At 44.4% G+C, this 71,811-nt stretch overlaps 1 protein-coding gene across 4 annotated transcripts; it reads left to right on the forward strand.

Moving 5' to 3' along the window:
- The first annotated feature begins 6,547 nt into the window (after window positions 1-6,547).
- Window positions 6,548-41,190, forward strand: SNX18 (sorting nexin 18). 4 transcript variants are annotated; one of them, XR_005019218.1, is made up of 3 exons: window positions 6,548-8,307; window positions 20,841-21,075; window positions 31,212-31,336. XR_005019218.1 is itself a non-coding variant. In XM_036845979.1 (2 exons), exons 1-2 carry the CDS (start codon window positions 6,684-6,686, stop codon window positions 38,128-38,130), a joined length of 1,683 nt encoding a protein of 560 aa, XP_036701874.1. In that variant the 5' UTR covers window positions 6,548-6,683; the 3' UTR covers window positions 38,131-41,190. The 4 variants fall into 4 exon arrangements, 3 of the variants coding, with proteins under 3 accessions (XP_036701874.1, XP_036701873.1, XP_036701875.1); XM_036845979.1 differs by lacking the exons at window positions 20,841-21,075; window positions 31,212-31,336 and adding an exon at window positions 38,072-41,190; XM_036845978.1 differs by lacking the exon at window positions 20,841-21,075 and having other exon boundaries at window positions 31,212-33,979.
- Window positions 41,191-71,811: the final 30,621 nt, after the last annotated feature.

Raw genomic sequence — 71,811 nt, forward strand, 5'->3', positions numbered from 1 at the left:
TGCCTCAGTAAACAAACCATGTAATCTCACTGGTTTACCCAACAAAGGCTTTTTCTCTCACAAAATCCAATTGGAGTTGGTGACTCAGGGGCCCAGGCTCCCTCCATCTTACATCCGGGTTCTCCAAGGCAGGAGAAGAAAGGACGGATGGAGGAGCCACAGTGACTCTGAATGAAGTGAAGGTGCAGCATGGTGGATCTCTGGGGGAAGAGGAATCCAGAAAGAGAAAACAGCAAAGACAGCAAAGCTGGGCAACATGGAAAATCAACAACTCTTCTTAGATCCATAAAAGAAGTGAGGTCACAGGACAAACCCCCCAAAACTGGAGAGACCCACAGGAGAATATAGAGAATCACAACTTACAAGAGGAGAAACCTCCACGGGAACCAGTGCCAGGGTAGGAAAACCTGAGCTGTAATTCAGGAATTGCTGGAGGCTTAGTGTGGACAACTCTGAGAGTTACAAAGTCCAGGGAGATCCAGTCATCAGGGGGTCCCACACTTGTGTGCGTTTTACCTCTTGGATCTCTACCAGGTTCTCACAGTGAATACTGGAGAAGTATGCTGGCAGAGAAAAAGGAACCATTTTGAAATATGCCAGAGTATTCTGTTCTTCTTAACAAGGCCTGCCCTCAGGAGAAACTATTTAATCAGAGCCTAACCTGCTTGGGCTTTAACAGAGCCCAGCTGACCTAGGGGAAGGGAACTGCTCAACTCCAGCCCCCTCTAGCCATCCAGTCCCACCTAAGAGAAGAACATGTGAAGTTCACAATCCAGAGGCACAAGCTCATTAAACCTAATCGTAGACCTAATCATAGCCTATATTAAAGCTTCCCAGCCTCCTACACCTTACCATCTATTGCTAAAGGCCTAATTACAGCAGTTCCTTTTACCCAGTACATCATGCCTGGCTATCAAGAAAATATTACAAGGCATACTGAAAGGCAAAAAACATAGTTGGAAGAGAGGGAGAGCAAGCAACAGAACCAGATTCATATATGGCCAGGATGCTGGAATGATCAGATCAGGAAGTTAAAACAACTATGATTAATATGCTAAGGGCTGTAATGGATAAAGGAGACAACATGCAAGTACTGATGGGCAGTGTAAGCAGAGAGGAGGAAATTCTAAGAAAGAACCAAACGAAATGCTAGAGATCAAAAACACTGTAAGAGAAATGAAGAATGCCTTTGATGAATTTATAGTAGATTGCACATGACTGAGGAAAGGATGTGTGGTCACCAGCTTATAGGAGATGTAGCTCTTCATGCCCTTGAACTTGGTCTGCTTGGTGGGGTCATCTGTGGTACACTGGAAAAAGGGGTTCTCCTTCCACTTGTGGCTGTAGAGCCCCAGTACCACACAGCTTGTCCCTGTCCTTCCCCCTCTTATGACTGCTTTTCAGCATCATACTGGAAGTCCTAGCTAAGGCAATGAAGAATAGGATATAAAAGTTACACAGATTGGAAAGGAAGAAATAAAACTGTCTTTGTTTGCAGATGATATAATTGTTTATGCAGAAAATCCAGAAGAGTCAGCAATTCCTTCCCGAAATTCATAATACATAATAGCAAGGTTGCAGGATGCAAGGTTAATATACAAAAGCCAACTGTTTTCCAGCAGCAATGAACAAGTGGAACTGAAATTAAAAACACTACACCACTTACATTAGCACCCCCCAAAATGAAATACTTAGGTATAAATCTAACAAAATATGTATAAGATCTACATGAGGAAACAACAAAACTGAGGAAAGAAATTAAAGAACAACTACACAAATAGAGAGATATTCCATGTTCATGAATAGGAATACTCAATATTGCTAAGATGTCAATTCTTCCCAACTTGATCTATAGATTCAATGCACTTCCAATCAAAATCCCAGCAAGTTGTTTTATAGATATCGACAAACTGATTCTCAAGTTTATACAGAGAGGTAAAAAACAAGAATAGTCAACACAATATTGACGAAGAAGAACAAAGTTAGAGGACTGACAGTACTCAACTTCAAGCCTTACTCTAAAGCTGCAGTAATCAAGACAGTGTGGTATTGGTGAAAGAAGAGACAGATAAATCAGTGGAACAGAATAGAGAGCCCAGTAACAGACTCATAAATAGAGTCACCTGATCTTTGATAAAAGAGCAAAGATAGGTTTTTCAACAAATGGTGCTGGAACAACTGGACATCCACATGCAAAAAAATGAATCTAGACACAGACCCTACACCCTTCACAAAAGTTAACTCAAAATGGATCAGAGACCTAAATGTAAAGATGCAAAACTATAAAAATCCTAGAAGATAACATAGGAGAAAACCTAGATGACCTTGGGTATGCAATGACTTTTTAGATATAACTTCAAAGGCACTATCCATGAAAGAAATAATTGGTAAGCTGGACTTCATTAAAATCAAAAACTTCTGCTCTGTGAAAGATGATTCAAGAGAATGAGAAGACAAGCCACAGACTGGGAGCAATATTTGCAAAAGACACATTTGATAAAGGACTCTTATCCAAAATATACAAAAAAATTCTTAAAAATCAAAAATAAGAAAACAAACAACCCAATTTAAAAATGGGCCAAAGACCTTAATAGATACCTCACTGAAGAAGATATACAGATGGCAAATAAGCACATGAAAAGATGCTCTACATCATATGTCATCAGGGAAATGCAAATTAAAACAACAGTGACATACCACTACACACTTATTAGAATAGCCAAAATCCGGAACACTGACAACGCCAAATGATGGTGAGGATGTGGAACAAGAGGGACTCACATTCATTGCTGGTGGGAGTGCAAAGTTGTGCAGTCACCGCAGAAGACCACTGGCATTTTCTTACAAAACTAAACATACTCTTACTATACAATCCAGTAATCGTGCTACTTGATATTCACCCAAAGGAGTGGCTAACTTATAGCCACAAAAAAACCCACACAGGGATGTTTACAGCAGCTTTATTCATAATCGGCGAAACTTGGAAGCAACCAAGATGTCCTTCAGTAGGTAAGTGGATAAACTGTGGCATACCCAGGCAATGAAATATTATTCAGCGCTAGAAAGAAGTGAGCTATCAGGCCATGAAAAGACATGGAGGAATCTTAAATGCATATTACTGAATGAAAGAAGCCAATATGAAAAGGCTACATAGTATGCTTCCAACTACATGACATTCTGGAAAAGGCAAAACTTTGGAGATAGAAAAGATATCAGTGTTTGCCAGGGGTTAGGAGGGAGGGAGGGAGGGATTAATAGACAGAGGAGTTTTAGGGCAGTGAAACTATTCTGCATGATAATATAATGGTAGCTACATGTCATTATACATTTGTCCAAACCCAAAGAATGTACAACACTGAGTGAATCCTAACATAAGCTATGGACTTCGGGTGATAATGATGTGTCCATGCGGAGGCTGTGTGTGTGGCGGGGAGGGAGCATATGGAAAATCTCTGTACTTTCTCCTCAGTTTGCTATGAACCTAATACTGCTCTAAAAAAAAACAAAGTCTAAAAAAAAAAAAAAAAAAATGAAAGGCACGCTTTGCTTGTTCCAGAAATAGCAAAGAAACCACTGTGGTTTCTCTCAAGTGGAAGAGAGGGACGGAAAGAGAGGCAGGGGCCTGGCCACGTCTCGGGCCAAGGGAAGAAGTGTGAAAATGCAGTTGTTTGGAGCCATTTAGTGTCCCCTAATGACTTGTCTTTATAAAAGCGTCATGAAATAGAAATAGTTGATGGCTATAATGATGATTCTGTAAATTGAATTATGAATAATATGCTCCATTTTCTAGAGAAATCTTTTAAAAATATATTACTGGGGCTTCCCTGGTGGCGCAGTGGTTGAGAATCTGCCTGCTAATGCAGGGGACACGGGTTCGAGCCCTGGTCTGGGAAGATCCCACACGCCGCGGAGCAGCTGGGCCTGTGGGCCACAGCTACTGAGCCTGCGCGTCTGGAGCCTGTGCTCCGCAACAAGAGAGGCCGCGATAGTGAGAGGCCCGCGCACCGCGATGAAGAGGGGCCCCCGCTCGCCGCAACTAGAGGAAGCCCTCGCACAGAAACGAAGACCCAACACAGCCAAAACTAAATAAATAAATAAATAAATTTATTTTTAAAAATAAATAAATAAATAAATAAATTTAAAAAAAATGTATTACTGTATCTATTTCCCTGAGTGAACAGTTTCTTTGTTTTTTATAAATCACATAAGGATTTTTTTTTTAATTTTTATTTATTTATTTATTTATTTATTTATGGCTGTGTTGGGTCTTCGTTTCTGTGCGAGGGCTTCCTCTAGCTGCAGCAAGCGGGGGCCACTCTTCATCGCGGTGCGCGGGCCTCTCACTATCGCGGCCTCTCTTGTTGCGGAGCACAGGCTCCAGACGCGCAGGCTCAGCAATTGTGGCTCACGGGCCCAGTTGCTCCGCGGCATGTGGGATCTTCCCAGACCAGGGCTCGAACCCGTGTGCCCTGCATTGGCAGGCAGATTCTCAACCACTGCACCACCAGGGAAGCCCTGAGGGAACAGTTTTAAGTTTCTAATACTGGAATATATTTTCTAGATATCCAAGACCCTTAAACGGTAGGGTCTTTCCTGCCATTAGGGTGCCACAGGGCCAGGTACCATGTCCCTGTTCTTCATGAACCCCAAGCATTTGCTCGTGCACTGGTGCTGCAAACAACCTCCGAATCCCAACGGTTCCTCAACCACTGCTCTACAGAGCAGCCCAACCTGTCTGTAAATGCCATACTCTCAAACTCCTGGAATTTTCACCCCCAAAATGGATTTTCAGTCTCCCTCTCTATTTGAAAGCCTGAAGCGTTGCAAGTTTCCTGCTACTTTAACTCTTTAACCTAAGGAGTAACTACCAGATGAATAGTAAGGATGAAACTAAATGTATTTATCTTAAATATTCTAGATTAGCTTCTCAGAAGTTACTAAGTACAATAAATTGTATTCTAGATGTTTCATAAATGTTGACTTCATGTTTCTGACCACATAAATTGTTGATGCCGAAATTCAATGACCTCTGTTACTTACTGTGAGAATTGTCCTAACCCAGAATTTTCAGCTACAAATGGTGTAATTCAGAATTTGCTTACTGCATTGAATTAAGGTTTTGCATTAAGGCTAAACACTATGGGAGTGATTCTGGTATACTGGGTTGGTGGTTTTGTGCAGAATGCTTAGAATACCACAGCTCTTACAATAATTGTACACTCTTCTGGCTTGTTTCCCAGATTTGCTTGAAAAGGGTCAGAGGACAGGATGAAATTAATGACATATGAATGCTAACACCCAATCAGAGGTGTCTTCAAAGGAATAATTAGGCTAGACAATAAGAGGGGATTCTGAGAAGAAAAAGCTTTAGGCAACCTATACACTGAAGGAAAAGAAGATGTGAAACAAGGCAGACTGGAGTTGATTAATGTTTCAGGAAGTGATTTTTTTAATCTACTTATCTTAAAAATAATATAAATATAGTGAGACAGAGATGAATGGAGAGGGATGGTCACTGATCTCAGACTAGGAGCAGGGGTGTGAACACTGGTACCCTTCCTGGGGCATATACCCCAAAATTGTAATTTAGGACGCCCATTATCTTTATGAAGGAGGACAGAGGTTTTGCTTTCCAAAATAACAGTAACAGCAGCAACAGCAGCAGCAAACACTTAAACTGTGCTTACCACGAATAATTCCAGTCATATATTAAGCTCTGTTTCATTTTCCTCATCTATAAATAGGGATTACATGATTATCAAATCCCCACAACAAACCTAGGAGTCCAATAAGTAACTTGCTCAAGGTCTTACAGATAGGTATTATCAGGAGGCCGATTGAACCCAGCAGCCTGGCGCGGAAGCTTAAGGTCTCATTCATGTGTCTTAGGGAGGGGAAGGGATGCATGCAAACTTCTTTTAGTGTAAACTCTCCAGTGCCTCCTTCCCCACACCACCCTTAGCCTCTTAGTTGGTCAAACACACCGCCTTTCCTTACTTTGCTCTTGTCATTCTCCCTTTTTGACCAAAAGCCTCCAGTGGGGAGAAGATGAAAGGGAGCTTCTCCACAGGCATCCTGTCTCTCTTCTTAGCGCAATCGCTAATATTCATTGAAAATCCTTTAACAGACGCATGGGTTAAGTCATTGTACGAGTATTCAATGAGCGCTCAGAGTGGGAACGCTTATCAACAACGCAAACATTTACTTACTTTCTAGGATACGTTTTTTAACTTAAAAGCCTAGAAAAGTCTCAGACAATTCACTCCTGAATAGAAACCTTCACCCGCAGCTCTCACCCCTGGGCCTCATTGCGCGTCACTGGCCACAAGGCGGCGGTGGCAGCCATGGAGTCGGACCTGGGGGCGGACGCGGCGGCTCGGCCATCGCTTGCTCTCGCCTGGCGCGCGGCTCTCGGCCGTGGATTAGCGTAGCTGGGGACGTGGGAGGCCGCGGGCCCCGCCCCCAACCGGCCGCGGCGGCCGCCCAGCGCGGCAGTCGGCGCTACAAGCCGAGCGGCGCGGAGGTTGCGGAGGGCGCGACCGGCGGGCAGGGGCACCGGAGTGTGCGCCGCCTTCGGGGCTCCTCTCCGCGCGCCAGGGCGCGGGCACCACTGCGGCCCCCTCGGGCGGGCACCAGGCTCGGGGCGCCAGGAGTCGGGGGCAGCCCTCCGTGGCGCTGGGACCATGGCGCTGCGCGCCCGGGCGCTGTACGACTTCAGGTCGGAGAACCCGGGCGAGATCTCGCTGCGGGAGCACGAGGTGCTGAGCCTGTGCAGCGAGCAGGACATCGAGGGCTGGCTCGAGGGGATCAACAGCCGCGGGGACCGCGGCCTCTTCCCGGCCTCGTACGTGCAGGTGATCCGAGCCCCCGAGCCCGGCCCGGCGGGCGACGGCGGCCCGGGCGCCCCGGCCCGCTACGCCAACGTGCCACCCGGCGGTTTCGAGCCCCTGCCCGCCGCGCCGCCCGCCTCCTTCAAGCCGCCGCCCGACGCCTTCCAGCCGCTGCTGCAACCGCAGCAGGCGCCGCCGCCGAGCACCTTCCAGCCGCCGGGCGCTGGCTTCTCGTATGGCGGGGGTGCCCTGCAGCCGTCGCCGCAGCAGCTCTACGGCGGCGGCTACCAGGCCAGTCAGGGCAGCGACGATGACTGGGACGACGAGTGGGACGACAGCTCCACGGTGGCTGACGAGCCGGGCGTGCTGGGTAGCGGCGCGTACCCGGACCTCGACGGCTCGTCGTCGGGGGGCGTCGGCGCTGCGGGCCGCTACCGCCTGTCCACGCGCTCCGACTTGTCGCTGGGCTCCCGCGGCGGCTCGGCGCCCTCGCAGCACCACCCATCGGGGGCCAAGAGCTCGGCCACCGTGAGCCGCAACCTCAACCGCTTCTCCACCTTCGTCAAGTCGGGCGGGGAGGCCTTCGTGCTGGGCGAGGCGTCGGGTTTCGTGAAGGACGGGGACAAGCTGTGCGTGGTGCTGGGGCCCTACGGCCCCGAGTGGCAGGAGAACCCCTACCCCTTCCAGTGCACCATCGACGACCCCACCAAGCAGACCAAGTTCAAGGGCATGAAGAGCTACATCTCCTACAAGCTGGTGCCCACGCACACGCAGGTGCCAGTGCACCGGCGCTACAAGCACTTCGACTGGCTGTATGCGCGCCTGGCCGAGAAGTTCCCCGTCATCTCGGTGCCCCACCTGCCCGAGAAGCAGGCCACCGGCCGCTTCGAGGAGGACTTCATCTCCAAGCGCAGGAAGGGCCTGATCTGGTGGATGAACCACATGGCCAGCCACCCGGTGCTGGCGCAGTGCGACGTCTTCCAGCACTTCCTGACCTGCCCCAGCAGCACCGACGAGAAGGCCTGGAAACAGGGCAAGAGGAAGGCCGAGAAGGATGAGATGGTGGGCGCCAACTTCTTCCTGACCCTGAGCACACCCCCCGCTGCCGCCCTCGACCTGCAGGAGGTGGAGAGCAAGATCGACGGCTTCAAGTGCTTCACCAAGAAGATGGACGACAGCGCGCTGCAGCTCAACCACACGGCCAATGAATTCGCGCGCAAGCAGGTGACGGGCTTCAAGAAGGAGTATCAGAAGGTGGGCCAGTCCTTCCGCGGCCTCAGCCAGGCCTTTGAGCTGGACCAGCAGGCCTTCTCGGCCGGCCTGAACCAGGCCATCGCCTTCACCGGAGATGCCTACGACGCCATCGGCGAGCTCTTCGCCGAGCAGCCCAGGCAGGACCTGGACCCCGTCATGGACCTGTTAGCGCTGTATCAGGGGCACCTGGCCAACTTCCCCGACATCATCCACGTTCAGAAAGGTAAAGCCTGGCCTTTAGAGCAGGTGGTGTGGAATGTGTTCTTCAGGCTGAAAGGGTGCCTTTGACAGAACTACCATCGTCTGTTTCAGATTAATATCCCACAGGTCGGGAATACAGCAGGGATGTGGACAGCCAAGCGGTGCCCTGAGCGTAGGGCGGATTGTGGGCCGGTAGCTTCCTCCTTAAAATATTTGCAGACAGGGCGCCGGTACTCTTCAGAGGAGTTTCTGAGAGTACTTTTGATGACAGTGCTGTCATTTTAGAGTTTGAATAGTTGGGTAATGAGCTTCTGGGATCTGTAATCTTGTGTCTAGGGTAGAATTAGAAGGGGACCCAAACCATGTTAGGCATCCGTTTGGACACTGGCAGTGTCACTTAGTCGTGGGTTTCCGGAAGTGTGGCAATAAGAGGGGGGGGAGAATGGATATCTGCAAACAAAGGTAAGTCCTGCTTTCGCCCTGCACACCACTCAGTCACTGCGCTGGTAGACATCAGGGTCAGTTCTCTGAGGTACTAGCTGGGGAAGCTTAGGAATTTCCTGCACAGGCTTCTTGCTTGCAACCTTTGTAAATTGAGGTAAAAGACTCACTCTAATTTCAGGAAGTTTTAAGGAAACTAATCTCTTTAGGTTCGGTCATCTTGAGTTTGGAGTCTATTAACAGACTGAAATTAAGAGTATTATTTAGGAGAATGATGCAGGGAAGCTATGTAGAATGTATAGCATCTCTGAGGACTGTGTCGGAGAGCAGTGCTTCTGGTATCCCAGTGAGTTAGCTGCCTAGCTGCCTGTCAGAGCTCGTTTCGTTAGTAGTTCTTAGAGTCCCTAACTACTGTTAAAGCACTAAAGTTTGCAGATTGTTTTTTTACAATCTGCAATAAATAAATTAGTAATTCCTGTCAACGTTAGTCACCAACTTCTGATAGCATGCCTCGAGAGAGGGAGAATGGGGAGGGGGTGGAGTTAGGGAGGCAGCCTTGCCTGTGAATGTCTTCTGTTCAGTGTGGAGAGGGAAGAGGGAGTCACCTAACTACCTTCCTGAGGTGGTGGAAACCTTGGGCCACCAGGCCTGGCCTTCAGTAATGAGATGCTCACTGCCCTGCCATGTGGGCCAGTCCCCTTATGAACAGCCCTGATCTTTGACCTATTCTTCCTGGTATTGAACTAAAATTTGCCTCTCTTGATTCTCTTTCTGTTCCCTGGAACCACACAAAATAAGTCTATTCCTCACCAACATGTCAGCCCTTCAGACCTTTGGGGACAGCAGCTTCCTTCCCCTCTGCTGCAGTCCTTCCCCTTCCAAGTATGTGACAGTCTCTAACTTACCAAAGGGGGGGGTCCTTCACACATGTTGATCTTGGCGTTGCCCCTGATAAAATGCACCCCAAACATCTGCAGTACTAGTTTTAGTAGAGAACAGTAACTTTCTTGGCAATTTACATGTTTTAAGTGCAGTGTAAGGTTGAATTAGCTATTTGAGCAGCCATATCGCTTTTGACCTGCATTGAACCTGCATCTACATTCCTTATGCTTTTTTGCATAAATTGCTGTGAATCCTTGACGTTTTGGATGGTGCTGTTGCCACTGGCTCTTTGAGCCTTTAATGTAGGACCTTATATTTAAATCCCATTGTGTTACATCAGTGCTGGCCGCCTTTTTAACTGTTTCCGTAAGTTTATGCAAATTCTTGGTAAATAGTTGAAGGGGTGGAGCCAGGACAGACTCCTGCAGCCACACACGGGTGACTGGCTACTACAGGGTTTCATCCATCCATTCGCTGGTTTGACTGTCATCAGACCACACACTCAGTCTTGTCAGGTGCTCTGCCGTTGAAATTATTTATTAGAAAAGGTGTGATGTTTGCTCGAAGGTCGATTTTGAGTTTATATGTAGCCTGTTAAACCGTGTATATAGTTTATTTTTTTAACCCTAGAACTAAAATTGTTTCCTGCTGGGATTTGAGAAACTTCCTTCATTAAAACCAGTACCATTTTTAAGTTGTTTAAACAATTCAAGGGCACTAAACATAATCTTCAGGAACTTCGGAAAGAACACCAGTTGATATTCAACGTAGTTTGTTTCTGCTGTAGCCTTGGTGTGTAACGTACAGGGAACCTGTGTCCCTAGATGACGTGTCTTTAGAATGTACTGCCATTTAAAGCTATAGTGTGCAGTACATAAGGCTAAAAGCATTTGTTTACAGCCAGCGTTTATCAAGGATGCTGGTGCTGGCCGTTTTTAGGAACACAGATGAGCTTTAGCCAGGCTAAAGCTTTTTGAACATGTTCTGGATGTTCACGTGGTTGTAAAGAGCAGCTCAAACACCTCCCCCCACCCCCCCGCCCCCCGCCACCACCTCTACACAATTGCTGTTGGAATGAATCTTTCTTAGTCTGAGCACTTGGGGATTTTGTTTGCAAGTTGTTTTTTCCTCCAAGGCCTCAATGTGTAATCATATCAGAGGCCTTACTGTGACTTTTGAGAGGAGAGCCAAAAAAAAAAAAAAAAGTGAAAATCTTTAAGCAGCGTATACAATCTTTTGTTGTAAGTATTTGGTCCAAAGTTTATATTTCAACTTGGGAGAAATTTAAAAATTGAAAATAGTTATTTCAAGTCTTAAGTCTTCATTGTTTATAGTAAGAGAAAAGCAGTTTCACCACTTGTACATTTTACATGTTCTAATCATATATTAAGAGACCCACATTCAGTTGTCAGAAAATGATTAGAAAGTGCTTTTTAATTACTAAAGCAGTTAAAAAGGGGAGTTAATTAGTTTTTCCCCCCCCTTAATTCTGGGGGAAAGGACAGGAACATTAGGCTCCTCTGAGCCTTTTTCTTACCCAGGAGACTGCTGCCATCAGCCAGCTTTCCTAGCGTTCTGAACCTGTGCTGTTCCATGCTGGGTCTGCAAGCCACGTGGGACTATTTAAGTTAGTTAAAATAAAATAAAGTTCAGTTCCTTAGTCCCACTAGCTATATTTCAAGTGTTTTATAGCTAGCGGCTACCACATTGGACAACAGAGGTGTGAGGAATATTTCCTTCCCGCTGCAGGTTCTAATTGGAGAGTGCCGAGCTGGACCGTTGGCCATAGTTTAACTGTAAGTCCTGTCATAAGTTTCCCCGGCAAATTGATGATCTTCTCACATACTTTCCCGATAGTTTGCTTTATTCTTGGTCATCGCCTGGCATCTCCTCTCCATATAGGCTTAGGCGATAAAAAGTGGGAGGGGAAACAGGTCCTGCTAGATCCCTCTCTACAGAACTGCCCAGGCACTCAACCAGTGAGTAATATTTCTGCAGTGGGAGGACATCCACCTGCTTTGCAGCCTGCCTTCATGTCCCATTAAGAAAATGCAACTGGTCTCAGGATGGACATCTGAGGCTGGTGAGGAACCAGCTCCAGAAAGAGGGTGGAAGACTCAAATACTCTCAAATGTGGTGGACTGGGGTTTTCTGACTCTACTTAGTACCGAAACCATCGCTTAAACTTAATAATGGTTTTAGTATAAGTACTTTCTGCAAAAGTGAAGAGAGCCTTGTGTTTCCTTCAGTGAAAAGGGAATGGTTAGAATTCTGATTTTTTCATCAGCTGATGAAGTCTTGGATAAACAGACCTATTTCGGTTAATGGAGTTGAGTATGGGAAGAAGGCAGTTTGCTGTAGTTTGAAGTACAGTAGGTGGAATTCAGAACCTGTTTGAATTTTCTTCATATTTTGCTTTGTCTTCACAGGAGTCCCTTAAATCTTTGTTCATGGGCAGTTCATTGATCGCTGACTAACCAGTCTGCACAGGTCCATCAGTGAGCTTTGTAACCCTGTGGTCTTGATTGTCTTTTCTTGAAATGGCAGCCTTTTATCCTTTCCCTCTTTATCGCCCCTGCCTGCAGTATGCCTTTATAATGCCGACCTTGCTGAGTTTGGCGTGGTACATAGAATATATTTCACTGTCAGTTTCCTAGCATATTCAATTCTGTTTCCAAAGATACGATTTACCTCTAATATTTAATGAAGCTTAATCTGAATGGCAGCGAGTTGTGGTGGTTTAAAAGCTTTAGGCTTATCTCTTGGGGAATATTGCGAAAGGGAAAGGCTGTAAAGTTAGATGATGAGAAATGTTGGTTTCATCTTTGTTTATGAATCTGGACTAGATAGCCAGAGGGAGTCACTTAAAGGGAAATTGTATTCCAGAGAAAAGGTATAAAATCATGTAAAAGTGATTGGTTGGTAAAATGTAGTCTTAGTGTGTGAAGCGAGGATGCAGAGCTAGATAAATAAACAAGGCAGTCCTGTTTTCTGTACTTGTAAATTAAACATGCAGGCAGGGTCTACTTCACTGCCCTCTGTAAACGTTCCAGATGGAGCCTTCTTTTGAACAGAAAACAGCCCCGGGACCTCAGGAATGGTACACCAGTAGTGGGCCTATCAGTCTTGTGGGGTAGAATTTCACCATTGTGCTTCCTTTCAGCACAGGGAGGGTCGGTCTTATGTCCCTCAGACATTAATTAAAGATAGCCGGAGTCCCGGCAGGGCACACGAGGTGAGGCTGGGCCACCGTGAGCCCTTCCCTCTCTGCTCCCCTTTCTCCTGTAGTTAAAAATAGCCCTGAGAGGGTGGTGCCAGTAATACAGAGAAAAGGTCTAATACGCGGGCTGTTTACAAGCTCATCCTTATTTTGAAACCTCGGCTAGAAACCGAGGTCATTCATCTTTTTTGCTTTAGCCCCGTCTTAACTGCACCCATTTCTCCTCTCCCCTCCATCCCCAGCTATTTTTTAAAGAAACTTCAGTTCCAGGCCTTAATCTTTGGCCCAACTGTATTTTCTTAGTGAAGACGAGGTTACCTTTGGGGCTTTTGTTATAGATGACTGAATTCCTTGGTTGAAACGTCAGCATGACTGGCCACCAACAGTCTTGGTCACGATCTAGGTGGGGATACTGCTCACATCACCCTGTCACTGGTTTCTCTGACTCCTTTTTGGAGCCACGAAGCCCTAGTGAGAATCACACCGGGAAACCCAGTCTGTTAGGCTGGGCACCACAGAGCCCAAAGGAGGCGGGGACCCACACTCCCACTCAGGTCTTCTGAGGACTCTCGGACTCAGCTGGACTTTCCTCTTTATTCAGACGTATCCTCCTCACAAGCTCCTGTCTGGTCATCTTTGGATTTCCAAAGACTGTGTGGAACCCAAACAACCGATACAAACATGACACTTTTCTTAAACTACATTCCCTCTTTTCAGGCTGAATAAAAATCTGCTGTATTGTCTCTCAAAGTGTTTTAAAACCAAAGTGTAATATCAAGTTAGATTTGATTTGCCATCAGTTTATGATGATCACACACACACACACACACACAAATAGCACAATAATGCTTAGCTCTGTTTAGAGAGACTGGGCCCGGAAGACCTGTACTGTCTGTCATCCCACGTTTACAGAGCACAGACTCGATTCGTGTCTGCAGGAGGGACAGACAGGACTCTGATCCTCATGAATTTTGTTTGTTTGTTTGTTTTAAATTTTATTTCTTGGCCGTGCCAAGCGGCACGCAGGAGCTTAGTTCCCCGACCAGGGATCGAACCCGTGTCCCTTGCAGTGGAAGCGCGGAGTCTTAACCACTGGACCACCAGGAAGTCCCCTCATGGAGTTTTTTGACTAGTGGCAGAGAAGCTGTGTGCCAGGTTGCTGAGAGCCCCCGGGCCTACACAGAGGAGACAGGGCTGGCCCAGGTCTGACAGGGAGCTGAGTCGGCTCTAGAGTCCCACAGGCAGAGTCTCACCACTGTGGGCCAGCCTGGCATCTGGGCGACCAGTGTGTGATGTGAGGGAAGCTTTGGGCAGACTGTTTTAACCTCTGTAAGCATTGTTTTCGCATTGCCAGAGTGGGAACACTTCCTCATAAGATCATCATGAGGATCAAATGTTATGGTTCTTAGTAGCTGCTCACTTAAATCCTTGATTTTTTTTTTTGCAAAGTAAAACGGGACCTTTAAAATGGGAGGTACTCTCCCTTAAAAGGCAATTCCAGGGATCTTATCATCCCTCTTGGTGGCCTTTTACCACCAGAATTGCAGGCAAAAGTATGAAACGCCAAGGGGGCATCGGTATAGCAGTTGAACGTTGTATTTTAACTCAGCTGTCCTGTATTGCACACCAGAAGAAATGGTAACGGAGGAATAAACATCAGTGTTAGTGGGGTCACCAGTTTGCTGTCGCCAGTCCCTCTCCTCCTCCAAATTACTTGTGGCCTTGCACAAAGCACTGGCATTTCTGAGCTTCAGTTCCCTCATCTGTAAATGTGAAGTTCATGATTTCCTAGGTATCGTTTTGTTGTTTGACTTTAATAGCACCGTTCCTACATTGAAAATAAAATACTCCTAAGTATATGATGAACATTTCGACGTTGTTTCAGGCTAGTTTCAGTAGCGTTCTATTTGCTTACGTGACTGTGTAATCTAGGAGTGTGAAAATCCTTTATCAGTTGACGTGAAAGAAGAGTCATGCACGTTTAGTTTGGATCAGCAAACATGCATGCAGGGCTTGCCCGCCAGGTGCTGCGGTTGTGAAAGTGATGACTATGTGGCCTCTTGCCTGCGGGCGAGAGCGCGTAGGTGTTCCGAAGCTGAGGCGAGCTGGGTGCTGGAGCAGCTTCCCTCCTACCCCAATGAGGTTGTAATTAATAGGGCCACCAAAGAGGGAAGGTGTGACGGGCTTTTTCCCTCCTACAAACTGTACTTCGCTTTGAGTTCTAGTACTGTCTCCTCTCCGGAAGTAGAACCAGCCTTGCATTGTTGCTCTTGGATTTGTAGCTTGGTTAAACTTCAGTGTGGACGAGTTTTAGTCCGCGTCATTTCTGCTCCTTTTCTTAGAACTTTACATCTCTTACTGTGATGTGACTTTTCTCTTCTGATAAAGAAATTTTATGTGTTATTTGGCAGGTAGGGAGACAGTGGTTACGGAGGGGAGCTTAACATCATTCGATTTATTCATGGGATCCTCTGAAAGATAAACCTGATTTTATTCAACAAATATTTAAGTGCCCATCATAGGTCAGGCACTATAAAGATGCTAGGGTTGCATCAGTAGTCAAAACAAAGATCACTGCCCTTGTGGCGTTTACATTCTAGCAGGGTGGAGCCACAAGGGAAAACACACAGTAAGTAATTATAATGTACGTCAAAGGATGATATGTGTTAGGGGAAAAAATTAAAGTGGAACGGTTCAAGTGGGGATGGGGAGGCAGGAGGCAGAATGAAAAGGGTGATCGTTGAGGCCTCCCTGAGAAGGTGAGATTTCAGCCGAGGCCTGGAGGAGGTGAGGGAGTTAGCCAAGCAGGTGTGGGGCAGAGCTTCTCAGGCAGAAGATACAGCTAGAGCAAAGGCGTTGGCATGGGTGTATGCTGGCCAGGCAGGAGGAGGCCAGGTACTTGGAGCTAAGAGGGTCTGAGTAGGAGATGAGGTCCCAGAAGGTTCAGCTTATAGGGCTTTAGAGGTCATTGTCAGGATTTGGAGTAAAAGCTCAAGTGAGAAGGGAGCCATTGCAGGTGTTGAGCGAAGGAATGATGTACCAGTAGACCTCGGAAGAGACCTAGTCCAGTTGGTGTGTTGAGAATAGAAGGGGGAGGGGGGGAGGGGGTCAAAGGTAGGAGCAGGGAGCCAATAATCTAATAATCCAGGTGAGAGATGATGAGACAGTGAGGAGGGGTCCCACTCTAGGTATGTTTTGGAGATAGAATCTGCAGGTTTTCCTAAGGGATCAGATGTGGCACCTGAGAGGAAGAGGAGTCATCAAGGGTGACTCTGGTTTTTGGCTTCACCAACACTGAGAATGGAGTTTCCGTCAGCTGAGGTGAGGAAGGCCGTGAGTGGCACAGAGGCGGGGATGGGCCGTCAGGACCTGAGTGTAATGCTTTGAGACTGACGGGCTCCTGCGTTCTGTTCCACACCTACCCCACCCAGCACATGCACAGTCAAGCCTCAGGTCGAGTTCTCTTCCTTGGAGTATCCCAGCCCTTTTCCAAGTCACCATCGCTGATGGAACACTGACTGGTGTGCCAGAGACGATACATTGCTTGGTTAGTGTTCGGGGGTCAGAGTTTTTATGTTCCTCTGGTATGAAGTTCCACCGTTTTGTGCCTGCATAGTAAGTACTTAATGAATGCTTGTTGAATTAATGAAGTAGGCACTCCTGTAAGTATTTTTTGGTTGATTTTGAAATAGATTTCTTCTGTGATTCATAGAATGTTTTTGTTTTTCAATTTATATGATGATGGATAACAGGGTTTAAAAGTGTACAGGAAATAAAGATAGGATCTGGATATGGTTTATGGGTGAGGTCATTAACATGTGAGCGATTTAAAAGTCTTAGACTTAAGTATCTACGAAATGACTTTCCAAAATTCATTGGGGCGGCGGGGAGGAAGTTTGAAAATGCTTTATGTGCCAGAAAAATTAATATTATGTACCTTAGGTTTCACTTTATATTGATTCCTGATGTTTAAACTTGTATATCCTGTACTTCTTTCCTCTTCGGTAAGCCTTCATGATAATACTTTTACTGGGGTCCCTTTTGCTTCATTCGAAGCGTATGATCCAGAGTGGGTGCATTCACCCTGTTGAGTGACTTGGATACACAAAGTACTGAGGTGCTGAGCAGGAGGTACTTGCCCTCAGGGAAGACGCAGTTCCATGAGGGAGGGAGGATGTGTGTGCAGAAAGCTGAAATAGGAGGTAGATCTCACTTAGTGCCTGTATAATAAGAGTGTGTGGGAATCCAGAGGATGGAGAGTTGCTGTCGTTTGTGTTAGAGGTTTGGGTGGTAGCACTGGTTTTCCCTTTGAAAGATAATTGTATTTTGACTTTTGGGGGAACATTGATGGAAGGTGCATGGTTGATCTTGGGAATGCTTTAGGATAACTTTGATAAGCATATGAAAGCTGATACGCTGCAAGCCCAGGGCTCAGGTCTGTGAGGGAGGCTGACAGGGTGAGTTAGCTGTCACTGTACAGCGTGACTCATGCAGTCGTGGGCACGTGCCATGGTGTAAAGTAGGACAGAGGAGACATGATTAACTATGCGGAGTGAACGGGAGAGTTCAAGGGTGGCTTCTCCCAGTCTCAGTCTAAGAAGAGTTTTGAAAAGCAGTTGGAAGTTTGCCTGGTAGGCAGAGCAGGGAAGGGCATTCTGGGCGGAGGGAACCATATGTACAAAAGTCAGGGATTAAATTCTGGGTGCCTCGCACAGTCAGCCTTGGAGTGGTTGCAGCTTTACATGGGCCCCACCCTGGATCTGTTGAATCTGAATGTCAGGAATGTGTGGCCTAGACATTGATGTTCTTAAGAAAGGTCCTCACGTGATTTTGATGTGCTGCTGGAGGTGATGGGGGGAGCATCATAGAAGATCAGACAAGGGTATTGATGTGGTCGGGCCTGCCCTTCAGATGCGCAGGTCCTGGAGACAGGTGTGAAGGGTGGCTCAGGGTGGGGCAAGATGGGGAGTTCTTGCAATGATTCAGGCAAGACATGGTGCAATCCCAAACTGAGGCAGTGTCTGTGGCAGTGGGGAGGAGGAGACAGAAGGGGCTGTTTGCCAACAGGAGTGGGGCAAGGAACAGGAAGGAACGTAAAATGACCTGCACACTAGGGCCTGTGGAGCTATCAGTGGAGATGCTTGGAGCTGGAGCGGGGGTCTGCAGACTACAGCCTGCGGGTCCAACCCACCCAGGTGCCTGTTTGTTTATAGCACTTGAGCGAAGGATGCTTTTTACATTTTTTAAAGGTTCCATTTTTAATGGTTATATAGGCCTCGATTTTGCCTCGTCTTGCAAAGCATCAAATATTTACTATCTGACCCTTAAAGAAAATGTTTGCAGACCCTTGACTTGGAGGTCCAGCAGGTTAGGGAGCTGGTGTCTGTGTAGCTATGCCACCAGTTTTGACTGTTTGCTATGTGAGCAGCAGTGTCGCGGGCAGTCACATCCACTGTGTCTAATTCTGTTCAGGAGTGGGTACGGCAGCAGGGTGGCTGTGAGCCTGGACCCACAGCTACGTGGGGCTGAGTTCCCACCAGCAGCTTCTCTCAGCCTCAGTTTCTTTGTGTGGACCATGGAATAACCACTTTCTATGGCAAATGTCTTTAAGCATTAACCATTAGCTGTCGTATTCGTTTGCCAGGACTGCTGAAACAAGTTACCACAAACCGGGTGGCTTAAAAAAAGTAGAAATTTATTCTCTCACACACAGTTCTGGAGCCTAGAAGTCCAAAATGAAGGTGTCGGCAGGGCCACACTCCCTCCAAAGGCTCTAGGGGAGGCTCCTTCCAGCTTCTGGTGGTTGCCGGCACTCCTTGCTGTTCTTGGCTCCAGTCTGCCTCCGTCTTCACCTGGCATTCTCCCTGTGTGTCCCTTTGTCTCCTTTTCTTTTAAGGATGCTAATCACGTCGGATTTAGGGCCCATGCTAACGCAGTACAACCTCACCTAAACTAATTACATGTGCAAAGACCCTGTTTCCAAATAAGGTCACAGTCACAGTTTCCAGGTGGATGTGAATTTTGTTGGGGGGGAGATACTGTTGAACCCAGCACAGCTGTTAACTCCCCTGCTGGGTACCTGTGGGAGATGAGGCTCGGGGACGTAAAATGATTTCCAGGATTACACAGCTAATAAGGAGACAGCATTTGAGTTCACTTTTTGCCTTGACCTGGGTCAGTACTCTTTATGCTACAGTAAGTAGTACGTCTGCTAGAAAATTGAGTTTTATCCTGTAGGCAGTCAACAGCCACTAAAGGTTTGAAACTGAAGAGTGACATCGGAATTGTGATAAGAGTAGGGAACATCCTTTGGGGGCTTTCTGTGTGCCAGGCATGATGCTTCACGTTTTATATGCATTATATCCATTTACACCTCATGGGAGATTTTGAGGTATATTCTCTCTTTGTCCCCACTTCGCAGACTGGAAGTGAGCCACAGAAACCTAACTGTGAGCCCTTGGGGGCATCCCTCACCCAGTGCAGCCTGGTCCCCAAGAAGCTGCTCCTGTGGGCTGAGTACAGGCCGGCGGAGGCTGATTAGTAGACCAGGCTTGAGGCGGGCTTTGGAAGAGCAGGTGAACTGGAGACACCTGCCAGGGAGAGTGGTAGGGCTGGGTGAGGGGTGGCTCTCTTGAGGAGTCTAGAGTTACCTTTGAAGTTTTACGTTTGGGTGACAGAAAGTAGTGATGCCAGGAATAGAAATAGGCAGGTTAAGAAAAGGAGAAGGATTAGAGGGAAAGAGAAGGAATGGGGCTGAAGGGAGTCTTAGAAATCCTATTTTCTGGGTTTTTTTTTTTTTTATTCTACTTAGTTATATTGACATCTGTGATTTTCACAAAAGCCCACCTATTGCCCGCAGTGAGACATCTTTAAAAACTAGTAAATGGCAACATGGGTAATCTATAAGTTTTCATGCTTTTTGAGTTGTAGTTCATGTCTATCTTGAAATGACATATTTCTAGCTGCTTTGTTTTGGCTTCAGCTGGTTATTTACGACTAGTTCAGGAAGTCCAGATGCGGCCACAGTAAAGACTCAGAGCCAGTGGAAACCTGGTCCCTGCCAGTGTCAGGAAGCAGGAAAACCCCGGGGTCAAGAGTGTTCCTACGTTTACAAACAGCTGATTTAGAAATTGTCTCCAAAGCTTAGTGATTATAAAGCCATGTGAAGTTCCAGTCATAAGGGCCACAGCAGACGGCACTAAGGAAAGCGATTGATGCTGGGCTGGCTGCTTTCCGCTGGTAGCACCATAGCTTAAATAGCAGTTGGTTAACACCAGGGTTTACAATTACAATTCGAAAGTTAAAAACTAGACATTATTTGAGAAGAATACTGGAAAGAAAGATTCTTTGAAAATATTACTCTAACTGTAGTACGAACTGCAGCCCTCTGAGAAGCAGTCGTGGCAATCAAGGATCCTGGCTTTGGGCGTGTAGCTCACATCTCCCTGGTTTCCATTCTGAAGGGCCGGTGCCACCTCACTCTCTTCCTGCCCCATCTAGAGGGGCCTATCTGTTTAGCAGCTTCTATTAGATTTATTTTAGCTTGGGCCTCCCTTTATCTTCCTAGAAAAAAAGAAACTAAGGTTTACCTTTGGTTAAAGGTAGTCTCCAAAGTTCACTTTTCTCTTAGGTACAGGTATGTTTTGTTGTATGTCAAAGGTCATTTAAATTCAAAGTGCTGGCAGCTTGCGAACATACCTAATGCCGCTTTATTTGTACAGACCAGTATTCATGCATGTATATCAGGAAACAAAAGAATTAGGAAATTAGGAACTATGAACAATGGACCTCAGTCATCAACTGTATTCTCTGAATTTAAACCATTATATGGATTCTGTTTTACAACATCAGTTGTTTTTTCAAGTTTTATTGTATGTTATGATTATCAAGGATATCCTTTCTACCTTATTTTATTATGATTTTGTGGGTATACAATCTTTAAGAAAAAAAATGATACATGCTTTTCCTATTCTCAGATTTTAAAGTCTTTATCTATATTTGCTTGGCCATAGGCAAATCAACATTTTCACCATTGTATCCAGACGCTGCTGAAATAAAGACACTGTTTTACAGAATTCTCTTGAATCTATCACCCTAGTATCTTTATCACAGATTTAATATTCAATATCAGCTGAAACATAAGAGCATTTATTATATGTAAAATTTCCTAGCGATGAAAAGCTTATTTTACCAAATGAGCCACAAGAGATGTAATCACGTGATTTCCCTCTTCATTTTTGGAACAAGGTGAGCTGTGTGAATGTATGTACATAGTGAGTAAAAGTAATCAAATGTTTTAAGATGTGGTACGCTCAAGTGAATGCTTTCGTTCATAGTAAATGTCATTCTGCCCTTACACTTTTGGTGATTGCTGAATGAAGCTATAAGGACTGCTTAATTAGGATATAATAAGGCTTTTACCTAGAACAAACGACTTCTTCTTGTACCTTCAGGACCAAACCAAGCTCAGAGGCTTGAGTTCTTTAAATGATTAATTTTTTCATTATCAAGCAACCAGGTTTTTGTTGTTACTGCTTTTTGCAATTTATTATCCTTGTCCCGAGACCCTCTTCCCTCCTTTTAAAATGACTCAAAAGTTCTCTTTGCGAATTGAAAGTGAATTTTAAATTAATTTTGTCTGCATTTTGATAGTTCTTGGCTCTAAGGACACTCAATCCCTTCAAAAAATTGCCGTCACTGACTTGAGTTCAGTAGTACTATTCGTGCCCTCCAGAGTTTATTAATGTGGTCCAAACCTGGAGCCCACTTAGTAGGATGTGATTCAGGAATAGAATTTTGAGGGCCTGGAGGCAGGTCAGGGGTTGCCTCTCCCTGAGATGAGGCTTCTGGAGGGCTTGGCGAGGCGTGCTGTGTACCGGGGCTGGTCCATGGGGCTTTGCGACCTCAGGGAGGAGGCAGTCCCCGTCGGGCAGGTACAGGGAACTGCTTGGGCTGGGAAGTTGGGCAGCCCAGGTTCATGTGCAGCTGACACCTCATAAAGTTGCTTACCTTGTCTAAGTTTCCTGGCCACCTCTGAGAGAAGAAAACGAGACCCGTGAGGTGCAGACCACAGCTTTTGCATAGAGCAGGTGCTCACGTGGGACTGTTTTGCCTGGATGGACGGCCGTCCTGTCTCTGTTACGTGCATGTCAGCCTTTGTCTTTTGAGCCATTTTACTAAAAAAAAAAAAAAAAAAAAAAATCAAAAAGTAAATATTGGAGCAGAGAGGGGAATCAAGGAGGAATCAACAAGTGGGTGGGTGGAGACCAAAAGGAGGAAGGAAAGGGGAGGGGAAAGAGTTAATGGGGAGTTAGCAGGGACCCAGAGGGGTGGGTACCAGTGATGAGAGGATAAGAGCAAAGTAGGCCACGTTGACCAAATTAGCATTCTCTTTCAACATTTTACGCATACGAGGGAATGAAGAAAAACAGGTCTAGTCGAGTCTTGGGCAACTTCTGTGCAGCTGTCCCTGTGCCCTTCAGCCTGTCTCCTGTGCTGTCCCTCACACCAAGGCCTGGGTTTTCTGGGACAGGGTCTTGGGAAGACAGAAAATCTAGCTAATGTTTCTGGCACATTCATGATTTCAAAATTAAATAAAATGGTTTTTTTTTTTTTTTTTAAAGGGAGAAAATGTAGCCTTTGGATCCCTGTTGCTTAGTGACTGGGCCTTTTGTATAATTGGTCTGAGGAGGGACAAAGCATACTGAGAATAAGAGAGTTGGTTGAAGAAAGGAAGGCAAAGTTCAGGTGCAGAAACTGGTGGGTTGGGAGCCTTTGGAGAAGCCAGCAAGCCCTGGGGGGGCCTGAGGGAGGTGGAGGAGAGGGCCTTAACCAGGGAAACTGAAGGGAAGCTGGACAACTTCTTCAGCTGAATTTAGGGCCTCCCTGGTTAAAATGCCTGAGGCACTGCATTGGTTTTTCGCCCCCGTCTAGTTTTGCTGGGTCAAAAGTTGCCAGGAAAGTGCTTTCTCTCTGCAAATCAGAAGGAAACGATACAGCAGAGTTTAATATAGTGTGACTGTATTTGCTAATGTGCTTTAGTTCAGCTGGTAGTGGGTTCTTAAAATGTGCTAATTGACTAGATGACACCAGAGCTTCACTGCTGTCATTTTAGAAAAACCAAAATGGCAATAAAATGCTTCCTAAACAGTTTTACTGATGTACATAATTTAATGGCATGCTGTGTAAATAACGTGATGCTTTTGAAAATGGTGCTGGGACTTCCCTGGTGGCACAGGGGTTAATTAAGAATCCGCCTGCCAATGCAGGGGACACGGGTTCGAGCCCTGGTCCGGGAAGATTCCACATGCCACAGAGCAACTAAGGCCGTCTGCCACAACTACTGAGCCTGCGCTCTAGAACCCGCGAGCCACAACTACTGAAGCCTGCGCACCTAAAGCCCATGCTCCACAGCAAGAGGCCACTGCAATGAGAAGCCTGCGCGCCACAACGAAGAGTAGCCCCCGCTCGCTGCAACTGGAGAAAGCCTGTGCGCAGCAACGAAGACCCAATGCAGCCAATAAATAAATTAATTAATTAAAAAAAAAAAAAAAAGAAAGAAAAAATGGTGCTGACTTCCTGGATTGTAATTAATCTATAAAATGAGCTTGTTTGAGTTTGAGCCCTTTAAGGTTATAATATTAATGAACTTTGTCATAGGATTGATTTCTTTATGTTTTTATGTTCACCACAAACATGTGTAATATTCCTCTGAAATTGAGTGCATGCGGATTATGAAGCAGGATGCTCGCTCCAGCCTGAGCATGCTTTAAAACTGTGCTCACATTGTAAGATACCAAGCGCATGGTAGGAGAGGGCTGGCAGTGAATTTAGGACATGAGTTCTGCTGGGTTTGGTGATGGTGAAGCAGGCAAAGTGCCTTTCTCTGAGACTGGGCAATTGCGATAAGTATAAAGATGAACCTGTTAGGAATTTTGCATGTATAGAGTCAGCTAAGAATGCCAAAGGAGTCTGGGAGATTTTGTTAATAGCAGGTCCTAAAGCAAAGTTGAAATACTGGTTTAGTTTTCCTTTTACCTCTGCAAACGTGGAAAGGGAAGGACCCTTTTCAACAGAGTGGAACAGAGGCCCTGCCTGGAGTGTTAAGTGGGAAGTGGCAGGGCAGGCAGGCAGGGAGGAAGGGTGGGTTCTTTGCCAGGAGTTAGCTGTGGGACTTTGGACAAGTCACTTAGCCTCTTGTTAGAGAGACTGAGAAAACTGTACCAAAAACTCATCTAAAGCCCTTATAGTGCATTTAAAAAAAAATCTGGGACCCAACTCTGCCCTTCTCACCGACGAATCAGCTCTCCCGGCTTCCCCAGTGGGTACCTTGCCAGGACAGGGTGATGGATGAGAAGGAAGCCCTCAGGGTTCCTGCCCCACCCTTTGGAATAAAGGCTTAGGGTGATCAGCTCCTGGGTGAACCTTCTATACTGTGGAGAAATTTTAATAACTTGTCCAGCTGATTTAGTAATTAGATTGTGTGCTCAGCGGAAGGTTCCCTCTCAGCCTGTAAGCCTTTTTAGGAGGGGCTGTCTTTGTGTTCCTTTCTGCCGCCCTCTGAGGAAGAAACCCCTGAAATGTGTCCAGCTCAGCCCGGTGTCCTGAACGGGAGCTGGATTGCTTTTGCCTGTTTGGGAGCGCGGTCATGGGTGTGGTGGAAATATATTGCCCCACTTTCATTAATACTTTTTCCCGTACTTCAAATACACTTTAAGAGTTTATTTTCAGTTGTGTAACTTGGGGAGGCTGCGCCATTTTTCATGTGTTACCTTCTTGTTATTTTGTCTTGTTACTGTTTTTTTTTTAAATGAAGGATATAATACTGCTCTGTGTTGTCAGCCCCTTCTTATTTAATGTCAGAATTTAATACTTGCCTCCACCATTTTCTTTTCATAGTAAAATCTTATTTTGCTCAAATATTATTCCATATAATGTCTGTCTTTTAGCCCGAGAGACAGTTTTACAGTTATGTACTTAGGCTCCCGTTCTAAAATGTGTTTCCCTCTGATCCCTCCTATTTTTAATTTTCTTTCATTTTTTTTTAAACATCTTTATTGGAGTATAATTGCTTTACAAGGGTGTGTTAGTTTCTGCTGTATAACGAAGTGAATCAGCTATACATATACATATATCCCCATATCCCCTCCCTCTTGCATCTCCCTCTCACCCTCCCTATCCCACCCCTCTAGGTGGTCACAGAGCACCGAGCTGATCTCCCTGTGCTGTGTGGCTGCTTCCCACTAGCTATCTGTTTGACATTAATTTTCTTTCATTTTAAAACCACTGCCCTAACCATAAGTGTTATGGGGTCTTCTGTTTAATACAACAGCAACTACTTTTCACCTTAGGCTTTATTTTATCATTTCTCTCCCTTAATTCTCTGATTTTCCTTTTCTGTTATGAAAGCAAGATAGCAATGTGATGTTTATGAGAGGAGAGGCGTGGCAGGGGATAGATACCTTCTAAATTAGCCACCTAAAAAGTACAGGTTTTGAAAACCCTTGCCTGCTTTTTTATTGATTGCATGATAAAAATGTGTGTTCCATTTGCTCTTGAGATTCTGGGCCATGGTTTTAGCTTTTATTTACACTCCTCTTGGGTTTGGTAAAAAATGCAGTACGGCTGAGAGAATACTTAAAAATATGCTGTAATGCTTTGTTACAACTCTACAGCTGGTTACATTGTACCTCTGCAGTTGTTTCTTAAGCTACAAATTAATTTTTCAAGCTATCCTAGAAGTAGCAAGTCTGTAGTGATCTAACTCTGCTCCAGTAGTTTTCTTTCTCCAACTCTCACTCCTTAGAAGCTAAACCTGATTGGAAATGTGGCTGTCTCTGCCTTCCTTGTGATACTTAATATTTTAAGTATGAAAATATGTGAAGCGTAGAAGTGTGTACAGATAATTCCCAGTTTGAGAAACTGGCAAACTGCGAGAATACGCCATTTGTGACAAAACCCAAGTGCTAGTTCTATTACTTAAACTGTTTTTCTTACATCTAACCAATGTTTGTAATATAATTTCTATTGGAAAAATATGTACCCACTTTGATCTTGAGAGAACCCAGAATTTAGAAATTCAGTAGGTTAAGAGAGAAGCTTCAGGGAAACTCCAGAAAGTACTGGATTGGCCAAAAAGTTTGTTTGGGTTTTTCTTTAAGATGTTACCGAAAACCCGAATGAACTTTTTGACCAACCCAATAGTTCTGTTTGTCAATCCCCAAGTGTTTAAACACCCATGCTATTTGTTCAGATGGATAGCTTGAGCTGTTTAAAGGATGCCACTTTTTTTTTTTCCTGTTTACTCTCAGACGGTAAACCAGTTAATTAACTTCCATAATTAGCTTACTGAATGACTTGACTTTATCTTTCTCATAAGAAAGCAAACACGCTAAACTCTTAGTGTTTGTTAAAATGTATAGGAAGAACTAACCAGAGGATTGTAAGATGAATATTTAAAAGCAAAATGGTTTTCTTCTTAAAGGAAATAATTTTTTAAACTTTGAATAATATTTTACAAAAGATAACTTTCTTTTTGGGGGGTTTGGTGTTGAAGGTCTTTGGGGTTGTCATCCTGAACTTTAACAGCCAGCTGCTTAGAGAAGAACTGGACTGCTGTCTCAACTCAGGAACTCTTATGATTTTTCAAAAAGTATATTGCTGGGACTTCCCTGGTGGCACAGTGGTTAAGAATCCACCTGCCAATGCAGGGGACACGGGTTCGAGCCCTGGTCCAGGAAGATCCCACATGCCATGGAGCAACTAAGCCCGTGCGCCACAACTACTGAGCCTGTGCTCTAGAGCCCGCGAGCCACAACTACTGAAGCCCGCGCGCCTAGAGCCCGTGCTCCTCAACAAGAGAAGCCACCGCAAGGAGAAGCCCGCGTACCACAATGAAGAGTAGCCCCTGCTCACCACAACTAGAGAAAGCCCGCACACAGCAACAAAGACCCAGTGCAGCCCCAAAAAAAAAAAAAAGTATACTGCTATCAGCCTGTTTTATTGTTAATCATTTTTCTTCTGGAGGTGGATCTGGGGGAAAATCAGTTTAGCTACATTTTAGTTAAAAGAGGTTGTTGCTGTTGTTGTTTTAAAACTTGCTCTAAATTTGTGGGTCCCGTTTTGTGGAGACATGATCTTCCTTGATTACACCTAGCACTCACTCTTCTACCAGAGTTTGTACATTTATAGAATGCTGTTTAATACATATGCTGCCTTGTATAGAGTTTTAATGGTTTCAGGCATGTAAATCTTGTCACATCAAAAAATAGTCCCTAAAATAGAAAGTATGTCTCTTTTTAAAAAACAAATCTTATATCTCCTCCTATTTCCTTGCTACTTGCAATCCTGATGCATCCTGCTAATGGATTTGAATTGCATTAAGTGCGTTAAACCAAAATTCCAAGTGAAATTGGCCTTTGGGTGCTTACTCTCCTCAGTGTTTTTTTCTGTCCTTCCTAGTTTGCAAAATAAAGTAATTTTTTGCTGGGATGTCCAACTGCACTAGAGCAAACAAAGGCAAAGCCCATCCAGGGATTGTATGTTACTATTTTTGGTGGTAGTTCTTAATTTATATAATTTTCCAGTAGGATCTAAGTCCAGGGTGGGGGGTGGGGCGCATGGGAAGAGAGGCCCCCCTGCCCCATGTAAGTCTGAGCTTACATTTTCAAAATAATGAAATATGTGCTGCTTTTTCGATGTTTTGTTTTGTGGCATCCTAATCATATGCTACAAAGATAAGAAAATCAGACATCTTATAAATATTAAAATCAGACATCTTATAAATATTAAAAGGCTTTGCAGGTACAATTAGTGAATTGAATGAGGTTCGTAAGATTCGAGAGGGAAATTTTCAAAACCTATATGGTTTATTTTACATACGCACAAGGTCTTCTGACTTGCATGTCAGAATAAAAGTCCGGGACCTGCAAGGAAGGTGGGAAGGGAGAAGGGCAGTGCGGGAGCCCCAGCTCTGGGGCAGGGGGTGGGGAGGCCTGGGGTCAAGGGGAGGAGAGGGGACAGCTGATCCTCAGTGGCCCAGCCCTTATCCCCTGCACCCCGCCCACCGGCGCCCACCTTGCTTATTTGCCTATTCAGGCTCCAGTTTCTTTTCTGAATATTTGTAGCGTTCGCTTTGAAGTCATTGTGCACTCAGCTCCCCTCTCCTCTGCCTCTCTCTGGGTTACCGTTGACTTTGAGGCTCAAAGAGTTTGGGTGGCTTTCTCAGTTCCCTTGTCATAAAACAGCAGTAATGTCTGTTGCAAAGTAGCAGCGGGGTTAGAGTTGGTACACGGAAAGTGCCTCGCCTATATTGCGACTATTTTTGGCCGCTACCATTTACTGTGATCTGCGCCTGTTCCCCGCCTCTGCCCCCTCCTCCCCCCTTTGTCCTCAGCACTGCCTGGCACGTAGCAGGCCCTCCGAGCATTTTCCCTTGTGACACAATCACGTTATCTTGGAGAAAGCCATATTCAGCTCCTGTGCAGAATTCTGTGCTTTGTGGTCCTGTTTCACTTCATGTCATGGTTGTGTGCCTGTCCTCAGTGTGCTTTGCGAGGTGGTTTCCTCGAGAGCTTCCGGAGGGTGGGGACTTGAACGTTTCTTGTGAGTCCCCCGTGTGCCAGCTCTGTGCTCTACACGTTAGACCCTCCATAAATGTTGGTAAACAAGCTGAGATTCTAGCCCCAGAGCCCAACTGTTTGGGGCTCTGTGTTATTTAGTAAAGAAACTTACAGTTGGGAGAAAAGTGAGTCTTAAATTCTCGGCTCCTTTAGTATGTACACTCAGAAAGCTTAAAGGTGTCAAATGCCAAAAGGCATTCAGGCCTTGGAGAGATTTTTTTTTTTTTTAAACTTTTGGGTTTATTTATTTATTCATTTATTTATTTATGGCTGTGTTGGGTCTTCGTTTCTGTGCGAGGGCTTTCTCCAGTTGCGGCGAGCGGGGGCCACTCACTGTCGCGGCCTCTCTAGCTGCGGAGCACAGGCTCCAGACGCGCAGGCTCAGCAATTGTGGCTCACGGGCCTAGTTGCTCCGCGGCATGTGGGATCTTCCCAGACCAGGGCTCGAACCCGTGTCCCCTGCATTGGCAGGCAGATTCTCAACCACTGTGCCACCAGGGAAGACCCCTTGGAGAGATTTAATACTTGTACTGTGTCCAGGAGTTTTGAAAATGTATGCCGATGTGATTCAAGTTGTGAAAACTTCAGTCTTGTTCATTTGTAAGTTGGTTTTACGGATGCACGTCTGCAGTCTGCAGTTCTGTGTAATAGAATGTCATTTCTGAGAATATGGTGATCTCATCTGGAGTCTGGCAAGCTGCAGGTTCGTTGACATTGGCACAGCTCAGGGCCAGGTTTCCGAGCTCCTCTGTGCTGGACTCTAGTAAGTAGAACAAGTAATACCTGCAGCATATTCGCAGGACAGGCCACAGCTGCTGCACAGCTGCCCGGGGGTCTGCGGGGGCAGGGCTCCGGCGCCTGTCCTCTGTGTTCACACGGTGGGCCTGGCACCTCGGCCCCGAATCACATGAACAGTCAGATCTCCTGAGACTTGGCTCTCTTGACTTCTTGTTCTCGCTCTCAACCATTTGAAACATACGTTTCATATTCTCAGCCATCTTTTTGAAATATTTTTCTTTTCTTTTTTAGTTTTCTGTCTCATGCTTTCCTGGTCTCTTCAACTTCAATTTTTACATATAAACTGGGACAGGACACTTGTACAAATATAATGAACATAAGTTTGCTACAAAAAATTATTTTCTCTCTCTGATGGGGAGCGCTCTTTCTCTGTTTAGTATGAGACCACAAGCAGGCAGGTTTCACTGCTTCCCGAGTCCCATCTGCCATGGGGAAAATGTTAACAGGGCTGTATTTTCAGGGAGATGGCTTCTTAGGGGAATGGGTCAGTGGTCTTCCTGTAGCTGTGCCAACACGAACGGCATCTCCTCTGTGTGGTCACAGGGGAAGCAGGGTATTCTCTCTGCTCCAGGGCTCTCCTGCTTTTCAGGTAAAGATCTTCTTTAGAATAAATAAGTGAAAATATACATACATACATACATACATACATACATACGTAGCTATAACATTTGTTGTCAGTGGGTTTTAATTTCTCAGGTCTTTGAGCTGTGCCCAAAAAAAAAAAAAAAAAGGGCGCTGTTTAACCTCTAAGCGTTGTATTTAATACTAGGTTTACTCTATGTTATTTTGTAGATTTGAAGAAATTTAGATATAGGGCTTTTCCCCTGTATATTTCACCATTAGCTAAAACTGAACATTTCCACAACATAGTTGCTCAGCTTCCCCACTGCCTTCTAAACAGGCTACCTTTCCCCCCTGTAGCATCACCATGTCCGCAGACCACCAAGCCAGGTGTCCTAGACGTTTGTCTCTTGTCTTTCATCATGGTTTAGTAGAATGGGTGCCACGTGGAGTCAGGTATTCTGCATTCTTGAGCTGACTGTGCTCAAGTGATCTGAACTTTATCATTTTTATGAACCCATGAATAGTCTTTATTTTTCCTACCCCCTAAGCATCCTCAGCCTTTTGTGTTTTCATATGACTATGCTTCTAGGGGAGGGTCTGTCCTCATATGGCGCCTGCCACAGAGATCGTCCTCTTCCCTCCTCCTCACACACACCCTCTGGGGACATTTCTTGACTGGAGGCTATGCCACCCTCTGGCTTCTTTCCCAGATCATCACTAGGGCAGACTCATAACTCACTGATCTTTACAGCTCCTAAAGAAAAGGAGGCGAGGGACTTCCCTGGCGGTCCAGTGGTTAGGACTCTGAGCTTCCACTGCAGGGAGCACGGGTTTGATCCCTGGTTGGAGAACTAAGATCCCACATGCCACATGGCCAAAGGAAAAAAAAAGGAAAAGGAGGCAAATTTTTACTTCACAGGGCCATTATGCTGCAGGTATGGGTCTCCTGATAGAATGTGGAGTCAGAAGCAGGCAAGCATGCAGTATTCTCCCCTTTATAAATGTCTCTCTTAATATATGCATATATAATGGTGTCATACCTTTTCTCTTAAGAATGTAAAAACTGCAGAGTTTCTTAGTTTGTCTTTTTAGGGACAATTCCTTGCAGTTTGTTATCTGTCGTTTATAGTATCTCTGCCTGCAAGAGATGAAACATGCTATAGCTACTTGGTCAATGGCAAAAGCTGGTTTTGATAAGTGAAGTTGCAGCAATGGAGGTGTTTTCAGAAACTTTACCAGAGTTCTTCTTTTTTAATAAGTGATTATAGTCAACCCTTTAAATGCCAAAGGACTTGAAAATAGTTCAGGCAAGTATTTATAATGCCCAGCATTCTGTTTACTATGTAGCTGTACCACTGGGATACATATATATTTTTTAATGAATTTTTTTTTTAACTACAGGAGCTCTTACCAAAGTAAAGGAGAGTAGGCGACACGTGGAAGAAGGGAAGATGGAGGTCCAAAAGGCTGATGGCATTCAGGATCGCTGTAACACTATTTCTTTTGCCACTTTGGCAGAAATTCACCACTTCCATCAGATTCGAGTAAGAGACTTTAAATCACAGATGCAGCATTTCTTACAACAACAAATAATATTTTTCCAAAAAGTGACGCAGAAGTTGGAAGAGGCTCTTCACAAATATGATAGTGTTTAATGACTGGAGATTGGATTATGGACTTTTTTTCAGTTCAAGGATAATTTCTACAGCAGAATAAAAACTGCTATCAAAGAGCTATTGCCAACTATCAGCAGTGGTACAAGGATGGTTTTGTGTTCAACTGAAACTCGGCTGAATATATAATTATGTAGGAAAGAAGCAGTTAATATGGTTATATAATAGAAACAGTACCACACATTGTAACTAAATTATACTATGTATGCCTACACTACCATTGTAACTTTTGGAATAATGATTATACTATTTGCCTTATTGCTTTTTGAAGTATGGGTATTTTAGTGCATACTTTGTAGACCTCAAAACCCATGAAGGGTCTCAAAGAAGCTGGCTGGATAAAAGCCTGCTGTGGATGCCTTTTTACTCTCACAGATTGGGATTACCTAAATTCAACTTATTCTCTGTTTACAAACTCCAACTAGAGCAGCTATGCGACTTTGTGCCTTTAGACTCTTGGTTTTTTCATTTCTCCACCCCCCCCAACCCCCTTTTTAAAGTAACCACAACTTTTCTGACTGAAAGAGTGAAAGGCCAGTGCACATAATGACAAACTGCTGGGAACCTCCTGTTGATGCTGGGGGCGGGGTGGGAGGATCAGCTGTCATCAGTTTGCCCAGCAAGTTCTGTCTCCTGATGCATGCTGGTGAGCACAGTGGAGGGACACGCATGCTCATCTTTGGATGTGGTGTCTGTTAGGGAAGAAAACGGTGCCACTCTGTTCCCTTAGATGCTACAGTAGCATAGCCTCTTCACTCAAGTGTCCTGGAAACTTGGTGTGGAGATTTCATCGAACATGTCTTATAACCCAGAGAAGGAGTCTAATCAATTGGAGACACGAGCACAGAATCAGTGACAACACACACTCGGTTTTAATTCTTAGGAGGGTTTTCTTTTCTTTTCTTTTTTTTTTTTAGCTTGAAGATTTTCTTTTAACATTCAGTGTGATTTTTGTTTTGTTTTGTTTTGTTTTGTTACTGGATCTACACTGTTAACTGATGGAGACTCCACTGTGATTCACTCGTTTACTTAATCAAAAACTTTTCAGGGATGTCTGTAAAATTCAGTGTTATACGTGATGAAAAGTAGTGTTGGTTGATCTAAGGAGGGACCAGAAATAATTTCTACTATTCCAAATGCTGACGGAAAAAAGTAATTGTTTTTGTTTCTGTTTTTAAGTATTGATAAGCCCCCAGGACATTTAACCTTAAAAATTACTTTAAGTATATTCTTTTATTATTATAAGGGAAATACAATGGCTGATAAATACCAAAAAGATTCAAAAGCAGCTTAATTTAAAAAGCACAAAGAGATTCTGGTTAGAAATGCCAAAATCTCAATGTTTTTATAGTTGCTGAGCTCAGTAATGTGATTCTTGAGTTTACAGATTTAAAAACTGTCACTGAAAGGTTAAAGTATCTACTGTTTTTAATGAAGTCAAACTTATGCTGCCTCAGAAATCCCTGGGTATTAAAATGGTAACATAGAAGTAAAGAGGTCAGTTTGAAATGCTGGTGAGTCACATTGATTAAAGAAAAGGGTCAATTTGCAGATAGTCATACAAAGAGAAGGTTATTGAAATGATTATTCAACAGCACATTTACTCTAAAAAGTAATCTCACATGGGTTGAATTTTTAAGATCAGAGTATCATAATTTTGATCAAAATTTTATACCTTAGGTAACTTAGAGCCAGATTTAACATCATGTGGCTTTGTCTCTACTACCAACATGTGGAACTGTAACCAAATATATTGTTCTTTAAAAAATAACTTTCTCTTGTTGGTTGCAAAATACAGTTCTATAAACAAAACCCATATATATATATATGTGTGTGTATATATATATATATGTGTGTGCGTATGTATATATATATATATATGTGTGTGTATATATATATATATAAATATTAATTTTATTGCAGAAGTTTGGAGATTATAATGATAGCATTTAATTTAAGTTTGAGTCTGTATTGGACAAATAAGCACTATGCTTTTCAAATGATTGGAAAATCAGTTTTACTTGCCTCCTTTTTTGGCAGTGGTTTGATTTTTTTTTGTTTGTTTAAGTAAAAATCACTAAACTTTGCAATAGTAGTATTGAAATTATCTGAGGTGTCTTGTATGAATTGTGCTTTGGCCAGGGTGGACATAGCTTAAATTATAAAAACTAAAGATTAAAGAAAAAGGAAGTATAAGTTCATGCTGCCTATTTAGAAGAGAACTTTCATTCTTCATAACTATGTAACATTATAATGCCACTGATTCATAAGGGGTTTAAATTAATTCTGTGGGGTAGGACACCGGAATTATTAGTGTTCATTTTCATCTAAGATCTTTATATCTCTAACGTTCTTGGTCCTATTGAAACATTTCAGTATACAAAAATACTGCAATGTTAATACCCAAGAGAAAAGCCATCATAATGTGTATGCTGGTCATTATGATCAGTGTGGTACAATTTTTTAAAATAAACTATCATGCCCTTCATGCCATTATTTGTCTTTATTTCTATAATTTATACTTCAGATATATGATGTATTTAGAACAGGAGGGCATGCACTTGAGCTTGGCTTTGCTATTTTAATTAAGAGACAGAGTCGTTTATATGCTGTAAGTATAATGCAGCGAGACTGGTTCTACAGCCGTGCATTGGAACCCTGTTTCCCTTCTAGGCTTTTGTATCTGAAGGTACAGTTTAAATCTGGAATAAGGGAACACATTTGAAAATGAAACGGAAAGTCAGTGCTCCTTGGCTTGAATAGAGTCATAATTGGGATTTTCTTAGGCTTCACTGATACAGTTGTCTTAGATTTATTCATAACAATACAGCAGATTCTTAAATGCCGATTTTTAATTGTCTTGAATTTTGCTGCTGTTCTCATCATTAAGGACTTGAAAAAATGTTTTAGTCTCTCAAGTCAAGCATGCAAAGTTTATTGTATAAACTTTTAAATGTCATTCTTTCCTAAGTTCATTTTTTCTATTCATTTACTAAGCCGTTTTTTCCATTTATGCCTTTATTTCCTCAGAATCGAATACCATGTCTGATACTTTTAAATCCATAAGCATTATCCAATTTTCTCATTTCCAACCTTATCTTTGGCTAACAGAATAAGTAAAACAGGATACTATTTATTTACAGGCTAAAAATGTTGAATATTGTTTTTTTCCTTCAAAATATTATGACTAGTGCAGATCAACCATGTTTATCTTTTAAAAATAAACAAAGGTTGCTTTATTTCTCAGCTTCAATGGAATATTATAATTATTTTTTCTCCAGTAGTCAAGGAGGCATTTATTTAATGTGAAAGACTTAAACAGAAAGATAGAACAGTGAGTTCACTGTCTTGCTTCCATCTGCAGTTGCCATATAAGTTGTTCATGAAATTCTGTAGTAAATTTGATTAATTTAAATCCATAAGCCATTTGGGTGGTCCCACTGAGTATCTGCTTATGTTAGTAACTTCAGTAACTGTTAAGCTTATAGCAATAAATTGTGAGTGAGATGTTTTGAAATAATAGCTGTCGTGAGTCCGGCACCTGATGCATAGTAGGTACTTAAGGAGAGCACTTCACACACTGTCTCTGTTGGAAACTGACGCTGTTGGCTGCCAGCTCAAACCAGCCTGATCCAAAATGTAAAGGGTCACGGGTGGGTACCGGAACCTGGCGAACCCCACACGGGGCCAAAAGTCCCATCTTTGGGGACTAAGAACTAAAAACTAAGAACAAGAACTAAGCTTGCCCTCTATGTGGGGCTTTTTAATTTGTCAATTTCTTTTCTTTTTGGGTCTATTTTATTTTTTTCCTGTGGCTAGGCTTTCTCAGCACCTTCTAATACATCTAAAACGGCCAAGCCATCTTGCAGTTCATAAGTTTCCTTGGGCCAGTGGTGGACATCTGACCCAAGCTGGACAAATCAGCTGTGGCCTGGGATTAGGGGTGGGGCATGAGAAGGAGAGGTTCTCTTAGAGGGTGTTTGAGGGAAGAAAGGAAACCACAGGAGCTCATGTCAAGTCAAAGGTTTAATTCCACTTGGTCAGGGTCAGAATCAGCCATGACAAGTTCCCCTTGGTCACAGGTAGAAGCAACCAACAATTCTCCACGTGGTAGGCTCTGGTGAGTCTGAGGTGGGTGGAGTAGACTTCTAGGCAGAGTACAGAAGGGCGCTATGCTAGGGGTCTGGGGGCAGGAACATGGAAAAACCCAGCTGAGGATTCACTTCTTTCCCAGGCCTCTGAGTTGGTGGGCAGTTAATCTAGGATTGGATCATAGCTAAAGCCTTTCTAGGGATCATGAGTTCGTCCTACTTGGTCCTGACCCTAGGATGTCCCAATCCCATCATTCCTATGGCAGAGATGGAGCTTCCAAAAGTGGCCTGTTCTATTAAAGGCAGTTCAACTTCCTTGGGTGAAAAGGGGCTTAGAAACACACAAGGTGTGTGTATGGTATTCCTTTGCTGTGGGTCCCATCAGCCTAGCTGGAAATGATTTGTAGGTTTGAAATGGTCAGATGCATCAGATCTTATTTTTCTAGTGGTTTAAATTTTCAGTCACTCGAGGAAATGGCTTTCAGGACTTAACTAACTGCTGAGTTGCTGGACTTCTCTGTGAGCATAGTGGGGAAGCTGACCCAGCATATCAGTGAGAAAGGCAACACATTGGAGCCAGGGGCCATATTCTAGCGTGTCTACTCTCTGCATGACCTCAGGCAACTCACCAACCCATCTCTGAGCCTCAGTTTCCTCATTTGTATGATAAGCCTACTTAGATTTTTATTAGAGAGTATTAGATGAACTAGTATGTACAGTCCTTAACTATTTGGCAGTACTCCCTCTCTAAATAACCATAGGAAGTGATAACAATTCCAGAAGTAGGTACTTAATAAATGATAGCAATGTTCCCAAACGTTGTGTGATCTTGAGCTAGTCACTTAATCTCTCTGAGCCAGTTTTCTATCCGTAGTGGGATAGAGTATCCGCTTCTCAGAAATACTGCAAGAATTGAGTGACATATGAAACGCCCTGAGCCCAATGCATGGCAAGAGGAAGAACAATAAAGATCCCCTGTGATTACGTGAGAAGGGATGAGATGAAGGGTTTAAATAATAAGAACTTCACATCAGCCGTAAGGAATCCACAGTCCGGTCCCCGTCAGGTGGGAGTTCCCACTGTCAGCCATGGCGCTCTCACCTTGGCACCTGTCTTGGCCAGCTCTCCCCATCCAGCCCGGCCTCAGGTCCAAACACCCCTCCTGGTTCCAGAACCCTAGCACAGCATCCTTGCATATTCTGACTAGAAGCCTAATTCACTACTGCTCAGGCTCACCAAGTTTCTCCTGCTGGGGTGGGCAGGGGCTCAGCTCTCCAGAGATCAGCCCTTTTCCATAAGGCTCCCCACTTGCTCTTAAAGAGTATAAATACCAGTATGTTCAGGAAGTTGTTCTCTACCAGAATATCTGAAGACAGCTTGGAATTGTGTTTTTGCTTACCAAATTAATAATGATTTTATTGACATCTGCTGTCCTGTATTTGAACAAAAATACCTATGGGGAAAGCGAAACCTGTAATCCTGGGAAAAAAGGCAGTTTTCTTAACATGTGGTGCTTTTTAATAGCTCCTATTCTAGAATCCATGGGAAGAAAATTTGACTTTTTAGGTACCCATGCTGACAGGTGATCCCATGATAAATTGCACAGTTATCTGAAGGATTAAAAACTGTAGGTGTCAATCATCTAAAAAAAACCCAAAGATCTTCAGATACCAATATAGAATTTTCCCAAGAAAAATTACATGACAAAAAGAAAAGGGCAGAACACTATTTTATATGCTGCCCTTTGAATAAAAGAGAAAACAATTATGTTTGCTTATATATGCCTGGATTATTTCTAAAACTAGAGACGAACAATTGGTAACAAGGTAACATTGTTTGCTTTGGGTTCTGAGAACTGGGCAGCAGGGGGATAGGGGTGGGAGGGAGATTTTTATTTACATGCCTTTGCATATGTTTGGATTTGAATGATTGAATGTATTTTTTGTTTTAAAAATAAAAATAACTAAGGATAAATTTTAAAATTGACAGAGGGACTAGCCAAAAAAAAAAAAGATATACAAAGGAGGATAGAGCCATATAGCTCTGTGCCAACGCCTCTTGAGACCCGGAAGCAGGTTGTCCCAGCGTAGAAGGAACAATCTCGTGTGAAGAGTGGCCTCACAGTAGTGAGCAAATCAATCTTCACTGTGTTATTCCTTGTTGAAATCCAACAGCATTATTAGGAAGTGCACTGTTACCAGAATGGGTAAAGTAGACTGTCGAGAAACGTATGACCAAACCACAGTCTTGTTTTCTGTGGTGCAGGTTACTCTTTTGTCTTCCTCCCTGCCCTGTGAAACCTTCCACAGTGCTCTAATCCCTGTGTCTGGTGCCTTCTCTGCACCCCTGTCACTTCTGTGATGACATTTAGCAACTAAGCACGCATGGATCCTGGGCTGAGATGGATTTCTTTTTCCTACCACTTAGATTTCAAGTGTGTATTCTGCTCTAGCTATGGTACTATAACTGGCCATTACGTATATTATTTTATCTACAGAACTCACTTACAAAACCATTTTACAAACAAGGAAACTGAGGCTTCCAGACATTCCGTGACGGTCGCAACAGCCAGCAAGAGGCAGAGTTGGGATTTGAACCCAGGTCCACTGACCCCACAGCTCGGGTTGCTCCTATTTGAGAACAGAGGCGCAAGTGCTTGAGCTGAGGAGGAGGTGGCGGTGATATTCCCCCCGAGGACCAGCCCTGTCCCCCATCCTCACCGCCCCGGGACCCGGCAGTGATCGAGGCCTGGGCAGTAAGTGCATTAGGACTGTGCTTGGAGAACAGAGGACCTCTGGGACTCGCCAGGTTTGTGAATCACACTAAACTGCATCTTATGAAAGAAAGGAAATGACAAAACTCTGCGTTCGCACCACCAGCACAAGTGGTGGGCCTTCTTGTGAGGGCTGTTTTCCACAAAGACAGCCCTGTGTTCTGGTTCCAGGAGAACAGAGGTGTCGGCCGCAGGAGGACCGGCTCTGCTCAGCCGCGGGCCTGCTTCCGCGCAGCCCGCCCAATTCGAATCAGCACCTGGGCAGCAGGACCCACGGTCGCACGTCACTCCCTACCCAGCCCTTTGTGATCAGCCATCGTTTTGACTGTCAGATCCACATATGCCAGGTTGCGGCTGTGTGTTCTCCCTACACACAACTGGCAGAGTTTGAAAGGCACAAGCTGAGCTCCAGGAATCAAGAGGAAAGCTAGCCTCCGAGTGGGTGGCCAAGGGGGGTCTCACAGGTCAAGACCAGGAACTCACCATCATGGAAGCTGTTGGGAGTCTGAAGCCCTAAATAAGATGACAAAGTCACCAGTTGCCATGCTGGTTCTTTCACTCCTTCAATACGAAGACTTTGAATGGAACCGGACCACATGCCTTCTGACCAGCGCGTCCTCTCTCCTTTACTCTGTGGGAAACCAAATCATCATCAAAAGGTTGCTGTGAAAAAGGTAGTTACCCCAACATCAACACACCTTTGAGCCGCTTACCTTCGAAAACGTGATGAAGCCATTGGTACAATAGAGATATCCTAGATGCTTATTCATTTGTTTGAACAAATACTTACTGAATGCCTATTTTCCAGGCATTGTTCTCGGCACTGGGAATACAGCAGTTAACAAAAACCAACCCAAATCCCTGCCCTCATGAATTTACATTCTAGTGGGGGAGACATAATAATCAAATGTATTAGTGAAATATAGGATATTTAGATGATTATAAGTGGCATGGAGAAAAATAAAGTGGGGTGGGGAATGAGTAGTGAGGGGTGGGGAATGAGTAGTGAGAGGTGGGAGAATTTGTTACTTTAAATATGGTTGGTCAGGACAGGCCTCCCAACCTGAAGTAAAGACCTGAAGGACTTGAGAGCCCTGTGGATACGCAGGGGAAGAACATTCCAGAGCATCAACAGCAAGTGCAAAGGCCCCAAGGCCAGGGCACAACCAGCGTGTTTGAAGCACAGCAGGAAGGCAGTGTGGGATGGGAGTGGGGAGCCAGGGGTAGGGGTAGAGGTGGTGCAGGGCTGAGTAGGAGGAGAAGAAGCCCAGAGGTGGGACTCCAGGTCATAGAAGGCTACAGGCTGTTGGGAGGACTTTGGCTTTTACTCTGAGTGAGATGGAAGCCAATGAAGGGTTTGAGGGGAAAAGAGCACGATCCGCCTCATGTTTCGACAGGGTAACTTAGCTGCTCACTGGGGCCAGCAAAGGCAGAAGCAGAGAGGCCAGTTAGGAGGCTTTGTGATAATCCAGACACAGTGGGGGCCACACTAAAATGGAGGCAGCGGAGGCTGAGGACAGTTGGGTTGAGTCCCCTGACCAGGGCGCCATGTCCCCAGTACGGAGCTTAGCAAGCCCAGGAACAGTGCCTTCCTTGTTTCCTGTGCCCCCATATGGCTGATGACCACCCCTTCTGACTAGATAACTGCTTACTCTATAATGTCACCGTCTGTCTTGCTCTGATTTCAGGACCATTCATTCTCCTTAGCATGGCTCTTCTATTAAGCATTGATTTTGTAACTCAGCTCTCAGAGAACACTCTTATTTAAGTCCCTAGGGGCCCCTCCATCACTGTCCCCAGGTATAAGAGCCTGACTAGAGGTCTGACACAGAAAATTGACTTCCATAGTTCTGGGTGCATGCATCTGTATTACAGCAGTAGATTGGCTATCCTGGTCACGGCCTGAGAATCTTGTCTCTCTCTTGGTACAGTGATGTCTGCCTGGTCACCATGGTGGTTACCTCTGACCAGTGCTGGTGTCTCCAACATAGGGGTTGTGGACCCAGCGCTTGCCTCTCCATCCACCCTGGGGACCTCCTAACTGCCTGGTCAGGATGCTGTCACGTGATATTTGCAAACTGAATTGACAAACTTTAACAGACTGTTCACAATTCTTTTGGATTCCTTCCCACTATGCAACTGTGTGCAAACACTAGATGCATTGCTCTTCATGGTTGGGCCTTCACCATGCTCTGTGCTCTGCCCGCTGGGTGCCCAGGGTGCCCCTGCAGTACCACTGTCTGTCCTTGGTGAGCCTTTTTACTGAAGCTTCCTTTGGCTCCCTTTTGTTCCTTTGTCATTTGTTTTCGTTTTTTACTAGTGTGTGTCTTTTAATAAATATCTGTAAATGAGTTGATAAAACTTTAAGGGATTCCTGTCTCAGTCTCTCCTACTTTCATTTACGGTATTTTTTGACCCTGGTTTTACCTTATCATCACTTGAGGAACTTTAAAAAGTGTTAAGATGCCTGGACCCCACTCTAGACCAAATGAATCAGAATCTAGAGAGTGGGGCACAGGCTTCAGCCTGTTTTAAAAGCTCCCCAGATGATTTTGATGCACAACTTGGCTTTCTTTCTTCCAGTCAACATAAACAGGGCCTGGCACCGGCAGGCTGTTGCAGCTTCTCATTCACCAAGGCACTCAAAGTTTCCCTCTACATGAGGTCTTACAGAGTCATAACCAGGGAAGGGATTGAAAGAAGAAAACGTTCATTATATAAATTCAAATCTCTGTTCCAGTCCCAGAACACATGCTCTGTCCTGAACTTGGAATGAATAAGTAATTTTATTTCATTGTATTTTGTATGTGTTAAAAGGAACGATCTGTTAAATATAAATCATTAAAATATACCACAAAATGGTTTTCCTTTTTTTTTTTGATTTTTATTTATTATTTATTTTTTGCTGTGCTGGGTCTTCGTTTCTGTGCGAGGGCTTTCTCCAGTTGCGGCGAGCGGGGGCCACTCTTCATCGCGGTGCGTGGGCCTCTCACTGTCGTGGCCTCTCTTGTTGCGGAGCACAGGCTCCAGACGCGCAGGCTCAGTAGCTGTGGCCCACGGGCCCAGCCGCTCTGCAGCATGTGGGATCTTCCCAGACCAGGGCTCGAGCCCGTGTCCCCTGCGTTGGCAGGCAGATTCTCAACCACTGCACCACCAGGGAAGCCCCTTTTTTTAATGCATCAGGGCTTTAAAGAACCAGAAGTGGCTCCAGCCTACCTGGGGCCGAGGGGCTTCGGCCTGGAGGGAAGAGTACAGGGCAGGGACTTCCAGGAACCAGGTCTTCCTTTTCTGTCCCTGAGACTCTGATCCCTTCATTCTCTCCTGAAAGGAAGATGTTATGGTTCAATTATGAAGGTGGGGAAACTGAGGTTCAGGGAATGTAAAAAAGCTAATTATGTAAAAGTCCTTGTGTAGGGTTTTAAAGTTTTCTGGTTTTTTCAGATGCTACCCCACCCACACACCCACATTGGACATCATACGGACTAGCCTTGTGTAAGCTGTTTCCTCCCCTGGGACGGCCTTCCAAGTCTTCTTTGTCTGGCTGAATCCCGCTCCTCCTCTGAGACTGGGTTCAGGCATTTCCTCCTGGCAGCTGTCCTGTCCCGCCTTCCCACCCTGACTTCCCGCATGAGAAGCTCCCTGTGCGAGGTACCCATGCTTTCCTCTGCTTTGCCATGTCTTGCACTTGGTATACTTCTCTTGCTTCTTCCTTCTCTAGTCAGTGAGCTTCTTTTCTCTATATTTTCCAATGTTTAGCACAGTGCTTGGCATATTTACAAGTTGATGGTGAGAAGGAAATAAGACTGGGTGACCCCAAAGTACTATAATCTCAGTGTTGTGTTCTATTTGCTATGCATGTATAATTTATTGACTGGAATCTCTTTGCTATATTTTCCCTCCCTTCTATTTTAAACTGATTGGCAAGCCCTCACGAAAGCAGAAAGAGAGGTTATCTCCCACAGCTCTCTCTTTGATGAAAGCCTAAAATCTTCAACATCCGTGGTAATGATGCAATATTTTGTCAGGCTTTTATTAATGGGTGTTTAGGTTGTTTACAATTTGGGGGGGGTAGTCACAAATGATGCTGCAGTGAGCTTCTTTAGTCATTGCATTAGTTTCCTATTGTTGCTGTAACAAATTATCACAAACTTGGTGGCTTGAAACATAAATATATTACCTTACAGTTCTGGAGATCAGAAACCCAAAACAGATTTCATTGAGCTAAAATTAAGGTATCAGCAGGGCTGCATTTTTCTATGGAGACTCTAGGGGAGAATCCTTTTTCTTGCCTTTTCCAGCTTCTAAAAGTTGCTTCCTTCCTTGGCTCCTGGCTCCCTTCCGTCTTCAAAACCAGCAAATGTTGATTGAGTCTTTCCCACACCAGCATCGAATCACTCCTACACTGACTCTGCTGCTGCCACTCATCCACATTTAAATGACCTTTGGGATTTCATTGGGCCTGTCTGGTATCATCCAGGAGCATCTTATATTAAGGTCAGCTGATTAGCAACCTTCATTCCATGTGCAGCCTTTATCACCTCCCGCCATGAACATGAGATATTCACAGGTACTCAGGTTCTGGGGATTAAATTGTAGGTATCTCTGGGTGACCATTGTTTACCTTACTACAGCTACATATCTTTGAACATTTGTATGACTGTCTTTGTGGAATAAATGAACTAGAAATGAACTTGCAGGGCTGGGGGGAGCAGGGTGGGGGGAGAATGCACAAAAATTTTTAATTGCCCTCTTAAAGGTTTAGATTTCCCCTAGCACGCCCCTATTTCCCTCACCCTAACCAGTACTGAGTTTTTTTTTTTTTTTTTTGGCTGTGCCATGTGGCTTGTGGGATCTTAGTTCCCCAACCAGGGATTGAACCTGGGCTCTTGGTAGTGAAAGCCTGGAGTCCTAACCACTGGACCACCAGGGAATTCCCAAAGCCTGAATGTTTTAATGTTTTAAATATTTGCCAATCCTACTGTTAAAAATCAATTAGTACTCCAGAATTTGAAAACTGAGCAAATCTGGCATGTGCATTGACATTAAGAAGCTGATGGGGAGTTCCCTGGTGGCACAGTGGTTAAGAATCCGCCTGCCAATGCAGGGGACACGGGTTTGAGCCCTGGTCCGGGAAGATCCCACATGCCACGGAGTAACAAAGCCTGTGTGCCACAACTACTGAGCTTGCGCTCTAGAGCCCGTGAGCCACAAGTACTGAGACCGTATGCCACAACTACTGAAGCCCGTGCACCTAGAGCCCGTGCTCTGCAACAAGAGAAGCCACTGCAGTGAGAAGCCTGTGCACTGCAACGAACAGTAGCCCCCGCTCGCCGCAACTAGAGAAAGCCCGTGCACAGCAACGAAGACCCAGCACAGCCAAAAAATTTAAAAAATTGTTTTAAATGAAAAGAAGCTGATGGGACACAAAAGTGTTTGTGATCCAAAAGTTGATTGAGTTTGCATTTCAAAGGACTAATGCAAGTGTTTTTCATCTACTTCATCTTTGAAACTGTGTTTTGCTTAGGTTAATATTTAAATAATTTTGCATTCTCTAAGTACCATCAGTCAATGAGTAAAGATGTGGCACAGAATCAATGGGAAGGGAAATACCCTATGATGGACATTTTCTTGCTAGTAATTCATAAAATAGGATCTGAGACCATTGGTTTATTAATTTATTAATTAGTCCATTAGTATTTAATATACTCTTAATGCATGCCAGGTACTACCTGACTTCCAAGAATTTCCAAAACCGTATAAAGGATAAGACACAAGTGCCAGTACATGGTAGGCGATTTGAGAATTGACTGTACTTGTGTAAAATTCATCCATTGCAATTTATATGATTTAACATTATAATAGATCACCTTTATTTTGGAAAACTTTATGATTTTACCTAAATAGTTAGATATTCAGGCAATATATCAATATAACATGCAGTTGCCAAAACTTTTGTTTCTTAAAAATTTATCTCAAAAAATAATCTAAAAAATTGGTTTTCTGATATAAGCCAGTCACAAAAACACAAATTCCACTTATAGGAGGTACCTAGAGTAGTCAGATTCATAGAGACAGAAAGTAGAATGGTGGTTGCTGGGCTGGGGAGAGGGGAAAATGGGACTTGTTTAATGGTTATAGAGTTTCGGTTTTGCTAGATGAATAGAGTTATGGAGAACAGCTGTAGAACAAGGGGAAGGTACTAAATACCACTAAACTGTACACTCAAATATTACTGAGACAGTACATTTTATGTTGTGTGTGTTTTACCACAATTTAAAAAAATCTAAAAAAATGGTTATCTACTAAGCAGTCATAGGAGAAAGTTACTGCAAACATTTATTGAGTGCCAACTCTGTTGGGCACTTCCATGCATCACCTTGTTTAATCCTCCCAACAACCCTCTGTGGTAGGTACTAATTGATCTATTTTGTAGGTGAAAAGACTAAGTAACTTGCCCAAAGTCACACAAACTGGGATTTGAGCCAGATTTATCTTTCTCCTGCGCCCTCATGCCCAGTAATTAAAGATGCGTGAGTGAGATGAAAGTGTTTTGCACTGTGAACACCATCTCAAATATTCTCTAAGGTAGACATGCCCATATTAAAAGTGACACAAGGACACAATTACTTAACTGGAATATAAAATTCCTAGAAACATTCACTGGCTTCCCCAGCTGAGGTTTATCTTACTAAACAATTAGGATTTTAATTCCCTTCCTTTCTTCCCTCTTTTCATTCTTTTTTTCTTTCAATATTAATGTCTACATCACGGTCACACGGAGCAGTACAACCTATGTTGAGGTAACTTATCATTAAAGCTGCCCCTGCCTGTACCATTCTTTCATTCAGAGAGGGCTGGGAAAGATCTGTAAGGGACAAAGGGCTTGCCCTGCCCATTCCTCCTCTAATGTGGGCCCTGGATGATATCACATAAAAAGTCATTTCCTGCTTGGTGCTTATCTCTAATGCTGACTAAATTATTAGCCTTACTTCCTTTACTTGTGTGTAATGGAATTTAGGAATAAAAGTAAAATCACTTCCTATTGGAGTTTATACTTAGGCCCCTTAAAGTTCATGTACTTGGACGCTTTTTTTGTCTCTGGGGACCATGAGATTGTTTGATGTAGAAAAAGAACAAGCCATTAAACATGTCATGCTGAAATTCAGTGAGAATCGTGGATTACTTACTCATGTTCTAGTGAATGTCTTTCGGACCCACAAACTTGCTGAAGTTTGGGAAGGAGTAAAACCTGACTCATACAGCCATGGAGGTTTTAAAATTAATTAAAAAGGATGGCTGTCGTTATAAACTAAAGCACCCCATGTGGCTCTGAGACAGGCTGGGACCTGGGCCCCTTTGCTGCAGGGCTCCAATACTTGCACATGGACACACCTCTCCTCGGGCAACAAAATACAAAGAAACTGTATGGGACTAAAAATAACTGCATGCATGTGCAGTTAGGGCAAATTCTGGACAAAAGATACAAAAGACCAAAAAACCCAACTGCCACTTTTGAAGCAAAAACAGGGTGCTGGGAGCAAAAGCAGGGTACTGCGCATGCCCCCGGCACTCAACACCACCAGAGGGGTGGGCAAAACACCTAAGTCACCCCTCCGGCCTGACCCCTGGACACACCTCTACCCTCACCCCATGTAAGGAACAAGCTTGCCGCCTCTCAGGGAGCGAGCAAGCAAGCAAGGGAAACTGTTGTTTGTTCTTGTTCCTCCCTGCGATAGCAGGGGCCCCAGTAAAGCCTTGCCTGAATTTCTTGTCTGGCCTCTAGTTAATTTCTATTGATTGCGGAAGGCCAAGAACCCTGGTCGGTATCAGCTCTTTGATGGTGTCCTGTGCAGCCTGCGGCAATGAAAAGAGCTCTGGACTTACATTCTCATTTTGGCAAGAGAATCTGGAGCTGCCTATCCCAAAGGGAGGCCGTGGCACCGAGTGACAAATCTCTATATGAGGCCTTCCCTGGTGGCGCAGTGGTTAAGAATCTGCCTGCCAATGCAGGGGACACGGGTTCGAGCCCTGGTCTGGGAAGATCCCACATGCCGTGGAGCAACAAGGCCCGTGAGCCACAACTACTGAGCCTGCGCGTCTGGAGCCTGTGCTCCGCAACAAGAGAGGCCGCGACAGTGAGAGGCCCGCGCACCGCGATGAAGAGTGGCCCCCGCTCGCTGCAACTGGAGAAAGCCCTCGCACAGAAACGAAGACCCAACACAGCCACAAATAAATAAATTAATTAATTAAAAAAAAAAATCTCTATGCGAAAGTGTAAACCATCAAGCATATTCCTTCAGGGTCCCTGTCCCATAAGGAGGGATAGTGGTGCCCGAATTTGTGTTCTTCATTAGGAGACCAGGCTGGTTATTGAGTAGCAACTACCAAGAGGGTGGCCTCTAAGAAGTTTACACTTAATCAGTTATAAATGTCCATATTTAGATGGCTCTATGATCAAGCGTCAAACTAGTAAACCAACCTTCACTGAAAACCGATCATCTCCTTTACCCCCTTTGATTATCAGAAATTTTCCCTTTGTCCCCCAAAACTTATTCATTCATTGTGAAATGCTGAAATAGGGTGCTTTTAATGCAACAAATAGAGAGTGACATTTGTTGGATAGAATTAATGGCCTTGAGAATGAAAATACTCAGGGTCTTCTGACTCTTAGCTTTTAAATAGACCTTGTGTGTCTTTATTATTCCCCTTATCAACAGGAAGCAGATATACAAAGGACAGAACCTGATACAAGGCAACAAGTTTTAAAATTTATATTTTTTTTCATCAGACCATGATTATTTGGGGAAGCTTAACATCCAGCTTGGATTTTTCTGAAATGAGGTTTTTGTTTTTCTGATGATAAAATTAATACCTGATAAGTAATACCTGATAAGTATTATAAAAACAATTGCTCCCATTTATAGAGCAGTTTTCCTTTACAGATGAAGCTCCCTGCTAAATGCTTGGCAACAATGAGCTCATTCCATCCTGACGGCCCCGTGGGGGAGGCACTAATATTACTCCATTTACTGACAAAGGTGCTCAGGCACCATGAGTGAGGTAACTGGCCAGAGGGATTTAAATCCAGGTCATCTAACTCCAGAACCTGTGTTCTTCATGATAATAGAGTCTCTGGTGTTTCTTTCTGGCTTGTCTTCTAAAAATATTATAAAGGCAGAAAAATTTTGCGTTAGATTTAAATATTCTTTATACCATTTGAGTAGAATATAGTGGTCATGAGAAAGGGAGCTATAAGAAAAGGGACCATCTCCTCTCCCCTGCCTTTTTAAAAAATATTTATTTATTTATTTATTTATTTTAGTCTGTGTCGGGTCTTAGTTGTGGCATGTGGGATCTTTTGTTGCGGTGCGTGGGCTCCTCTCTAGTTGTACCACGTGGGCCTAGTTGCCCCGTGGCATGTGGGGTCTCAGTTCCCCCACCAGCGATTGAACTCATGTCTCCTGCATTGGAAGGCAGATTCTTAACCCCTGGACCACCAGGGAAGTCCCTCCCCTGCCTTTTGGATGCACGATCTCAGGCTAGGACTCCACCTGATGCTCCCCCTTTGTAATCCATGTCAAAGTAGCTCTAACCCTGGCAGGGCTGGTTTGACCTTTTAGGAGACCCCTTGAGAGCCCATTTCTACAGTTTCCCCCATGATTTTTTATGGGTCTGATTCTTTATATTTCCCTTTCTGTTTGAAATAGCTTGAATAATTTCTTTTTCCTGGAGCTGAACCCTGGACTCATGTGACATATCTATTATATGCATATATAATTTTTATAATTGAAACCAGATACAGGTTTACAAATTGCTTTTTTCAACTTAATGTTTTCTCATAACTTTTAACAAATTTTATAATTAAGTGTTTACTAGTTGTATGATATTCCTTCATATAAATGTAGCATCATTTATCTTCTATTACTTTATTAATGGACATTTAGATTCTTTTCAGATTTTTACTCTTATAAATGAGTACTTTTTTTGACATAGTGCATTAGTTTTCTATTGCTGGCATAACAGATTGCTATAGACCTGATGGCTTAACACAACACAAACTTACCTTGAAGTTTGGGAAGCCAGAAGTCCAAAATGACCCTCACTGGGCTGAATTCTAGGTGTTGGCAGGACTGCATTCATGCTGGAGGTTCTAGGGGAGGATCTCTTTCCTTGCTTTTTCCAGCTTCTTGAGGCTGCCCACATTCCTTGGCTCCTGGACTCTTCCCTCTTCAAAGACAACAATGGCTGGTTGAATCCTTCTCACAGTGCATCACTCTGACACTGACTCTCCTGTCCCCTTCTTTCACTTATAAGACCCTAGTGATTACACTGGGTCTACCTAGGTAATCTATGATAATCTCTCTGTCTCAAAGTCATCTGATCAGCAACCTCAGTTCCACCTGCAGCCTGACTCCTCCCTGCCATGTAACATAACATATTCACAGGTTCTAGGAACTAGGATGTGCGGGCACCGTTTGGGAGAAGCATGATTCTGCCTACCACATGCAGTAATTCTGCTTTGAAGAGTCCATCCAGCAGAAAGAAGCAGAGATGCAGATAAAGGAAAATTTGAAAGCTTCTGACATGTCGAATATAATTGTACCAACTTATATCCCATTTACAAATTAAAAACATTCCCATCTCATTCTCACCACAGTATTGCTAGCACGGAGTATTACTATTCCTCAATGTCTTTCCAACATCCAACATTGTAATAAATACAACACCCACATGTGATAGAAAATTCAAACGGTACAAAAGAGTACACAGTGCAAAGTAAGTCTCCTGCTTACCTGTATCCTCCAGAGGCAACCACTGATGCCAGTTTTTTATATATCATTGTAGAGATATTCTGTACATTTATAAGCACATGTGTAGATGTGTCCCTCCTTTTTACATAAATGGTAGTATACTATGCACGTTCTTCTGATCTCCTCATAGGTTTTTGAAATAGGATTGGTGTGGGTAAATAAATACACTATCTCTGATCTAGAAGTTCTATATGTTCTAAAATAGCCACAATTAAGATTTGTTTTATTTTAGTGAATGATGGACCATATAGAAACCCTCTTGTTTTTTACTTACAAGCATGAGTGCATTAGGATTCCATTTTTTGTAGGTGCAAAGGCATATTGAAAGAAGTTCAATCTCTAAAGAGATATGCAACTCCATTATTAGATCTTAATGTTGTGTTTACACTATGAAAATGGATGGTGTGTTCTGTAATAAGAAAACAGTAGCTGTTTCAAGCTCAGACAAACTTACAGCAATATATCAAAATGTGAAATAAAGCAGATTTTTCTACTATGAACTCATATTTTTATAAAGAATTATACTGTCACCACATCTAATAATCTCTTTCTGAAACTCTCTGTAGCATTCCCCAACTGTGGTTTGGAAGATAACAGTTGTTATGGAAAAAAAATCTATTATCAAAGAAATTCAACCCAGCTTCCTTATATTCAAATAATAATCAGTTATAAAACATAGAGAAGGGCTTCCCTGGTGGCGCAGTGGTTGAGAATCTGCCTGCTAATGCAGGGGACACGGGTTCGAGCCCAGGTCTGGGAAGATCCCACATGCCGCGGAGCAACTGGGCCCGTGAGCCACAACTACTGAGCCTGCGCGTCTGGAGCCTGTGCTCCGCAACAAGAGAGGCCGTGATAGTGACAGGCCCGCGCACTGCGATGAAGAGTGGCCCCCGCTTGCCACAACTAGAGAAAGCCCTCACACAGAAACGAAGACCCAACACAGCCAAAAATAAATAATAAATAAATAAATTAAAAAGAAAATAGAGAAAAAATATAGCATTCACAATAGTAGCAAAAATTGAACACATAGGAAAAAACATTAAACACATAAAAATAAGCTATGAAGTTTTATGAGACTATTAAAGAGGGTGAATAAATGGAGAGATATAATTTTTTTAAAAGTATAGACTCTTAAAAATAATACAACTTTCCTCTGGTCTCTACATTTAATATAAACACAATCAAAACTCCAATAAATTTTTGAAGAAAATTATTAAAATGATGCTAAACTTTATCTGGTAATTAAAGTGTGCTATCCTAGAGAAGAAGAGTACAAAAGAAATTTCTTCGTCTTCTAGATATTGAGCCTTATTATAAAGTTACAATAATTATAATAGTATGATACGGAGACAGAACTAAACAGATCAATGGAACAGAATATGAAGTCTAGAAATGGACTTTAATTTTAAAGAAAACATGTAGATGCAAAAGAAGGTCCTCAAATCATTGCAGAAAAGATATCATTATTCATAAATAAATTGGGACCAATTTGCTTCCTGTTTGAAAAGAAAACAAATTATAATCCTTACAAAAGTATAAATCCTTACGATCAGATTTATTTACAAAACATAAACCATAAACATTTACTGGAATGTTGTTATACCCTTGGGAAAAGAAATAATTTTGCTTCTCTAATTTTCTTCTCTAGGATTTGACAAAACATTCCATTCCACCCCACACTCTTTCTTTAGATTTGTCAAACTTGTGCAAGTACAATCAAATTTTGCTGACTTGGGAACGAAGGTGACAGCCTTATTTAAGCAGAAGCATGGATTTTAGTGTGTGTGTGTGTGTGTGTGTGTATGGCAGGGAGAGTGGATGGTGTGCTTTGGTTCTCGGGAATTGTGTGTGAGGACAAAGGTCACTGGGAAATGAACTAGAGTGAGGTTTTTCTGGCCCAGGAAAGGTTGGGGAAGAGTAGAGTGTGAAGGATCCTGTCGGAGCTGTATGTACAGTGAAGGCCAATCAGAGGGAGACCTGAAACAGGCAGAGACTATCATATAAATTTTGAAGTAGGCAGGTTTAGGGCTTTCCCCAGCCCGAAACTGCCTTGGCTGGGAGTTGAGGATGTTTCATTTTGTTCTTATGAAAACATCAGGGCAATGTGATGAACAAAAGGAAAGGCAGGGAAGAACAAAAGGAAGGCGCTGGAAGGATGTGTTTTGCTTTGCACTGCATGTCCTACTCTCTTTATAGAAACCAGAGCCACTTAAGTAGTTCACTCTAAACCACCAGAGTATCTGCTAATAGGCAAGTGAGTACAGACAAGATCACAGATTTAGCAGAAGTGGCTATTGGCTGTAAACAGAGTGATGGCACCCTGTAGGATACTCAGGAAGTATCCCATGCTGGCCCAGCCTCTCAGAGCACCTTGGCACCCACTTCTTGACCGGTGTCTTGGGGCTCCCTCCACCTCTGTGGGGGCCGCTGGGTGCCAGTTATGCCTGGGATCTCTGCGTGGAATATTCTGTGGAAGTGGGGAGTTGCTGCTGGAAAGGAATGTTGGTCCTTGGGTTTGGGAACTTCTCCTGTGTGTAATGAGTGCCTTCCTCCCTAATGTACTATTTGCTTTTACAGTTTCCTTAGAAACCATGCATGTAATACTTAACTCACCCTTGGCTCCATCCTGACACATTTTTTGTGGAAGTCACAAGAACTGTTCTTTTTAATTGTGGCCTTTTGCTTCTCCCCGCATTCCCTCGGTCTCCAAAGTGTGACCATTCAAGAGCGCCAAGGCCTCATTTGTCAAGCCAAGATTTGTGTCTGTGCCCTTGGCAGGACTTGTTGTTAACCTTTAAATACTACATCTCTGAAGGAAATGGATGTGCTCTAGTGACACACTTTATGTTAGAGACTTTGTTGGCAGTGGTAGAAATACCATCAGCAGTACGCAGGCCCAGTTCCGTGGCATGTGTGGGCAACCCCATGCCGAGCCATGGAGATGCATAAGCTGTGCCCTTGCCACATCACCTGGTCTCCATCGTCAGGCCCCCAGTGGACACTCCCACTTCTCTTGTTGTCCTTTCCACCTTCTCTCCACCCCAAACTTCTTCACAACCACTGCCCTACCCATTCCCAAAGGAGGGGGAGCTCTGGGTCTGAAGGAGGACAGTGCCCAAGAAAGTGCCCAAACCTCTTTTTTAGTTCCTGCTACTTCCATATAACCCAGCCCTGAAGAGACTAGACTTAGCCGTGGGAGTGCCAGGTGACTTAGCTAAAACGAGCTTTGGTTGCAAAATAATTTGGGTGTTGATTATAGTTATGGTACAGAGAGGCCTCAACCTTCATTACTTGTGGCTGGAAACACAACCCCCATATTTAAGTGGTACATTTTTTCTAAACAAAAAGTGTCTTCTTTTTTCCTGATTGTCTGAGTAATATGAACTCATTGTAAAAAGAATTGAGAAAATACAGAAGGATGTAAAGAAGAGGGTATCCATCCCCACCCCTGCCCTCAAATAATCTTGGTTAACAGTTTGGGGTCAAATTTTCTAGGCTTTTCCTATGCATGCACATACATTCATACTTAAAAAAAAGTGTGACTGTACCATTCATGATGTTTTGTAAACCATCTGATCTATTGCCACACAAAACCAACCTAAAACTTAGAGGTATAAAAGAGCAACCATTTTATTATAGCTCATGAATTCTCTAGGTGAGGAGTTTGGAGAGGACATAGCTGGGATATCTTGCCTCTTCTCCATGAAGTCCAGGGCATCAGCTGGGAAAACTCAAATGGCTGGGGGTAACTGGAGCATCTGGGGTCTGAAAATACCTAGAGGCTTCTTTCTTCGCTCACAGAGCTAGCACCTGGTTTGGGCTCAGTGAGATTTTGAACTCAGCTGCCATTGTTGACAAAAGTACCTGCGTGTGACTTTTCCATGTGGTTTGAGCTTCCTCACAACATGGTAGATGCAGGGTAGTTGAAGCTAATGACTAATCTAATGATTGATGTCCTTATAAGAAGAGAGAAATTTGGACTCAGGCACACAGCCACAGGGGGAGTATGCCATGTTAAGATGGGGGTGATATATCTACAAGCCAAGGAATATCAAGGATTGCCAGCAACCACCAAAAGCTGGGAAGAGCCAAGGAAGGACCGTCCCCTAGAACCTTCAGAGAGAACAAGTTCCTGCTGACACCTTGATTTTGGATTTCTGTCCTCTAGAGCTGTAAGAGAATAAATATCTGTTGTTTTAAGCCACCAAAGTTTATGACAAGTACTTTGTTACAACAGCCCTAGGAAGAAAACGCAGTTACCCACCCATATCGACATAAATCTGCATCATAATTTCATAGTTGCACACTAACCATAGAACGCTTAATCATCATTTACTTAATCAATCTTAGATAGGTCTAAGAAATTTCGTTCAATAATTAGCATGGGAGGGCTTCCCTGGTGGCGCAGTGGTTGAGAATCTGCCTGCCAATGCAGGGGACACGGGTTCGAGCCCTGGTCTGGGAAGATCCCACATGCCGTGGAGCAACTAAGCCCGTGCGCCACAACTACTGAGCCTGCGCTCCGCAACAAGAGAGGCTGCGATAGTGAGAGGCCCGCACACCGCGATGAAGAGTGGCCCCCGCTCGCCACAACTGGAGAAAGCCCTCGCACAGAAACGAAGACCCAACACAGCCAAAAATAAATAAATAAATTAATAAATAAAAAAAAAATTAGCATGGGATTATAGTCTATGCAATTAAGTGGGTGACTCATAATCTCTCTCACAGACTTACTTTGTTTCCTCCACAGGGGCCTAGCATTCAATGCATATCAATTAATTTGTAATCACCAATACGAGAGTACCAGAAAATACAAAGTTTGATCACCTACAAGTATTATATTAAAGGATTTCAAATATTAAGGATATTAAGGATTTCAGGAAAGTCCTGTCACTTCTGGAAAACTGCTTGGTTAGGTGACTGCAGGAACAGGTTAAAACTTCAACCTAACAGAGCACTCCTCTAAAACATCAAATATTTTAAAGTGAAAGTGATTGTAGTACAAAAAGGTTAAATCCCATGGCTCCTCACTGATGGGATACTTCCAGTTGCCCAGCCACAAAAGGAGTTTTAAACATCTAAGCCTCTTTGCCAAGTGTTAAGAAATGACTCAAATGTAATCCTGGCAGACGACTAAAGAAACGTACCCTGTGCATTCTAGACCTTTTCTGCTGCTTCTTTATGACTTCTGGGTTGGATGAGGCCTCCTGTGTTTTCCTTCTCAAGTTCAGTTCTCTGTTTGTTTCTTGGCTCCATTTGTGACTTCCTCCACGCAGAAGGGCGGGCATGGGGCAAACCTGGAAAGGAACCACGGTTGCCCCTCCTTGTCCCTCACGGTGTCAAGTCAGAGCAGCAGGTGAAGTGCTTATTTCTGTAGATTACGAGGCTGCATGCCCTTCCAAACTCCTCTCTTCTTTTCTTCCATAGACCACGAGTCTTCTCCAAAAGTGCCTGTGGGAAAAAAAATAAAGCCTGTTTTAACTCTAAGATGCTTGGCAGTGCTTTTGCTATTTTCAAAAAGTCTTTAGCTTCTTTGAACACAACGGTCTGGACAACTGTTTGGAGCGCAACAAAAACTGCTCTGAATCCTTAGTTCAGTGTGGAAATCCAAAGAAAATCGTGCTGCACACGTAGGTGCTCGTTGAGGGCTACCTGATGGGAAGGGGTTGAAATTTTCACATTTTCTGAACATCCGGGTGGTGGTGTCCTCGGGAAATGCCCCCAGAGTGACCCCCCCCATTTCCCTCGGGGCAAATGGAAGTGTATCTGCTACCTGGATGGAGAGGTCTTTTTGCTGCTCCCGGAGGCTGAGTTCTGTGTCTGGATGGGCGGGGCCTCCCCTGTGGCTCGCCGCTGTGCTGGCTCCCAGCAGGCTGGAAGTCCCTCCTTGCGAGGCTGCGTTTGGGTGGGGTGGGAGGGTGAGGAGCGAGTCTGGGCGCTGCACACTTGCCCTTTCTACTCCCCTGCAAACGACAGCTGAGTGTTTGTTGGACCCCTACTCTGCATCACACTCTAGGATCAACCAGATAACCAACCCGGCTGGAGGGAAGTCACTAAGTGCCTCCCCAAGATCTAGTTTCCTTTCTTTGCTAATAGAGCCCTAATTTTTGTGTGTGTGGGCGGATGGAGGAGATGACAACCTGTTCAGCCCTAGGTGATTGATTTATTCATGTCGCCAGCCTCCCGTAGAGGTGACCATGTAACTGTTCAGATGAATCTTGATCTTAAGGATAGCAGATTGTAGTTTCTAAAACTGGTCACAGCAATACTTTCAGCCCTATCTGTTCCTCCAGCTCCTCACCACCCCCGCCCCTCCAACTTTGTCACTGCTTGATGAACTGAATGTGGTGAACGTGATCCTGTGTGACTCCTGGAGCAGGGTCATGAAAGGTGCTCTGGCTGCCACCTGGCTCTGGCTCTCCTGGGACACATGCCTTTGGAGTCCCGAGGTGTCCTGTGAGCAGTCCAGCTACCCTGCAGCCACTGTGCTGGAGGGAAAGAGAGGGATGCCCAGTGAACCCAGCTGTTTGAGTCTTCCTAGTCCTGGTGCTGAATATCTGAGTGGACGAGTCCTAGGATGATTCCAGCCACCCGCCCCCCTGCTTCGAGTCTGCCAGTCGAGGCTGTAGACAAGGTGCATCAGAGACAAGCCACCTCCCCACGTGTATAGTCCTGATCCATGGAATCCATGGGCATCATGAGTGGTTGGTCCATGCCACTAAGTTTTGTGGGGTTGTGTTATGTAACCATAGTGACTGGAACACAAGGCAACTATGGGTTGCATGTATCCTTGAGGCTTGGGGTCCTTGGGATGTAGTGGTTTGGACCCCTCTCAGCAGAGTGGCCAGTGGGAATGAAGTCCCTGGAGAGTTTCACAGCCTCTGATTCCCCATCTGAACTAGGTGGCTGGGTTCGATCAGAATAGACCTCAGCCCGCTGGGATCATTAGCCTTTGCCCTGATGGTACTGGTGAGGACCAAGGACAGAACAGTTTGTTGACGACTTTTGGCTGCTTCAGCACCATCCTCCCTTTCTGGTCCTCAGAGTAGCATCTAATTCATCAGAGTAGCAGCGTGAACTTCAAACCATGGCTGAACGATGCAAGGATCATTCCCCTTCCTCCTAATGGGGCCACAGCAGCCCTGGAGCCTGGTGTTTATTTGGTGTGGAGCAAATAGCTGTGTTGTTCTAAGTGAGGGTTCGATTCTGAGCTTGATTTTAAACCTCAGTCCTCTAACTCCATCAAGGCTAAGCCAGGACACCTTGGCAAGTCATTCATCTTCTCAGAAAGTGTTTCCCATCTGTAAGAAGGGAGATGAGAAAACCCATGCACAGAATTAGTATGAGGATGAGGAACACTTAGATGTTTTGTGAATCCGTATTAAAATAGCACTCTGCCCATCTCCCATCCCCTACTGCTCTAGCAATGGCAGGAGAAAACTTAGGAGGCAATGTATTCTGGAAAGCGCAAATCGAAGCTAGCTCGAGGGAGACAGAGCAGAATCCTAGGTCTAGGACTTTGCTTTTGGTAGGGCCTCATTTTTATGGAGAAGAAAATTGGAGCCCAGAGAGATTAAGCAACTTGCCCATAGTCACACAGCTAATTTATGGGAGGGCTAGGATTTGTATTTAAGTCCTTGTTGTTCTTTCAGCCACATTAAGCTGAACAAAGTAACTCAGGAGAAGGGATGCAAGAGGTTAAAGCAGATGTAGGGATGAAGTGGGATCCAGTAAGAGCTGAGGGCTTGGCCTTCCTGAAGGCAAGTGAAAAACTGAGACAGAGTGGCTGAAGTTCTGGAAAGGCCAGGAGGAAGGGGGAGGAATTACACATAGTTGTTTCCTTCCGTCTCCTTCTGGGTTTTGTGTGCAGGAACTGAGCAAGCGGCTACAACACCATGTGTGGTTGTTGAAACTCCCATGAATTTTGAGAGCCCATGGTGTGAAGTAAACTAGGTCAGATCCAAGCCTGACACAAAGCAGAAAGAATGCCACAGATTTGCAAGTTGTTACACAAAGTGCCCTGTTTGCTCCCAGGCTTGCTGGGTCCTACCTCCTTCCCATCTGTAATTAAAGCTCTTCAGGAGGGGCTGGGTCTACGGCTGTGGAAAATCAGTGCGCTATTTCTGGATGTCAGGTGAGCTCCATGCCTCTCAACTCTTCAACCTAAGCCCATTAATCAAGTCTGTTGACTTAATTTACTTTTGAAACAAACACATCCATTACAAAGTGATACATCACAAACATTTCCACTTCCCAAGTGCCAGGGGAGTTAGCCCAGAGAAGACAGGAGAATTAAGCCTTTCTCTAAACAGAAACATTCTCCCTTGTAAAACCGGAGACAGAAGATAGGATCTGAGAGCGTTGACTGGCTTCTGTGCTGGAGATGCCAATCATTTCTTCTTTGCTCCCAGGACCCACAGCAGAGGCCCCAGGGCCCTGACCACCCTGCCTCCAAAGCAGCAGCTGGTCAGCCCTTGGGGAGCCCAGCCGATTCTCCAGCTGTGTGTGTACTTGGGAACAGGAAGCGATAGGCAGTGAGCTGAAAGCCATATAGACCAAGGAGCTGAAGCTGCATTTTTTTAAAATTAATTAATTAATTTATTTATGGCTGTGTTGGGTCTTCGTTTCTGTGCGAGGGCTTTCTCTAGTTGTGGCAAGTGGGGGCCACTCTTCATCGCGGTGCGCGGGCCTCTCACTATCGCGGCCTCTCTTGTTGTGGAGCACAGGCTCCAGACGCGCAGGCTCAGTAATTGTGGCTCACTGGCCTAGTTGCTCCGCGGCACGTGGGATCCTCCCAGACCAGGGCTCGAACCCCTGTCCCCTGCACTGGCAGGCGGATTCTTAACCACTGCGCCACCAGGGAAGCCCTGAAGCTGCATTTTTTTTTAAATGGTAGGTTTCTGCTTTTAAGATTTATTATTTTTTTTATTGATTGATTGATTGGTCGCTATGTTGGGTCTTCGTTTCTGTGCAAGGGCTTTCTCTAGTTGCGGCAAGCGGGGGCCACTCTTCATCGCGGTGCGCGGGCCTCTCACTATCACGGCCTCTCCTGTTGCGAAGCACAGGCTCCAGACGCGCAGGCTCAGTAGTTGTGGCTCACGGGCCTAGTTGCTCCGTGGCATGTGGGATCTTCCCAGACCAGGGCTCGAGCCCGTGTCCCCTGCATTAGCAGGCAGATTCTCAACCACTGCGCCACCAGGGAAGCCCTGAAGCTGCATTTTTGACTGATCTCCGGAGAGACCAGAATGAATCAGTTGTACAGCAGCAGCGAGAGGTCCTACTGCCCCAGGGAGAGAGACGGTGATGGAGAGAAGTTACCCGGTTGCAGATGCTTCCCTGCTGTCTGCGTGAGGCTTGCTGTACTTCCTGCTCTGGTCTGGCAAGATGTCCCTGAACCCTTAGAATAATTTCCTCCTCATTTCTATGAGCTTGAGAGGTTTCTATCTCCTGCAACCAAATGCTTTTCTTTATTAAGATACCTACTGTGTGCAATTCCAGGTTCTCTGGAGAGAGTCAAGAATGATCAACATAAGGTAGCTAATTGATCCCTTTGAAATAACCTCCATGTCTTTAGTTCCTTCTTAAGTATACCCACACTTATCTACCATCCTGTTTCACTTACCATATCGTTTAACCAGTTTATTATTTACTAATTATTCAAAGTTTGTTCATCTTTACTCTCTAACTGGACTGAAAATGGCCTGATGTCAAAAACCAGGTCATATATAATTTTTGCACCCCCTAATGGTGACTGGGACAGTATCAGACACATTTTAGCCAATAATTATAATAATTTTTAATTTTTTTTTTTGCTTAAATAGCAAAGAAAGTGATTACAGAATCAAGAGCCAATCCAGTTATTTAATAAATGCAAATTTCACTTATTCCCTCCTTCATCCATCCATTTATCAGTCACTGGTTCACTTAATCCATCTGGTTTGAGTGGCTTGGAGTTGGAGAGCTTGGAAGAAGCTAAAACAATTCAAGCTTCCCGCAACTCCCCAAATGGAAGGTGATATAAAGGTCTAGTTAGTAGGATGCAGAGGAAGGTACCCATGTGAGGATTTTAGGAGTGAAATCAATGATACTGAGAAACTAGAAGGACTGTGGACTGGAAAGGGAAATTAATCAAAGATGGGGAACAATCTTAGATTGTTCCCAAGAGGACTCACTGGCAAGGTCCTGGGTGTGGCTAGGGTGTGTGTGTGGCTGGCCTTAGGAGTATTGCAAAGTGCATTTTCCTCCCTTTCAAGAAATTATTTTTCTTGAAAAACAAAGAAACAGTAGTTTCTAACTATATGAGTTGAACAAAAGAAATATGTTGTCCTTTTGAACAAGATATGATTTTGCATTTGCCAGATGGGCTCAATAGTCATCTGTCAATAATGCATTTGTTTGTCCACATGTAGACACACTTAATTATTTAACGAGTTCATACAGTCTGGCTCAGGTTACACTGGCTAGAACACACATACACACCTACACACAAAACACACACACACACAACACACACACACACACAGAGTTCCAAGGTAGGCATTTGCCTGATGGGGATTATAAAACTGGTCAATAAAATAAAAAGCATTTACAGAACAGCTCTGCAAAGTACAGCTTTAACAAATACTAGCCTCTGTCATTTCCCCTTCTTAAGCTTGGATTTACACTTGAATTTTATATTCATTTTTGAAGGATTGCCACATTTAGCAGAAGGTCTCAAAAGGGTTTTTTTTGATGGTACTTATAAAAAAAAGTCTGAATTTATAGATTTAGAAAGTGATGGGCTAATTGGCTTTTCAGCAGGACTGCACTTGCTCTCTTGCTCTCTCATTTTTGTTAGGAGCTTACTTTTACAATTTATGATTCATGTTCATGATTTTAAAGCTCCTAAGAGCCAAGCACTTCTGACTTCAGGGAGCTCATGAGCAGGGCATTCTGACAAGGTAGAAGTATGACATGTTTCTTGGGGACATTCAAAAACCAATTTCCCATGACACAGTAGAAGATAGCTTAGAACTTTTGACTTTTGCTTTGGGGGAAACTTTGCTCAAAAGTGAGTACTGACTGTCCTAAGCGGTGTGAAGCTGGGGCCAGCGGTTCCCCAGGAAAGGGCCATGGAGGGGGCTTAATGGAGGAGGTGGGACTCAGAAAGGATGCTGAGGAAGCATTGGAGCTAGAAAAGCAGAGAGAAAGGGTAAAGGCCTATCAAAAAAGCTGACCCCTAGTCCCAAGGGAGCAGAGCGTTGTTTAAAGAGTGTTGTGGGAGACCAGATTAGAGTGGCCTGTTCGGCCAATGAAGGTTGTGGTGTATCTTTGTATTCCGTGGCCTAGAGTCCACTTCACTTCTCTTCTATATCCTGTCTGTGCCAAGGTGTAACGTGAATAAGCCCTGAATAAATAGAGTTATGTTTGGGAAGACGAATCTGGTTCCGCTGTGTAGGGAAGATCAGAATGAGAAAGACGCTAGAGGTGGGCGTTGGGGACCAGTTAGGAGCAATTGTCTGGGAAAGGAATGAGTGTTTTAGGAATTTGCCTGGGATTGCTTTCTCACTCTGGGGTTATAGATTCCAAAACAACATCATGCTGAAAGGGAGATTTAAAGAATATGGCCTGGCCTGGGTTCACGTGGGTGTAAATGAGGACGAATGTCTCGTCTGCTTCTTCCCAGGCTCTCCTCTGCGCTGTGGGCTTACCCCCTGCTCCCAGGACTCCCTTCTCCCTCCCTTGTACAGGGGACTGGGGTGCATAGACAGCTTCCTGCTTACACCAATCAACAATCAACAAAAAAGATCCCCAGTCTGGTAAAGGCTAGCAAGACTTGTGGGCAGCTGGCCATTTGGGGATCTCTTGTCCAGACGGAGCCACCCCCAAACCATCTTCCCTATCAAAGTCCTCCATGCGGGTGGTGGTGGTTTTATTTATTTATTTTTAAAATATTCATTTATTTATTTATGCTCTGCCAGGTCTTAGTTGCGGCATGTGGGCTTCTTAGTTGTGGCATGCAAACTCTTAGTTGCAGCATGCATGTGGGATCTAGTTCCCCGACCAGGGATCGAACCCGGGCCCCCTGCATTGGGAGCGTGGAGTGTTACCCACTGCACCACCAGGGAAGGCCCGGGTGGTGGTGGTTTTATTTAACCCAATCTCTGTTCAGTTACTGTCACCAACATAGCAAAACATCCAACTGTCGATGCCTGTTTGGATCTAAAGATGCAGAGCATGCTGTGTTAAGAGACAAACCCAGAGACACCACCACAATCACCTCCAGCCAGCACTTACTCACCAGACTGAGCTCAGGGCCATTGCCAAGGCAGTGGCATTTCCGGCTCTTTGTAGGGCATTATTCAGGGATCTGAGAGCCAAGAAAGCCAACACATTGTTCAGGTTGCCTGTGAGAGTTTGCCGAGGCCTGGGCACAGGGCCTCCGTAGAAATGGGCAGTAGAGAGCTTTGTGGAGTAAAACTCAGGTCATGGCTAAAACTCTGCTTTCAAAGCTTTAAAAACTTCTGGTCTTCTTGTTAAAAATTAGGAAAGTGAACAGGCCCCTGGAACTAGACACCTTAATCCTGTATCATTTATTATGTTTTTAAAAATCTCTTAGGGCTTCCCTGGTGGCGCAGTGGTTGAGAGTCTACCTGCCAATGCAGGGGACATGGGTTCGAGCCCTGGTCTGGGAAGATCCCACATGCCGCGGAGCGACTAGGCCCGTGAGCCACAATTACTGAGCCTGCGCGTCTGGAGCCTGTGCTCTGCAAAAAGAGAGACCGCGACAGTGAGAGGCCCACGCACCACGATGAAGAGTGGCCCCCACTTGCCGCAAGTAGAGAAAGCCCTCACACAGAAACGAAGACCCAACACAGCCATAAATAAATAAATAATTTTTTAAAGAAAGTAACATTTAAAAATCTCTTAGAAGGCAGCAGTTGCCTGTGTCTTAAATTGAAATTATTTGTGACTGGGTCAGAAATCACAAGACATCCCATGAGCATTAACTAGAAAAGTTCAGGACACAAAGTTATATGGTTTCAATGGTAACGTGTTTTTTAAAAATTTTGCATTTATATCATTTTGTTCTAAATGTAGAATCTATTTAGAAGTTGAAAAAAAGAAAAGCAAAAAAAAAAAAAAAAAAAAAAGAAAAGCAAAATACATAACTTACTATCACTGGCTTTTAAAGAATAAAACCAGCCATGATATCTGGTTGTAGGGGAGATGGTTAGTAACGGTGTTTATGTTTCCAATCCTTCCAAATCTCATCTGTCCTTGAGAGTCTGGTTCAAGTCTCTTCTTTATAAAGCCTTTTCTAAAACAGCCCAAATTCACCTCTTTCTTTTCTGAACAGCTATAAAAATTATAGTCAGTACCATACAATTTAGTCCTTCCTTGTAAACTGTATCATTTACCATTATACGTGCTGCTCCTGTTTCCTCCAACCAGATGGCAAGGAATTTTAGAAAGCATGGATCCTGTTAGGCTTCTTGTTATTTCCTAAAAGCTGAGCATGTTCCTGAGTGCATCAGCACTCAGTGTATTTGATCAGCACTTATTGAAAGAAAATATTATTGAGCAACTAAGTGGGGCTCATTTCAGGAACCAGGTCTGGCTCTGGGTCTTCCCTTTACTGCAGGGGGAAGCTCGGGCTCAGTGTGGTCCAGCTGGACATGCGGAGGTAGGTCATGATGATGTCAATCACCCCTTGTTGACAGCCACGAGCGGCAGGGGGACATACTGGTTAAGAACAGTCAGCAACCTAGGCTCAGATCTAATTTTGCTCACTTATTAGCTATGTGGCATTGGACAAGCTACTTTACTAATTTGTACTTTCCTTGTGTATAAAATGGGAATAAAAATAGTACCACCTCATAACATTTTTTTCAGGAATAAAATAAGTTATGTAGAACCATATGTCCCACTTCACCAGTTGGTATGTAGGGAATGCAGTTCCACCCACAGCCTCTGAATATGCCACTTGAGGGCCCACATGTCCAGAGTAGGAAGGTTCATACTCCTATTCCTTCCCTGTGGACCCACTTCCAATGACCAGTCTGGAGATACAGAAGTGCCTACTTTGTCTCAAGGGCTAGCCCTGGATCTTCTCACCTTGCTGGGATTCCAGCCTTCAGATGACCTCAGCTGTAGCCATGCTGCTGCCAAAGCATGATGATGGCAACCCATTGCAGCCTGGGTGATCCAGAGCAGCTGTCCTCCCTTCTCAACTAGGAGGGAGGCTGTTCCTGGTTTCCTGATGTTACAATGTTTTAATAAAACTTCCCCTCATTGCTGGAGTTTCCTCTGGATCAAGGGGAATAATCAATCCATATATAACCCCCAATGGCTTATGGAGCTAAGAGAGGAGGATACCTCACCTAAAAGTTTCATCTGGTCTAAGGTAAAAAAAAGCCATGATTTCAGTTTCAATCAAGTCTTTGTGTAGCTGGAGCCTGGCCATAGGGGTGTGTGGCCTTGTTATTTGAAAGGATTAATAATAGGCCAGCCACCATGTTCTTGGATTGGAAGAATCAATACTGTGAAAATGACTATACTACCCAAAGCAATCTACAGATTCAATGCAATCCCTATCAAATTACCAGTGGCATTTTTTACAGAACTAGAACAAAAAATCTTAAAATTTGTGTGGAGACACAAAAGACCTCGAATAGCCAAAGCAGTCTTGAGGGAAAAAAAACAGAGCTGTAGGAATCAGACTCCCTGACTTCAGACTATACTACAAAGCTACAGTAATCAAGACAATATGGTACTGGCACAAACACAGAAATATAGATCAATGGAACAGGATAGAAAGCCCAGAGATAAATCCACACACCTATGGTCAACTAATCATTGACAAAGGAGGCAAGGACATACAATGGAGAAAAGACAGTCTCTTCAATAAGTGGTGCTAGGAAAACTGGACAGCTACATGTAAAAGAATGAAATTAGAACACTCCCTAACCCCATACACAAAAATAAACTCAAAATGGATTAGAGCCTAAATGTAAGACTGGACACTATAAAACTCTTAGAGGAAAACTTAGGAAGAACACTCTTTGATATAAATCACAGCAAGATTTTTTTTGATCCACCTCCTAGAGTAATGGAAATAAAAACAAAAATAAACAAATGAGACCTAATGAAACTTCAAAGCTTTTGCAAAGCAAAGGAAACTACAAACAAGACAAAAAGCAACCCTCAGAATGGGAGAAAATATTTGTAAATGAATCAATGGACAAAGGATCAATCTCCAAAATATATAAACAGCTTGTGCAGCTCAATATTAAAAAAGCAAACAACCCAATCAAAAAATGGCCAGAAGACCTAAATAGACATTTCTCCAAAGAAGACATACAGATGGCCAAGAAGCACATGAAAAGCTGCTCAACATCACTAATTATTAGAAAAATGCAAATCAAAACTACAATGAGGTATCACCTCACACCAGTTAGAATGGGCATCATCAGAAAATCTACAGACAACAAATGCTGGAGAGGGTGTGGAGAAAAGGGAACCCTCTTGCACGGTTGGTGGGAATGTAAATTGATACAGCCACTATGGAGAACAGTATGGAGGTTTCTTAAGAAACTAAAAATAGAATTACCATATGATCCAGCAATCCCACTACTGGGCATATACCCAGAGAAAACTATAATTTAAAAAGACACATGCACCCCAATGTTCATTGCAGCACTATTTACAATAGCCAAGTCATGGAAGCAACCTAAATGCCCATTAACAGATGAATGGATAAAGAAGATGTGGTACATATATACAATGGAATATTACTCAGCCATAAAAAGGAAATTGAGTTATTTGTAGAGACGTGGCTGGATCTAGAGACTGTCATACAGAGTGAAGTAAGTCAGAAAGAGAAAAACAAATATCATATATTAATGCATATACATGGAACCTAGAAAAATGGTACAGATGAACTGGTCTGCAGGGCAGAAATAGAGACACAGATGTAGAGAACAAATGTATGGACACCAAGGGGGAAATGTGACCAGGGCCGGGGTGGTGGTGTGATGAATTGGGAGATTGGGATTGGCATATATACACTAATGTGTATAAAACAGATAACTAATAAGAACCTGCTGTATAAAAAATAAATAAAACAAAATTTAAAAAAATAATAATAATGGGCCAGCTTTTTGAGCACTGAGGGCCTATGGGGGCTGGTTTGGAATACAGAGATATCAACAGAAACAGCAAGAACAACAATAAAAATCTGCCCCTAGCTTTTTCACAGGTAGGGGAATCGTTACAGATTATATGGCACTTAGGAAAAACGTTTCTCTTCTTTAGAACTGGGAGGTGTGTGTGTGTGTTCCAGTAGCTAACCACCAGAAGAATGAGGGTGCCCAGCTTTTCCTCACACGAGTGAGTTGTTTTGGAAGGTGACCAAACCCCAAGTATTAAGACCCATCCCAGGCTGTGCTGTGGAAATGCCTCAGTGTTACTCGAGACCACACTTCCTGGGCCAGACAGGCCAGGCTGGGAGGCTGGCACATTTCTTCGACTATGTACCTGAAGCCTTTGTAAGAAGGTAAAACAGTAATAGGATGATCTACATTTCCTGACGAACTTCCTGCTTTCTACTTGGCAGGACTGCCTGGGGAATTGGCCACCCAGGATCAGGCAGCAGAAAGGTTCAAAGGTTGTGCATCCTTTTGTGCTGGGTGGGTGAGGTGGGGTGGGAGCCAGAGGCCTGGTCCCACCCTCTTGGTCTTCGGTCACACTGGCCTCTGTGATCTTAAATAAAAGGGACATGGGGGCTTCCCTGGTGGTGCAGTGGTTAGGAATCCGCCTGCAAATGCAGGGGACATGGGTTCGAGCCCTGGTCCAGGAAGATCCCACATGCCGTGGAGCAACTAAGCCAGTGCGCCTAGAGCCCGTGCTCTGCAACAAGAGAAGCCACCGCAATGAGAAGCCCGTGCCCTGCAACAAAGAGTAGCCCCCGCTCGCCACAACTAGAGAAAGCCGTGTGCAGCAACGAAGACACAAAGCAGCCAAAAATAAATAAATAAATAAATAATTTTTTTTAAAAAGGGACATGGGACTTCCCCTGAGTTAGATGACCACTGTGAATGATTTGCTGAGCCCAGCTTGTGAGGGATTGGTAGGAGAGTGTCCCTAGAGTGAGGGACAAATTATTTAGTAAGGATGTGACTGTAGCAGGAGCATAAACAAAGGTCTCATGACCTAGGACTCTGGAAATGGCCAAGTTTTGTGTCAGGCTGTAAGTTCTTTTACACTGTAATGTCCTTCAGCCACTCCCAAACCCTTCACTAGTAACTATCTACATCTACAGTCTGGCTGTGGGGAAATAAGGGACAGAGCTGGTCACGGGGCGTAGATTGCCCATGTCACCCCTCTGTGAGGCCAGCAGCAAATCCAGGGAAAGCCAAGGCTGGAAAGAGCCTACGATATAGAAGCATAGAGCTGTGGCGCGTGAACAGACATATAGGCATGTGGCACAAATAGAGCGGAGGAAGGGACCCTTGCTGGGGAAAAAGGAGGGGACTTTGTAAGGTAATGGCTAACCATTTTGACTGCACAGCGCCTCTTCTAGTGGGGAAGCCTGTTCCAGGTGGTGGGGTTGAAGCCTCCCCCACCCAGACAAATGGTCCCCTTGGGCATCCACATGCTATTGGAACAGCCAACCTACTCATCCAGTCAACCTCTACTCCCATAGTGAATTTTTTTTTTTTTTTAAAGGATTCGTTTTTTTATAGCTGCTTTATTTATTTATTTATTTATTTTTGGCTGTGTTGGGTCTTCGGTTCGTGCGAGGGCTTTCTCTAGTTACGGCAAGTGGGGACCGCTCTTCATCGCGGTGCGCGGGCCTTTCACTATCGCGGCCCCTCCCGTTGCGGGGCACAGGCTCCAGACGCGCAGGCTCAGTAATTGTGGCTCACGGGCCCAGCTGCTCCGCGGCATGTGGGATCTTCCCAGACCAGGGCTCGAACCCGTGTCCCCTGCATTAGCAGGCAGATTCTCAACCACTGCGCCACCAGGGAAGCCCCCATAGTGAATTTTTAAAATCTGAGAACCCACTGCCTTACCCTGTCATCAGGTTTTGGTCTGGGCTATAGTAGTCCATCCAATATTTTTAATAATTTTAAGTCTCAAAAAAAAAAAAGAAGGGAATTGTTGGTTCTTATGTTAAAATTGGCATGTAAACAAGTGGTTAGGGGAAGCAGTTAATAGTAATAACAAGCCTGGTCAAACCAAAGATACAATCTATTACTGTCTTGCCCTAAAAAAGAGAGTAGCTCTTACGAGAACAAAGGGCTGTTCTCCAAAATGTTTTTACCTCTGTAGACGAAGACTGTTGATAACTTCTAAAAGACAAAAAACAAAACTAAAACAATAAAACTCTTACTGTGCTGTCTCTACACGGCCCCTACTACATGCACCTGCACGCCGTGTGCCTTCTTTGTTGGTGCTGCCAGTGTTCCAACCTGTTTTATTGTGCCCTTCCTTACTCCCAGAGTCTCCCGCTCTCTTTCAGTCCAGTTAGCGATGAATATTAGTGGATAACATCACCGCTTATTGAGAGAGAAGGAATACAGCTCCGTACTTTCCATTCATGTCAGAGCCAGAGGCTGCAAGTTTATCCCCTATACTCATTCTCTGGTTCTTGTGCACACTAATAAACCCCCCATTGTTATTTGGCACATAGCCACCTAGGGGACAGTTTGCATGTCCCTGCTTCCCTCGCAGTTAGGCATGGCCATGTGACTTCGTTCTGGCCAATGCATTGGGAACGAATGTGATGAGTCCATCTGCCAGGATGTGCCCTTAAAGGGAAGGAGGATGCCCTCTTTTGCCCCTTCCCCTTTCATGATAGAGGGCCCCTTGGACTATGTGTAAGAAGGCAATCTGCTAGGGATGCAAAGCAGCAAAATCCAGGGAACCTGGGTTTCTGACACCAGCACCCAGTGTCCTACACTTCCCCTTGTTTCACAGCACACTGTCTCAGGGATTTCTTCACAGTATTCCTCGGCCAGAAAGAAAGGTTTAAAACTTCTATTTATTAAGTAGTTGTATCCAAATAATTCAATATGTACTTAGGTCCTAACAACATAGACACCACCTGAAAAACCAATACAAATAAAGATACTCTTATTTCATTCTTAAATAACTACCATCACTTACTAGTGAGATGTGCGCATCTGTGGGGCACCACACAACTTCTCAAACCTTGGATTCAGATTGGGCAGCGGTACCATCTTTTACTTGTATTTTATCAGAACAACCAATTACCACAATCTGGGTGGCTTAAAACAACAGAGATTTATTCTCTTATAGTCCTGGAGGCCAGACGTTGGAAATAAGGAAAAAGTAGGGTTACGCTCCCTCCAGAGGCTTCTAAGGGAGATTCCATTCCTTGTCTCTTCCAGTGTCTGGTGGTTGCCTGGATCTGCGGTTGTATCACTCCGATCTCTGCCTCCATGGTCACATTTCCTCCTCCTCTTCTCTGTGCCTGTCTCTCCTCTGTGTGTCTTTTAGAAGGACACCTCTCATTGGACTTGGGACCAACTCCTGGTTGAAATTCAGTGACAAAGACTGGAACCGTTGGTCAACTTTATTCCTGTCTCATATTTGTTGGCAGCAGGTGGTACTAAAATCATGGAGAGTTTAATAGGAAATCTCGTGAGGCAGTTTGAAGAAAGAGCAAAGAGAACTGGCCCATGGAGCAGGCAGCATGGGACCGCCAGGCTGGCCTCACTTGCATGAGGGGCTGGCACGGTCATCTCAGGCTTGCGGGCGCAGGTAGCAGGGCCCAGGGGAGGAGCCCATCCCCGGTGCAGGGCTTTGTCCTTGGTCCAAAGAGGGGCTTTTCTCAGCAGTATGCATTCCACCCAGCTTTGGTCAGGAGTCAAGAATTGTGCAAAGCAAGCACTGTCTCTGGATGCAGGGAGAAGAGATAAGACACAAGCAGACAGCCTCCAGAAAACTGAAGGCGAGGAGGGGTGAGAGAGAACCTGTGACTCGTCAGCGCTTCAGAAGAAAGCAGTTAACGGCCATGTTCCTTTTTTTGTTTATTTTTTTCCTCTTAACTGAATGTTGTCAGCTTCAGTTTTGATTTCAGAAAGCAAGATAGATCCTCGGACTTCTCTCAAAGTATTTTTGCTTCTCTGCACCTACCTCCCACCCCAACCAGGATGCATGTCAGAGCGATTAAGTTGAGAAGGTGACCCTCCCCAGTGCGATGCTTCTATCAGTGGGTACCCTCTTCCCCTCCTCCTTCCCAAAGCTTTTGGCTGCTAGACTGGCCCTGTGGTTGGAGTAGGTGGCAACCACTAGCTGGAAAGATCTCTGACCTCCACCTCTGACCTCTGTCCCTTCTCTTTCCTGGGTCATGCCAATAGCACTGCTATTGGAGAAGGCCATTCCAGAATCTTGGTCTTCCCCTTTTAAAATGCAAATGCCTGTGAAAAAGAGGATACAATCATTTACCCAGTTTAAGACTTCTCTTAGGATGTAGCCCTACTTTAAAAAGAAACTGTGTAGCAACATGAATGAGTTTATTAGAGGCATCTCTGCCTGAGGGCCAGTGCTCTCTCTTTCCTCCACTATCTCTACCAAAAAGACTCTTCAGGAATTAAGGGAGCATTCCTGATGGAGATAAAGGGTCGTGGGACAGGCTGAAAGCAAGCAAGCAAGCAAACAAACAAACAAAGGCCTTCACTTTGGAACTTTGTTCAGGGCTGGCCTGTTTGGCTAATTTGGTTGTTGTTTGCCCTCCTTAGGACAACAAGCAGGAAAGAGCTCTTCCCCCAACGGTGAGAGACAGTGGAGGCTGGATGATTAATACGTGAAGTCAAGTTCACATTCACTGCTCACTCTGTCCCATGGCAGTGGAGGCCGGCTGTAGGAGAGTGTTCCAGCTTAGGGGCCAGATGTCCTGGGTTCTAAGACCTTCTGCAGCCACCAACTGCCTGTTCTATGGTCACAGTCTACTTTCTATGTCTCATTTTATCTGCAGTTGGGGCAGATAACACCTACTCTGTCCTCTGTACAGATTTTTATGGGACTGCAGCCATCACAGAGAGGAGCTTCTGATAGGAATGGCTGTGCCGCTTCCCCACCCATTCCTGCAGTGGTGACCTGAGCAGTGCGTACTCGGGTGTGAGTGAATAGCTGGAACCGGTGACTGGAAACAGCCCTAGATCAGACTCAGGTGAGTAGGTCAAAAAGGGGTGAACTATGGAAACTTCCTATTATCCATCCATCATCTCTGTATCTATCTGTGTGTATATGTATGTATGTATGTACACATGTATGTATGTATTGGGTTAGCCAAAAATTTCGTTTGGGTTTTTCTGCTCTTACAATGCTATGGAAAAGCCGGAACGAACTTTTTGGCCAACCCAATATGGATGTCTCTCTCAATGCATTCATTTGACACATATGAACCGGGTACCCAGGATACCCCAGGCACTCTGAGGCCCTTTGTATCTCTCCTCTGGGCCTGAGTACTTGCTAGGCTCTAGCCAGTGAGAGAGCCTGAGGGCAGTCTTTGTTTTAGCCCTTCCTTTGGGACATCCTGGCAGGCATTTCTGTCCTTATAATTAGACCAGAACCTACATGTGGCCTGGGGGCAGGGAGCAGCCTGGCCTGACAGGGGAGTTCTGACCACCCTTCTGTCCTGTTCCTATTAGATAGCCTTTGCTCCGGGACACTTAGTAACCAGTAACTGGCAGCAGCACCAGAAAGGGGAGGGGGTGTTTAGGACTGACAGGGGAGGAGAGATGGCAGATGAAGTTCACCTGGGACCAACCTCCCACCTGGTTTCCACCTCTGCCTTCTGCTCCTCTTGACCTTGACCTTCTCACTCTGCTCACTTCCTTCCCACTCATCTGTCAGCTGAGACGTGGCCCACTTCCCTCTTCCCTCATCTGCCTGCTCCAGCAGGAGGTAATAAAGATGACACATGATTGGGAAAAAATGCACACTATTTTTTATTTTTTTGGCTGCGCCACTGGCTTGCAGGATCTCAGTTCCCCAACCAGGGATCGAACCTGGGCCCTGGCAGTGAAAGCCCCCAAGCCCTAACCACTGGACCACCAGGGAATTCCCTGCAAACTTTTTTTTTTTTTAAACATCTTTATTGGAGTATAATTGCTTTACAATGGTGTGTTAGTTTCTGCTGTATAACAAAGTGAATCAGCTATACATATACATATATCCCCATATCTCCTCCCTCTTGCATCTCCCTCCTACCCTCCCTATCCTACCCCTCTAGGTGGTCACAAAACACCGAGCTGATCTCCCTGTGCTATGCGGCTGCTTCCCACTAGCTATCTATTTTACGTGTGGTAGTGTATGTATGTCCATGCCACTCTCTCACTTCGTCCCAGCTTACCCTTCCCCCTCCCTGTGTCCTCAAGTCCACTCTCTATGCCTGCGTCTTTATTGCTGTCCTGCCCTTAGGTTCTTCAGAACCTTTTTTTTTTTTTTTAGATTCCATATATATGTGTTGGCATACGGTATTTGTTTTCTCTTTCTGACTTACTTCACTCTGTATGACAGACTCTAAGTCCATCCACATCACTACAAATAACTCAATTTCGTTTCTTTTTATGGCTGAGTAATATACCATTGTATATATGTGCCACATCTTCTTTATCCTTAAACTATTTTTTTAAAGAA

The sequence above is a fragment of the Balaenoptera musculus genome, chromosome 3 (genome assembly GCF_009873245.2).
Source record: "Balaenoptera musculus isolate JJ_BM4_2016_0621 chromosome 3, mBalMus1.pri.v3, whole genome shotgun sequence".
Taxonomy (NCBI): domain Eukaryota; kingdom Metazoa; phylum Chordata; class Mammalia; order Artiodactyla; family Balaenopteridae; genus Balaenoptera; species Balaenoptera musculus.

Excerpts from the sequence above, each read along its gene's own strand:
- SNX18 (XM_036845978.1), top strand. The coding sequence starts at position 6,684 with ATGGCGCTGCGCGCCCGGGCGCTGTACGACTTCAGGTCGGAGAACCCG. Across the intron at positions 8,308-31,211 it reads CATCATCCACGTTCAGAAAG|GAGCTCTTACCAAAGTAAAG; the intron begins GTAAAGCCTGGC and ends TTTTAACTACAG.